This window comes from Tuber melanosporum (genome assembly GCF_000151645.1).
Source record: "Tuber melanosporum whole genome shotgun sequence assembly, scaffold_71, strain Mel28".
NCBI classification, from domain to species: Eukaryota; Fungi; Ascomycota; class Pezizomycetes; order Pezizales; family Tuberaceae; genus Tuber; species Tuber melanosporum.
Window position 1 is genome coordinate 477091 of NW_003299119.1, and position 70145 is coordinate 547235.

The 70145-nt window shown below is 45.0% G+C and overlaps 6 protein-coding genes; 3 read left to right on the plus strand and 3 right to left on the minus strand.

The window, feature by feature from the left end:
- Positions 1 to 23646: 23646 nt before the first annotated feature.
- On the plus strand, positions 23647 to 25477 carry GSTUM_00010607001 (uncharacterized protein). XM_002841398.2 has 5 exons: positions 23647 to 23863; positions 23950 to 24455; positions 24527 to 24680; positions 24747 to 24791; positions 24857 to 25477. The coding sequence occupies exons 2-5, from the start codon at positions 24083 to 24085 to the stop codon at positions 25344 to 25346; spliced, it is 1062 nt and encodes a 353-aa protein (XP_002841444.1). The 5' UTR covers positions 23647 to 23863; positions 23950 to 24082; the 3' UTR covers positions 25347 to 25477.
- Positions 25478 to 30230: 4753 nt separating this feature from the next.
- On the minus strand, positions 30231 to 31186 carry GSTUM_00010608001 (uncharacterized protein). XM_002841399.2 has 1 exon: positions 30231 to 31186. Exon 1 carries the CDS (start codon positions 30982 to 30984, stop codon positions 30286 to 30288), a length of 699 nt encoding a protein of 232 aa, XP_002841445.1. The 5' UTR covers positions 30985 to 31186; the 3' UTR covers positions 30231 to 30285.
- Positions 31187 to 32148: 962 nt separating this feature from the next.
- Positions 32149 to 34635, plus strand: GSTUM_00010609001 (uncharacterized protein). XM_002841400.2 has 13 exons: positions 32149 to 32339; positions 32391 to 32438; positions 32546 to 32567; positions 32711 to 32748; positions 32811 to 32872; positions 32932 to 33005; positions 33040 to 33046; positions 33102 to 33212; positions 33278 to 33304; positions 33357 to 33416; positions 33470 to 33608; positions 33655 to 33717; positions 33767 to 34635. The coding sequence occupies exons 1-13, from the start codon at positions 32200 to 32202 to the stop codon at positions 34416 to 34418; spliced, it is 1443 nt and encodes a 480-aa protein (XP_002841446.1). The 5' UTR covers positions 32149 to 32199; the 3' UTR covers positions 34419 to 34635.
- Positions 34636 to 36809: 2174 nt separating this feature from the next.
- On the minus strand, positions 36810 to 38477 carry GSTUM_00010610001 (uncharacterized protein). XM_002841401.2 has 3 exons: positions 37897 to 38477; positions 37422 to 37836; positions 36810 to 37367 (listed from the first exon to the last, which is right to left on the minus strand). The coding sequence occupies exons 1-3, from the start codon at positions 38415 to 38417 to the stop codon at positions 36927 to 36929; spliced, it is 1377 nt and encodes a 458-aa protein (XP_002841447.1). The 5' UTR covers positions 38418 to 38477; the 3' UTR covers positions 36810 to 36926.
- A 3919-nt stretch (positions 38478 to 42396) lies between these two features.
- GSTUM_00010611001 (uncharacterized protein) lies at positions 42397 to 47081 on the minus strand. XM_002841402.2 has 14 exons: positions 46777 to 47081; positions 46379 to 46710; positions 45779 to 46316; positions 45516 to 45719; positions 45268 to 45463; positions 45028 to 45162; positions 44849 to 44965; positions 44472 to 44565; positions 44038 to 44399; positions 43800 to 43982; positions 43335 to 43523; positions 43211 to 43265; positions 42799 to 43154; positions 42397 to 42736 (listed from the first exon to the last, which is right to left on the minus strand). Exons 1-14 carry the CDS (start codon positions 46852 to 46854, stop codon positions 42693 to 42695), a joined length of 2883 nt encoding a protein of 960 aa, XP_002841448.1. The 5' UTR covers positions 46855 to 47081; the 3' UTR covers positions 42397 to 42692.
- Positions 47082 to 52948: 5867 nt separating this feature from the next.
- On the plus strand, positions 52949 to 55765 carry GSTUM_00010612001 (uncharacterized protein). XM_002841403.2 has 9 exons: positions 52949 to 53404; positions 53516 to 53532; positions 53612 to 53714; positions 53779 to 53915; positions 53983 to 54160; positions 54265 to 54351; positions 54407 to 54653; positions 54712 to 54963; positions 55030 to 55765. The coding sequence occupies exons 1-9, from the start codon at positions 53022 to 53024 to the stop codon at positions 55531 to 55533; spliced, it is 1908 nt and encodes a 635-aa protein (XP_002841449.1). The 5' UTR covers positions 52949 to 53021; the 3' UTR covers positions 55534 to 55765.
- Positions 55766 to 70145: the final 14380 nt, after the last annotated feature.

Genomic DNA, 70145 nt, shown 5'->3' on the forward strand with positions numbered 1-70145 from the left:
CAACAAATTTCCAACCTGCCTGAAATGTTTGATAACTCACCAGAACCTGACTACCGGTATGAGTGCCGGGAGCCTCAACACGTTACACAGAAGCGGTACCATACAAATATGCTGGCAATGACTCCCGTGGCTGGTAGTGGGCGCCACATACACCCACTCCGGGGCTAGGCCAACAAGCCGATACAATGCATCAGTATGCCTCTGCTAACATAATTGGCAGGCACTGGTAAAAGCTATTTCATCAAGGAGGTCTCCGGTAACTCGGAGGTCATATTGAGCGATGATTTTTATTCATGTAAGTGTTCCCCTGCTGGAGGGGCTGAGCTCGAGTTCTGACAAGAAGGCACCCAAAAGGTCCAATCTTGCTCTTTTGAGTATGAAGGGGTGAGGGTCACACTAGTCGACACTTCCAGATTCGAGAATGCGATTAGAAGTGATACCGATAACCTTCGAGAAATTGCCGATTGGACCTCAGCAACCTATGGGGAGAAGCGACTCCTCTCCAGCATCATTTATCTCGACCCCATCACCCATTCCTGCATGGAAGGTTCTGCCCCGAAGAACCTTAGGATTTTCCAGAGCTTTTACGGTCAGAAATCCCTGAAGAAAGTATTTCTCACAACAACGCAGTGGTCCAGCGTCGATCTGGCAAAAGGCGAGGTTCGCGAAAATAGTCTCCGGAATGGTGATTTTCGGGGTGGGCTTATTGATAAGGGGCCACTCTCAAGAGGTTCTATGGCGCTAGAGAATCCGGATTGGAGCTTATCCGCTGATTGATGCCAAACAAACGGGAACTCCTCGATATCCAGATTCAGATTGTAAACCAGCATGTGGCTCTACTTGAGACCGATGCAGGAAAATGTGTTATCGGGGCGCCCAAGGGAGGAAACGCAGAGGCGAGATAGAGAGCGTAAAGGGATTAAAGGGATGTTTTGAGTGAGTTGTGCAGGAAAAGACCCCGTTGGTGGGGAAGGAAATAACCCAGATGAACTCAGAAAGGCTGAAAAGAAGTTGCTATGGACCATGCTGCATTCCACAGCACCATGTGGGACGTAACGGGGGATGCCTGGGCATTTGACCCTTTAGAGCAATGATGGGCCAGGGTTTATATTCTTAGTAAACTTGTGTCGATTTTTTATTTTTTTTATCGTGAGGTATTCTTATTTTTGAGGCCCTGCTTTGCGGGCCACCATAAAAAAGTGCTTCACGGTGTTATTATCTTATGTTGATAATGGTATTTTTTCTTCTCATTTTTTTCATTGTTGCTCCTACATAGAATGCATAAGAGGAGAATTTTAGATCCAAATTGATAGTAAACACAATGAGAACATAATAATATTATCATAGTAATGTAAAAGGTCCAACAAAACCGAACCTCCCAGGGAGGGGGAGGGTCTCAGCCGGGTCAAAAGGTACCTTTCTGCCAAGCAGAAGCTCTTCCACCTGATGTAGGCTAATAGAGTATAGCTGTAGCTGGTACGGGTACTTGGTTAACAGTTTTGTTTTATGTTTTGTTTTACATGTCATTTGATGCGTGGTTTTGTTTTATGTTTTTTTTTAAGTATTGTTTTGATACTTAAGTTGTTTCACCAAAGAGTATTGCTTGATACCTTTGATTAGTTTCATTCATGCTAGACATGAACAGATTTGTGTATTTATAGACCACCTGATTCCACAATAGAAAAGGCAGACTACGACAGACAGGATTTCAATACACTTGGTTGAATGGTTACCTCTTTAAGTTTTCCCAGTACACCTTTGAAGCCTTCTTTAGTTTGCAGCTCTTGCCTCCTCACTGGAAGAGCAGGCCACCTGTCAACTTTTGTACCCTGCATGAAATGTGATAAGCACTCTGCGAACATATTACCATAGTGCATTTCAGACCAAGGAAGTAGTAATGATATGGGTGCTATTCCAAATTGAGGCAGTGTTTAGAGAATAGTGAAAGGGTTTTACAGTTCACATGGGGGGTTAACTAGAGTGGAAACTGAGTATTTCCATTTTTCATAGCAAGCTATACCAAAGATTGTGGCTTCAATCTGGGCTGTGTTCACACATCCTACATTGTAGAGTGACATAGAAGCACTATATCCACCCAGTGAAGTTATTGCTCATCAGGCAGAAGGACTTCCTTTAACTTTTTATTTTTTATTCGAGGGCGAGTGGTATTCTGTGATCGCTGACGATGCAGAGAGAAGCACTTCAGTTCTCCTTTTATTGCTGAAAATACTTCTGTCTCCGATACGGTTTTACAATTGCATTAAATGACGTGGCCGCACCTCGACCTCTTACACAATTGAATATACCTCCATGGATTCCTTTCACTCATTTCTACCATTGTTCGCTCTCACCCTATATCTCGCTCCAATCAGTCGATAGTTCGGGTATCTTGACCTTCACTAAGAGTTTCTCAATTTCCGAACACATAGTCCAAGCTCCCTGTGTCAACTATTTAAACAACATTTAATGATACCGAGTGATATTCCATGAACGGCCACCATTCCCGTCAGCCAGCCTAGCTGGCTAACATGCATCACACGAATCCGCCCCCCCAGAGCCTACGGTACCGGGAGTAGAGACTATTGGACCAGTATATTAACCAAGTACCATATCTCACTTACCCAATCTGAGCGGTAGCGAGAATAGATAACAGATCACTGGCTGAGTATCCTAAATTCATGAAGTGCTTACCAAGTTTGGGCGCTAACAGATAGCGAGTGAACGACTGCTGGGTGAGTACTCAAGTATATAAAACACTATTCTTATCGGACAAATGCCAAGCCCATGTTCAGTAGTCATCTCACCATACAAAATAGTGGAGATATTTGCTTAGCAGGTTCTCCATAATTCGCATGAAGGTGGTAGGCGCATTCATGTCACCTTGTAACATGACTCGGCTAATAAAGCTTCTGAAAGGTGTTTTGAAACTGTTATATTGTTCGTTTTCTGGGTCTAACCTTGTCTGAAAATAGGCATCACTTAGGTCAATCTTGCTTCAGAATCTAGCCTGTCCTACTGCATTCAGGATTTGAGTCTGGTTTGGCATAGTGGAACAGTCCATTACTGTGTTATCATTCCTCAGTTTTAGATCAACCAGGTGGTGGATTCTTTTGCTGTCTGCTTTGAGTTGAACAAAAATTGGTGAGGTACCTGGTGCTTCCGCTTAGTAGATGATTCCTCTTCTTTTGTTCCGATTTATCCAATTGCATAGTGGGTTTTTATATGCATCGGGGATAGAGTATGTTGGTTGGTTCTTGAGATTAGAGGGGCCCAGTAGGCAGATATGATGGTTCACTTCCCTCATAGGTGGTAGGTCTTCTGGGATCTCCTCAGGAAAAACATCTGAGTATTCATCCAATAGGCACTGAGCAGTTGCTTCAGAGACTGTGGCATAGTATTATCTGCTTGTTAGTTTGTATGAGACTCTGACATTTTGATCAGGGAAATTGATAGTAGATTCTCCAGATTTGATTATAGCCTTGTGGCGGTTTAGGAATAGCATCACAATCAAGGCATCATATTTGGCTAGGTTTCCTACCAGTATCTCTTGAGAGGGTAGGGTAGCAGAACCAAGTCAGATAGTAGTACTACAAGTCTTATAGCTTGTGGATCATGATCTCTTTACTACCATATTGGCTGGTATGTGGTGGCTAAGGTCTTGGGTTGGGAGTCCATGGACAGAGACAAAAGCATTGCAGATCATGTCTCTTCTAATTGCACCAGTATCGAACAAAACACAGGCTTTTTGTCCATTAATTAGGATAGTACCTTCAAGGGTGGTATGAGTTTTGAAGGTAGCAGGTGGTTGGACACTATTGTATTCCACGTCGATATACCCAATGTGGATTTCCTCATACTCACTGGATTGGACGTTGTCATTATCACTTTTGATGTTGTTGGTCAATGTCTCTTATTTGATAGCTTTTTCTTTTCTCTTTTTAGAAGGGCAATTCTTTGCCATGGGTCCCATCTTTCCATATTTGAAGCATTCACTCTTCTGGCATCTCGATTCCTTGGTAGACTTTGCTTTCTTCTTCCTGACTTGAGGTATTTCTTTATCAGAGTTGTTAGAAGGCTTGTGTCAGGGTTGACTATTATTAATAGAGGACTACTAAGTTTTGTATGCCTTAGCTTCATGGAGTATAGCATTCTTTCATTCAGCATTTTTGATTATAGTTCCCATGTCATCGTCTTCTTCTTCTAGTGGTTTCACTTCTCTTCAGAGGGTAGGATACATAGTGTCATAGAATCGTCACTTCAGAATTTAACCGGAGATACTTCTTTTCTTCATCCAGTCTCTATACATTAAGAGATCTGTGGCTACTTCTGTGATTCTTTTGACATACATTCCATTGACTTGCTGAAGTTTGTTGAATTTCCTGCATAACAGGTAGTTTGTGATGGAGGATTGGAAATAGTCTTTGAGGTATTCAAGTACTGTTGTTACTCTTAGCTTCAGGTTTCCACCGTATTCCTTATAGTACTAGTGGTAGGCGTCCAGTGCCTTTCCTTTGTAGAATGGTGCTAAGTAAAATCCAGATGCAGGTTTTTCTACATCTACATTCTTCAAGAGGAGATAGGGAGAAAGCATTGTTACCCATCGATCAAATGCTTTGGGTTTAAGATTTTTCCATTCTTCTGTAAATTGGGGCAGTGGATGGAACTTGAGTCTGGGTATGTCGGGTAATTCACAATCTTCTTCTTCTTCAAGTCTTGCTTTGAATTTTCTATCTCCTGATGGTCCTACTCCTGTACTAGTCATATTTGATTCACTACTAGACTCGGAGCTATTAGGGGGAGCAAAGGTATGTTTCTTTGCTAGTATATGGGAGAACTCTCCTGGGGATTGCAGGGCTTCCATATTTGCTGGCTTTTCAGGCTCTGTAGTAGAGCATCGAGGATCTTTCTTTCATGTAAGATCTTTTCATGGAATTTGTTTCCGACTTCTGGTCATCAATGACTCTATGTTGGTGTTGAGATGAAGCCGAATATACTGTGATTCTACCCTTTCTCTCTACTAGCGTTCTGAGGTGGATGTTGATAGGTTGATCAGGCCTAAATCTGGTGATAGGTTCTTAACTACTACATGAGATTAAAAAGATATAACGTGTTCACAAAGTGCTAGTCACATTATTGGTGATCAGAACAATAGTTAGCAGTCAGATTGAGGTGAGAGCTGAGAACTAACTCAGGCTTCAAGAGTGTACTGAGAAAACTATAAAGTAACCATTCAACCAAGTATATTGAAATACTGTCTGTTAAAGTCTGCTGTTTCCATCGTAGAATCAGGCTGCCTTTAAATACACAAATCTGTTCATGTCTAGCATGAACAAAACTATTTAAAGGTATTACATAATACACTTTGGTAAAACAACTTAAGTATCAAAACGATACTTAAAATAAAACATAAAATAAAACTAAGTATTAAATAATACTTAAAACAAAATATAAAACAAAACTAAGTATCAAACAATACTTAAAACAAACCAAGTATTAAAGAGATACTTAAAATAAAACATAAAACGAAACCAACTAACTGAGTACCTGTACCAGTTACATTTTGGATGCAGTGGCTAAAATACTTCTGTCAGATAGATGTTAATAAACTACAAAGTAGTCTAGTTTACCACTGAGGATCTTTGGTCTAACACATAAAGGTTAGTCAGACAACTCAATGGAGTTGGATACTCGCTAATGCAGAGTAGTGATGGAGAGCAATTGGCAGTATTTGAAATCTACTGAAGTATATGCAAGTTCTCTTCTACTCTGGCAATTAATTAGCTCTCAGGATCAGAACTTAATTGAGGAAAGCTGTGGCTTAACAATATTAAGTTTTACCATTTTGTTTCTTCAAACTCTACTGATGAGACTTTGAAATTTTATTATATTTGTTCCCAGAAGAATTCATCTTGGTACAATTACAACTTTGGAATTCATCTTTCCAGAATAAGCACCTATTATGCCAGCATCCCTGGCAGCTCCCGGCTGTAACCAGTACTGGTACTCGGTTATTTGTTTTGTATTATGTTTTGTTTCAAGTATCACTTTGATACTTGGTTTTGTTTTATATTTTGTTTTAAGTGTTACTTTAATACTTAAGTAGTTTTACCAAAGTGTATTGCTTGATAACTTTGATTAGTTTTGTTCATGCTAGACATGAACAGATTTGTGTATTTAAAGACTGCTCAATTCTATAATGGAAAAGGCAGACTTCGACAGACAGTATTTCAATATACTTGGTAGAATGGTTACGCTTTAGTTTTCTCTGTATACCTTCGAAGCTTCATTTAGTTCTCAGCTCTTGCCTCCTTTCTGGTAGTGCTGACCACCTGCCAACTATTATACCTTTTACCGATAACTTGATTAGCACCTTGCAAACACATTACACCAGTCCGCATATTACCAATATTTAAAGATTGTCACTAAAATAGCGATGTTCAGGCAGATGCCAGGCAGGTAGAGGGTGATTGCTTTTTCATCAGTGAATGTTTTTGTATTCTTAGATTTTTTCGGTTGAGAGATTTTTCTTCTTTTGTTCATTTCCTTTGTTTGGTACCTTCAGGAGTTTCGCGCAGTTGCTATTCAGAGAATCTGTATTTTTGCTAGTGAATAGTTATATTACCCTTAAGCTTCCTTGCTTAGGCATATGATATTCTGTGTTGTTACTGCTCAAATCTCTCATGCCAATAGCCGCCACCGCTTGGTACTTGAATCTATTCTAGTAATTTATATCTCCTGACACCCCCTTACCTTAATGTCTGAAATTCATTTCCTAATTTCAGCACCTCTCACATTTATATCCTTTAAGTAGCCTTACAGCCACCAACTAAACCTGTCAATTAACCAGATTGCATTGCATTGTCCTCTGTTCCACTTTGTCAATAGAATATTCAGAGCTGATGTTTTGAGTTCTAACCTATTTTAAGTCTAGCATGGTGTCTTGCTAGAATTTGTGTCACTAACCGATACTTATTACAGCTAGATTTTACTCTTTGTATCTTATACTAGAAACATCCCTATTTTGTAGACAAGCGAAGTCCCCATTTGATTAACTATATTCTTAGGGGAGTCTTCAAAACTATGACCTCTACGAATGCCAGAACTATTAACATTATACCAAACTTGTAGAAAACCACTTTTTGCACACAAAACTATTCTTTCAATACCAATTGATTTTCTTTTATTATACCAGCCTCTCTCTAGGTTCTAGTATATATGACCTAACATATCCTATTAAAGGTCAAAAAATTCTCATATACAAACTCCTCACCTGTGTGACATACAAGATATACCTTATTATACTACGTTTTAGTTCCTATCTTTCCTATTATTTACTAGCATTTAGCGATAACCTCATATATAGACAACTATTTGCTAATTTACTAAGTCAGCTGATACCTCATGTGGGCAACCTGTTATGACACAGATGCGACACTGGAATCAATGCCGTGGAATCTGTGAGATTGAGGCCAAGAACATAGCAAAACAGATCCAGCAACCCTACAAGTACACTGTCAAACCAATCATTACTATGTCATAACCCTTCACCATCAGAATCAATACAGCTATTCAGAAAACTCCTGAAGCACCTCCACAGAAGTACAATACAGACCACTGCATATAGTAATCCTGGAATTGAACAAGATATACAAGTGGACTTGAAAACTATTTACCTAAGTGACAGTGACAGCAATGAGTACTAAAATTCACATAGATCTGATGAAACTGAATTGCACACAGAGCCCAGTGCAGAGGACAATGCTACCTGTCACGAACGTAGCTTAGAATGAAAAGGGTTTTCACGTGACACATGGTTATGAGTCACAGGTATGTTATTGTTTTGTGCATATGACCTATATGGGTTATATGATTAGTTATGTGTGGGATTTGTGATGCTTTCGCACATGGCTCAAAGATGAGTCATGGGACGTGTGCCTGACAAGTATGCCTTGCAAGGGTGCCTTGTGGGTAAGCCTTACGCATATGATTTATGTTTCGCACATGACCTCATTGTGAGGTCATAGGTTTCGCGCATATGACTCAGTCGAGTCATATGACTTGTTTATTGTGTTATAATTGGTTTATGAGTTTTGCACATGACCTCGCTATGAGGTCATGGGTTTTGAGTGTAGCCGGTACGGGTACTTGGTTATTGGTTTTGTTTTATGTTTTGTTTTAAGTATCGCTTTGATACTTGGTTTGTTTTAAGTATCGTTTGATACTTGGTTTTGTTTTATGTTTTGTTTTAAGTATCGCTTTGATACTTGATTTGTTTTAAGTATCGTTTGATACTTGGTTTTGTTTTATGTTTTGTATTAAGTATCGCTTTGATACTTGGTTTGTTTTCAGTATCGTTTGATACTTGGTTTTGTTTTATGTTTTGTTTTAAGTATCGTTTGTTACTTGGTTTTGTTTTATGTTTTGTTTTAAGTATCGCTTTGATACTTAAGGAGTTTTACCAAAATGGTATCGATTGATACCTTTGATTAGTTTCGTTCATGCTAGACATGAACAGATTTGTGTATTTAAAGACCGCCTGTTTCTACAATAGAAAAGGCAGACTTCGACAGACAGTATTTCAATATACTTGGTTGAACGGTTATTTCTTTGTTCCTCAGTACACCCTCGAAGCCTCCTTTAGTTCTCAGCTCTCGCCTCCTCTCTGGAAGAGCAGGCTACCTGCCAACTATCGTACCTTTACCGATAACGTGATTAGCACCTTGCGAATACGTTACATTGAGCATGTGATCACTTTGGTCACACGATTAGTTTGTTATGATTTGGTTTTGCACATGTGACCACTTTAGGTCACATGACTAAAGGCGGGAAGAACACTATATAAGGAGGTCGATGCGGTCGAGGAAGATAGGTTCTTCATGCTTTGTTCTAAGTACTTTTCCTACTTATTACTTTAACGAATATAAAATCACGTTTACGATCTTTATCTTTATTGCAATGTCATCATTACACCGAGGAAGTCCTTCAAGAAGACAAGTTAGAGAAAGCTTATGATAGGCGTTCCCGCTAGAAGACAAAGGTCTTGTACTATCGGTAACGTATGCAGAGGCCTATTGCTATTGTAAGACAAAGAAAGAAGAAGACAGAAAAGACAAGTATCGTTCCCTGTCGCCAAGAACTAACTATCTAGAAAGGGATCATTACATTACAAAACGTCACCTAAGTGCGATGCCAAACGATACAAGACGGCATCCTTCAATCCAGACAGGGAAGGAGATATCAACATTGACGATCAAAACCTTAACCTAGGAGGATTCAGCAACGCATTAGATCACGTCTCAGCAGAACCCTCGAGAGCAGCAAGCCCAGTAACCCCAGAGAAAGGATCACCAGTCGATAGCTCTCCTGCAGGAACTCCACGACCCGAGAGAATGTCAGGATCCGCAGTACCTGGGCCACCGGCCCTAGCCACTCCGGCACCAGGAACCAGCATACTTGGAATGACTGAAAATCAGTTTCAGGCATTTCTCGCAGCCACGCGAAATATAGGGCAAGGAAATATCCAACGATCAAAAGCAAAGGAGCCCGACGCATACGAAGGAGCTGAAGATAAGCTACGAATATTCTTAGCACAATGTGCAGGATATTTTGCTGTTAAGGGATATGGAGATCAACATGATGAGATCAAGATTCCATATGTGGAATTTCTGCTCAGAGGACTCGCGGGGCAATGGATCATGCCTTTCCAAGATGGAAGGAAGAAGAGGGAATGGGTCACATATGAAGAGTTCAAGGTGACACTCTTTGAACAATTTAGAGATCCCAATGCCAAAGAAACAGCAAGACGAAAGCTAGAAAAACTCCAGCAAGGAAAACAAACATTCTCAGCATACTGGAACGAATGCCGACTATTGGAATACAAGGCCGAGTTTGATGATGCTACTCTCTACATTATCCTCCTGAGAAACTGCAGTGAGAGACTCAGAGAGGCATGGGGAATGACTGACCTGCGCTATATGACAGCTGAACCATTTGCAAGATGGAGAATCGATAAAGAAAGCAAATTGAACATGGTTCGAAGCAACTCGGAAAACACTATAGCGAACAGAGTGGTCCAATCATCCAGGAATGTGGACGGGACCTTCAAACCGCAAGCACCTCGAGGAGAAAGCCGAGCATTACCACCAGGTGAGCTGATGGAGTTGGACAAATCAAGAGCAGGACTTGCTCTGAACCTGTCTAAGGAAGAATACGCCAGAAGAGTGAATGGAAAACTCTGCCTAAGGTGCGGAAAAGCAGGACATCGGATACGGGAATGCAGAAGCCGACGGGACAACGGATACCAAGGAAATAGAGCTGGTGGAAATAATGGTTTCCAAAATCAAAAAAGAAGCAACATTCACGAAATGATAGCAGAAGATTCACCGGGGGAAAACAACAAGGGTCCCCAGTAAATGGTGGTCTGGGAGACCCAAGATGTGGACTTGGAAAATCCATCAAATTAGAAATATGCAACAAATACGGCCTCCACACCAAACAAGCGAAGAAAGCAAGACAAGTCTACTTAGCAGATTGAAAACCAAGCACTACGGGTCCTATAACCCATACGGCGACAGTACCTATAGACATTGACAGCCATAGGAAAACGGCAACCTTTCAAGTAGCAGATCTAAAAAACCCTGAGATAGTCCTAAGTATGCCATGGTTACGAAGGCATAATCCGACGATTGATTGGAATGAGAACAAGATGACCTTTACAAGCGAACTATGTGCAACATGATGTCTCAACAGTTCACCTGTGGTCTACTCAACATTGATACGAGAAGCGGAAGAAGAAACTTTGCATGCAAAGTTCGCCGAGATGCGGCAACATAAGAGAGTCCAGATACAAAGGCTGGACCAAGAGGCAAAAGTGCCTACCAAGGGTTCCAAAGGGGCAGCAGGACACGACCTATATGCCAACAAAGGAATCAAGATACGTGCCAACAGGCAGGCACTGATAGCAACGGGAATAGCCATTAGACTCCCAGAAGGCACCTATGGACGAATAGCACCCCGCAGTGGTCTAGCAGTCAAACACTGGCTTATGACAATGGCAGGGGTAATGGACGTCGACAATACAGGTGAAATCAAAGTGATCCTGGCCAACCTAGCTCAAGAGGACTACCAAGTCCAGAAAGGTGATCGAATCACACAGTTGATAATCAAAAAGATCAACAAAGAGGATCTGTATGAAGTAGATCAACTGGAAGAAACCACCAGAGGAAACAAGGGATTTGGAAGTACAGACCAAAACCAGCTCGATACAACAAAAAGAATTGAGATCAAAGAGATCACAGCACAAGCCTTTGGACGGTAATATCGAAGAAGAGATACAACAGGAATTCTCAAATGGACATACGAAGACGAAAAAGCAGTTCTAGCAAAAATCAACATCAGCACAGAGCTAGCAATCCAGGACAAGAATTATCAAAGCAAAAAGAGATGGAAGGAATTGGTTCCAAAAGAAGATCACGAATTCACAAATCTATTCCAAGAAGAGGAAGCGACGGAGCTACCACCTCGAAGACCAGGAATCAATCACGAAATTCAGCTGGACGAAGATGATAAAACGGGAAAGACAAAAGAGATTCCCTACAAGAAGTTATACCCCCTAGGAGAAGCAGAGCTCGAAGAACTTAGGAAGTACATCGAGCAAAACCTAAAGCGAGGATGGATCAGAGACTCTTTCGCGTCAGGAGGATCCCTAATACTATTCGTCAAAAAGAAAGACTGAAAAATGAGACTCTGCATGGACTACAGAGCTCTCAATTCGGTTACCAAGAAAGACCGATATCCACTACCCTTGATTGGAGAAGCACTGGACAGACTACGGTCAGCAAAATACTTCACTAAACTCGACATCAAAGATGCATACCACAATATACGCATCAAGGCAGGAGACGAATGGAAAACTACATTCGCCTCAAGATACAGAATGTTCGAATACTTGGTTATGCCCTTCGGGCTAACCAATGCACCGGCTTCATTCCAGAGATGGATCAACAAAGTGCTTAATAAGTACCTCGACATATGTTGCATCGTATACTTGGACGATGTACTCATATACTCGGAAAACATACAACAACACCAAAAAAATATCAGCAATATCATGGCGGCAAAACAAGGATCAGGAATGAAGATCAAACCAACAAAATGCAAATTCTATAAGGAAGAAACAGAATACCTTGGATTTATCATCAATCGAAGTGGGGTCAAGGTCGACCATGTTAAAACAGCAGCCATATGGGATTGGGCCAAACCAAACAACAAGACAGACGTTCAATGCTTTATGGGATTCTGCAACTTTTATCGAAGGTTCATAGAGGGATTTAGCAGGCTTGCAAAACCACTCTATAACCGAACAAAGAATGACAAGAAATGGGAATAGGGAGAAACCGAACAGAAAGCATATGATGCAATACGAACGCATCTAACATCGGCACCCATACTAGTTCATTTCAGCCCAAACCGAAGGACAATGATCGAAATGGATGCCTCAAAATATGTATGCTCAGGCATACTATAGCAACAATGCGATGATGGAAAATGGAGGCCAGTGTCTGACCGATCCAAGACAATGACCCCTGCTGAGTGCAACTACGATGTTGCAAACAAAGAACTATTAGCGATAGTACAAGCATTAAAAGAATGGAGGAGATACGTTTTGAAAAACGACCATCCAGTCCGAGTTCTAACTGACCACAAGAACCTGGTCCCGTTTATGACTACGAAAGAACTGAACGACCGCCAGATAAGATGGATGGAACACCTCAGTAAATACAACTTCAAAATCAAATACCGACCAGGTAAAGAGAGTGGAAAGCCAGACGCTCTCACAAGGATTGTAAGCGACAAACCACAAACGAAAGAAGACGAAAGAATCAAACAAAAGACACAAACCCTATTACCAAAAACCTACTTTGAGGCAATGGAGGTTATCCAATTCACATCAATGGAAGAAAGAGGAATTGAGAACGCAAACGAGAAAGATAAAACAATTCAGGCAATAAGAGAAGCCTTGGAAGAAGGAAAAAAGGAGATGAAAGGAATTGCACTGGGTTTATGCCAATGGAAGGACGGAAATATGTGGTACGATGGAAGACAATAGATCCCGGAAAAAGAGAAGATAAGGACAGACATCACATGACAACACCATGATATCCGAATGGTAGAACACGGGGGAACGGCTAAAACCACGGAATTCATCACGAGGTCATTCTATTGCCCAGGACTGCGCGAAGATGTCAAACGATATGTCAAAAACTGCGATATATGTAAAAGGACAAAAACGGCTAAACACCCACCATATGGATTACTAAAATCAAACAAAGTTGCCGAACAACTATGGGAAACAATTACTATGGATTTCATCATAGACCTACCGATATCGGAAATTTGCGATAGCATCCTGGTCGTGGTGGATCGTCTGACCAAAATGAGTCATTTCATTCCGGTTAGAAAAGACATCAACATGAGGGATTTTATACAAACATTCTTCCGAGAGGTTTTTTGACTTCACGGCCTCCCAAAGAATATCATTACCAATCGAGGAACACTATTCACGTCAGGACTATGGAAGAAAGTAACGGGAGAAATGGGAATACAAAACAGAATGAGTAGAGCATTCCACCCACAAACGGATGGACAAACGGAATGGGTAAATGCGATACTCGAACAATACTTAAGGGCCTACGTCAATTATCAACAAAATGATTGGTACAAACTGTTATCAATGGCCGAATTCGTATACAACAATGGAAAACAAGAAACAAGCGGCACAATACCCTTATTCGCAAATTACGGACAACATCCACAAAGTCAGACCACATATCACACGATTAATGATGTGATACCAAACAAAACCGATATGGGGAAATTACACGAAACATTACAGTACGAAATGAGTCAAGCACAACAACGACAGAAGGAACAATACGATACGCACCAAAGACCAGATCCGAACATACAACCAGGAGATATGGTATGGCTAATACCACGCAATATCCAAACAACGCGACCATCAAAAAAAATTGAACTACAAGAAAATAGGACCATTCCAGATACTGGAAAAAGTGGGCAGTCGAGCTTATAAACTCAACCTTCCCCCCTCAATGCGAATACACAACACATTCCACATCTCACTCCTTGAATTCCACAACGACAATAAGTTTCCTTTACAAACACTTATTCCTCCCCCTCCGATCGAACTCGACGGAGAACCAGAATACGAGCTCGACAAAATAGTCGATTCCCGCTTCTTCCACAGTTACCTCCCATACCGAGCCAAGTGGACAGCATATTCTCCAGAATATGATAAAGCTTGGTACTTCGCACACAACTTCGAAAACGCACAAGATGCTATCTCAACCTTCCACCAGCGATACACAGGCAAGCCCGGCCCAGGTGACAATCACGTTCAACCAAGACAAAGGCGAGGGAAAGGCTCCCATGTCGTTGCAACAACATGAAGGATGGGGCGATAGCTCCTGCCAAACCACACCCACTAGCCCTAAATACTCATTCATGGGGCCAACCAACAAAGAGCTCAAGGAGAGGGAACAACAAGCACAGCATAACACCATGTAATGGACGGTATGCTACATGATGGTTGCCAAACACACTTTGGCGACAAAGAAGGCTCGGGATAGTTCCCAAGGGAATGTCTAAAGCGTGGCCCATGCCCGGACCACGTTCTGAAGCATTGGCAACAATGCTTCAGAAATGGGTGCAGAATGCACATGGCACAGAAAATATTTGCGGGATTCTACACACAGAAGGATGGAAGCAGGAAAGAGTTGGAAGGAGAGGATGCCAGAAAGGCATGGGCCGCGAGAACGTGGTCCAGGGAGGGAGTGGCCCAAAACTCCTCAGCAGACACGGAACTGGACGTGAGGAGCCTACACAGGCAGATCAGGGGACTCCGAGAACAACTTGGCCAAGCTGAGGCCACAATTTCGGCAAACGACAAAACGATCGCGGAGCTAAAACAGCTGAACAATAATCAGCGGCACACGATCGAAATAGCGAATATGACCTTAGAATCAGCAAGGGTCAGGTGGAGGACGGCAGACGAAAAGTTCCACAAGCTGAGAAGGACGATGCGCTCGGCAGGACGGGAACTATTGAAACTGGGAGAACAAGCCTGATGGGACTCAGACTTAGGAGGAGGGGAGCTAATGTCACGAACGTGGTTTAGCATGAAAAAGGTTTTCACATGACATATGATTATAAATCACAGGTATGTTATTGTTTTGTGCATATGACCTATGTGGGTTATATGATTTATTATGTGTGGGATTTGTGATGCTTTCGCATATGGCTCAAGTATGAGTCATGGGACGTGCACCTGATAAGTATGCCTTGCAAGGGTGCCTTGCGGGTAAGCCTTGCGCATATGATTTATGTTTCGCACATAACCTCATTATGAGGTCATGGGTTTCATGCATATGACTCAGTTGAGTCATATGACTTGTTTATTGTGTTATGATTGGTTTATGAGTTTTGCACATGACCTCGCTATGAGGTCATGGGTTTTGAGCATGTGATCACTTTGGTCACACGATTAGTTTATTATGGTTTGGTTTTGCACATGTGACCACTTTAGGTCACATGACTAAAGGCGGGAAGAACACTATATAAGGAGGTCGATGCGGCCGAGGAAGATAGGTTCTTCACGCTTTGTTCTAAGTACTTTTCCTACTTATTACTTTAACGAATATAAAAACACCTTTATGATCTTTATCTTTATTGCAACATTATCATTACACCGAGGAAGTCCTTCAAGAAGACAAGTTAGAGAAAGCTTACGATAGGTGTTCCCGATAGAAGACAAAGGTCTTGTACTATCGGTAATGTAGGCAGAGGCCTATAGCTATTGTAAGACAAAGAAAGAAGAAGACAGAAAAGACAAGTATCGTTCCCCGTCGCCAAGAACTAACTATCTAGAAAGGGATCGTTACATCATGTTCCAATTGTAAACTTTTATTATATGATTCAACAATATTTAAAGTATTGTGACCATATAGTTTGCCTAGAAAAAATGCTGTTACACAAAGTCATGTCTTAATTATTTCCAAGAAATAGGCAACTTCTAGCTTTTACTGCTCTAAGGCTAGTAGTCTCGTCATATAAACAGCCTCAGATCGAGCATTGGCAATTCCCCAAAAGTTTTACTTGGTCAACATTGTCCCAAACCTGCTTTTGAAATTTTGAGAGAAATGAAAACAGCAATGTGTCTGAACAATGTCTTCTCCTAAAATTGTCTTCCCATTGATTAATCTCTTATCACAATCACTCATAATTGTAGCATTTATGATCTGTGGTATCACATGCTTCAGATTATACAGAAACTATGTCCAAGAGTCACTATTTTCTCCTTCAACAATAGCCCATACAAGAAGAAGAATATAACCATTTACATCAATGGTGACTGCAAGGAGTAGAGTCTGAATATAATGGACTTTGCAGAAAGTCCAATCAAGAGCAACAAAGTTCTGACATTGCTGAAAAGATAGATGAACTTCCGCTGAACATATGAACTCAAGACAAAATTGAGAGTGTTGCTTGCCACTTAGATCAATTTCAACCATAGGAGTAGAATCTAATCGTAAATATGTCTAAGAGTTGGCAGCTTGGTCACGGGCTAAATAGGCTAGTATTTGCCAATAACTATCATGTTCATATTCAATCATATTATTGCTGAGTTTTGAACATGCCTTATATGCTGCCTGATAGTTGACCTCTTCATTATAATGCAGTTGAATAGTATTAATAAGATCTCGTAGAGTTGTCTTTCATATAGTACTAATGACTAGGTGTTTGAGAATTTGTCACGTAACCCAGGACTGATTGTTGCATATTGAACGCATAGGAAATGAGGCCCCTAGGCAAATGTGATATGACATGAGATGACTAATCTTGATATCCCCTGTCTTGGTTTGACTAGCAAACACTCTTCACTGAGAGATCACAGCATTTTCAGCAGCAAGGGCAGGACGTATTGTTGAATATTTGCATCCGTAATCAGCCCTATCTTTATTCTTAAGATACATTCAGAATGCAAACCTTTCCGCTATTGACCAGTCCTCTATCCTGCTTTTGAGATCTTCAAAGCTTTGAAAAAGTTAACCTAAGAGGAGCTGTATTGTAGGCATTTTTGATACAAGAAAAGAAGATATCCAATAGTTAAAAGTAGTAAAGGAAATTAAAGTAGGAAGAAATAGATGTATAGATGGTAGCTGAATAGATAAAAGATTGATAATTGTAGAGTTGAATAAATAAAAGTCTGAGTAGGTATAAACCAATGCAAGAGAGAATTAATAGCATTTAAATACTTGAACAATATAAATAATAGTAGCTGTGAGTGTGGAGAGTAAGGTGTATTTCCAAGTACGCGTTATTTTGAAATTTCCCCTTGCTATTTCACTGTTTAAACTGACATCAATGCTTATTGACCAGACAATGACCTGGAGCTCTTGTTTCTCCTTAGTAGCTAATTTCCTTCTCTGCAACTAGCATATCTCCATATAGAGGTTAACTAACTTATTTCAAGTTAGTTTATATTCAAGCTAACAGCCAGCTATGAGTATTATATGAGGTTTAAGTTTAGGTAGACCATAATCATATATTTTTTTAATTTTAAATATAGAATTGAGAACACGAGTAACTAGCCATGACTGAAAATTAAGCAACTATATTTTTATAACTTAAAGCTACCATAGAATGCTGTTAAGAACTAACTACTTTTATGCTTTATCATACAGGAACTTCTTCTTAACAGCTTCATGAACTGTAGCCACTAAACAGTACCAGTGTCCTTTTTATCTCAAAGTAAAATGCTCTTACTGCTCACTTTTCAGAAAGCTAATAGAGCCTACCTTATAAACAAACCTGTACTTTAGCTCAGTAATACAAAAATCTCCATCTTCAAACTCGCTTAAGGAATACATTGATGCCCAACCATTTTTCACATCTCCACCATCCACATGTGGTTCATTAAACACATTCACTAAACATGCCCGAAGTGTAAAACATTCCCACTCATCGGTCTTAAAAGATGTCCTATAATCCAACCACTTTCCTAGTATCTTCTCATACTCTTGCAAATACTCCAAGTCAACCACAGCCAATAGAACCCTCTGAGCCCTTGTTATCGCCCCCATGGTCTTAAATAAAGGCAAGAGTGCCTTTTTCATATGACCTTTCACATTAGTATTCTTGGTAGTAATACTTTCAAGCTTGACATGTGCCCACTCTATCCAAATTCTGCAGTGATAGACTCTAGCCTATGCTGAAGGTGGCCAATAGAGGTGAGGATTCAAAAGGAGCCATTTTTCATAAACTTTATACTGTGTGTCCTTCGGAATTGCAGGTGGATTCACTGATATATAATCTTCGATATTCCAACTCATTGCCTTCTCCACATAGTCTCCATCTTGTCTCCATAAATCAACTTTAGCCCGGCACTAAACATAACACAGATCTTTTTGTAGTTTTTATCCAAAGCTACATAGAATCCCTTAATACTAACCTTGATTTGCACAAAACTGAAGCCTAAAGCTTGGGTGTCCTCAAGAGTAGCCTTGCTGGATATTGGAGGAGTACGTTCTGCATGGGAATCAATCTCAAAAAATACTTCTATCGTATTGCCTATCAATTTATGCCATGTAATTGGTAAATTAATATTATATTCAAGTTATTTAAGAAAAACTCACAATTGCTTCCAAATATGTGTCTAAATCTAAACTGGCCATTCTCCTGTACTGCTTCTGCTTCTCGTTTCATCTTCGCCAATAGCTTTAACTGTGAGGATAATTGCTGTTGAAGCTTGTTGTCGGATAATGCCTTTAGGCCTTGTTCATCTTGTCAAGAGAAAGAGAAGGGGTAAAATTAAGTGGTAGGATATTGGCTGAGGAGAGATCAGGTAGCTTGAAAGTTTTTTCTTTTCTTCTTTTGAAATATAGGAGGGAGCTTTGAGATGTCCGGCTAGAGTGCACATTGAAGCTTTATGATAATCTATTTTCGTGTATATGGTAGGAGAGAAAGAATGAGTTACAACTCTGTTCTTTACAGTTTAAAGCAAGAACTACAGTTCAATGCTTTCCTCATGGTACCAAAGGTTGAAGAAATAAAGTAGTGGCGAATGAAGAATTAATCCAGTCGGGAGAGAAATGAAGAATTAAATAGGGGCTATGATGCTATTCAAGATTTGTGGGCAGCGAAAGAAAAAAAACACTAGTCACAGTTAGCTCCTCAGCTGTTTTTTTTTTTTTCGCCGACCACAAATCCGGGCATGCTTGGCTGTAGGGCTAACTAGAATAGATTTTTTTTTTTTTTGCCGAAGGCCGTGCGCTCTTCGATCATGGTATACCGCAACGTTTCACCCATTTTCATGGTATGCTGAACGTTTACCCCTTGGTTTGTTTAATATTCACATACTACCCATTCATTCCATACCAATATTCATCAGTTCATCAGCTTCCTAGCGAAGTCCTATTTCTTCCCCAATCTTTTTCAGAAAGAAAAGCCAGTATCTCCGGCGGCAGAAGCTGATGACCCAGGCCCCACTATCCAGTGCTCCCAGTCGTCCAGTCGGACTGGACGGGACGACGAGGACGAGGGCCAGCGCCGTCTGACGGCCGTCGACTAAAATTGGTTAAAATTTTAATGGGGTATCATAATATGGTATCCATAAGAGGAAAGCCAGGACTAGTGCCATCCGACTGCCGTCGCCCCGTCCAGTCCGTCCAAAGACGAGACATCGTCGTCCTCCGTCGTCCTGACCCCGTCTAGGACGGACTGGACGACTGGAAGCGCTGCCCGGGACCACCACACAACCAGATTCCGGAATCACTCCCAAGTGACTCCAATCTCGGGCCTTTGGTATTTCCCCTTCTATTTCATCGGGGCAGTGTTAACTTTGAACTAACCTGCGGTGGAAGGTCGGCTGCTGGGCGAGTATTAATCGTTGTGGCGCTTACCCAATCTTGGCGCCAACCCAGAATGGGTGAAATACGACTGGGCGCGTATATCTATCCAAGGCAACTTCGGAGGTATCATATACCATTACACTAAGGGGACTCTTGTGTTTTTCGCGAAATGCATACCGTAGGGGCGTGCTGATGTAACCGGTTTCTTTGCCATTCATGAAATGCGAAACAGAATTCGCTAGAATATGAGGATGGTTTTTAGTTTATTATGATAATAAATAAATTTATCCTAGCTAAACTTATCCAGAATCCACTAGTAAAAACAATCTTTCCATCACATCATCTTCACCAGAATCTAAACCACAAAATGCTTCAAAGCATTTTACACTACAACTTGTCCCACCACTCATTCTAATGCAGACCAGTAACTGTCTCCTCCTGTGTACTCCTCCAAACAAAACCAGCACTTCCGCACTCCCACAGCCCTGACCACCAGAACCATCTCGTAACCCTCACCAAAAAAAAAAGAAGAAATGTCTCTTTGGCGGGGAATTGAACCCCGGTCCTCCGCGTTCAGAGTGAACTGACAGGCGGAAATACTAACCACTATACTACCAAAGACTGATCACTGTGATGTTCCAAGCTTTTAAGGATTTCTAGCTGGTAAGTCATCTTGTTGAGTTCGAACTAAAATGCCGGCCCCGCGATAATAATACCACCAATGGCGATTTTCCATGTTATTGTCCTCGCCAAGCTCGCGTTTTTACTCGTCCACGACACCACGCTAGAGGAACGAACTGCCTACTTATTCTAAGCGTGGGGCGCCTTCGGTTGCCATTACTCGTAAATATAGGACGATTCCTGGGAACCTGATTCATCACTCTATGCTGTGTTCAACATTCCGATTGCATTCATTCCATCTCGGAATTAAATGCATATGCATATGCATCTGGCATCTGGAATTTCTGGATACTCGTATAGTAAACTTTAGGCGGAGAGGGCTGGCTCTACTGCTGGTTTGGTGGAGATTTACCACATCAACCTTCTACGATTAGAGATACGGTAATGAGTCTACCGTACCGTAGTCTGGAATTCGCTACTCTTTGAAAGTATTCCAATCTAATTCGCTAAAATATACCGGTAGATCCTAACCTCCCATACCTAACCTCCTATGAAACAGTGGTTCAATCTCCGAGAAAAAGGAAAAACTACCAGGTCCACGCGACACAAACCCATGGACGCCTCCTAGCTTTAAGTTACACAACTAACTCTCTTTTGCCCTTTCGCCAACATCATCGCAACGTGATCATTCATCATCTGCACAGCGACATCCAGCGCAGTCCTGTTCAGAAAATCGCTAATCCCCGTCTTCGCCCCTCTCTTCAACAAGTAGCCCACAAGCCTCGCATTGCCAGACTTCGCCGTCAAATGCAACGGGGTCTGTCCCGCGCGATCCTGTCCCCCGACGTCCCCACCTGCATCCAGCAACGACTCCATGGCAGACAGATGGGAGTACTGCGCCGCAAGGTGCAGTGCGGTCTGGCGATTCGAATCCACGTCATGAATGTTCGCGCCGGCCCTTATGAACCGCACAATGGTTGTGCCGGAGGATGTGGCCGCGAGGTGCAGTGGTGTGCGCTGGTCATTGTCGCGTACATGTACGTCCGCTCCGTGGTCTAGTAATAAACGGACGGACTCGTCGTTTCCGTACTTCGCCGCGAGGTGCAGTGCCGTTCGCCCGTTGCAGTCGCGGAAGTGCACTACGGATGGGTTCTTCTCTAGGAGGATTTTCATCGCCGGGAGACTGCCTGTTTGTGTTGCTTCATGCAGCGCTGTTCTTCCGTTGAAGTCTTGGGTGCTTGCATCGGCACCGCCTTCCAGCAGCAGTGACAGGATTCGTGCCGCCTCGTCCTGACGCCCGTTATGCGTTGCAAGGTGCAACGCTGTCCTCCCCAGTTGCTCGCGGTCCGATATCCGTGCGCCGTGGTCCAGCAGAATTTTCACCATTGGTGCATTTCCAAGAAACGCGGAGCGGTGCAGGACTGTCCAGCCGAGCGTTTCCCTGACGGAATAATTCGCCCCTTTTTCCATTAGGAATTTCACCATTGGGGCATTCCCACGAGCGGCGGCCCAGGATAGCGCGAGAACGCCGTATTTCCCCCTGGTAGCGAGGGACAGAAGCACCGGGCTCAGTAAATTCGCGGCGCGAACATTCGTTTGGAGAAGCGAATTTAGGTCCCTCGCGTTGAGATTCTCCGCTATCATGAGGTGGAGTTCGTTGGGTAAATCAACGAGCTGCATTTTTTGTGATATCTATCGAGCGAGTGACCGACCGAGCGAAGATGAGCAGATGTTCTGGTGATCCGGTTTGACTGACTTGGTTGACTAAACAAATTGCCAGACGAACGACTAAGTTGTGAGAAGGACAAGACCCTTTAATCAGGATTCCCCAATTCCGCTGAGCCGTTGATCAGTACTACTTCCGCGGTGGTTGGGGGGGCAGCGGCCTTATACAGAATCTGCTGGCGGGTAGGGCCAAGTTTTCGAACCCGAGTCATGCACCCCGCCCCTGAACGACATCTTAGAAGGGAAAAAAAGGGGGGGGAACGGATTATGTCCGATGCATAGCGAGTACCGCCAGCACTCCGTACGTTTGCATTGTCAACCGACTGCCTGATATGGTGGGGGATAGAGGTTGAAATGTGGACATAATATCCAAAAATATAATTTTTAAATAAATAATTGTCTGAGTGACCCGTTTTCGCTGATCAAAAAAAAAGCCTCGGTTTGGGATTGGTTGAATGGTGTTTGTTGTTCTTTTCTTTATTCGGCGCACCCTGCAAGGGATCTTCTGCGCTAAGCGAGGAGGAACGTTTTTCGCGCCGAAAAGAATGTTCAACGCCCCTCCCGGGCATTGGTGTGATAGGAGTCACTGGATGTCACTCGCGCAATCTAAATCCCTGCTTTCTTACTTTACGTTTATGCTGTATCCACCTCACGCATGTTCGGAACCTGGTGGAAGGTTCAGCAAAAAGCAAACAAAAAAAAAAAGAAAAAATGGAGAGGAGCAATATCTTCCTCGCATTGATGTCTCCGGCACTTGATGATTTCTGTTCAGGTTCTCCATCTACCGGCACAGTGCTCCCTTGTGATACAAGGCTACCAATTAACGATCATGAGTAATCTTCCTCACGTTTTATCACTCGCTGACAAGCATCAGCAGCTGCATCTGCACAGTTCGCATCTACAACACCGTAAGCACTCAAATAGGACAAAAGTTCGCTAGGACTGAAATTCCCCTTCTCGGGGAAAACCCCGCAAACTCTGCACAGCGCCTTACCAGGAGAGGCAACTACAACGTCCTTGCAGATTTCCCTTCTATTTGGGTACTCGCGGTACCGGCACTAGGAGGAGGGAAGTCGGAGCCGATTATCCGCCAGAACCCTGTCGCCGTGGGGGAAGAGAACAGCCAGCATAAGCAACCGGGCGAGGCTGGCAAGAGAGAATTAGCAAAAGGGCAGACTCGGGCTCGGTGAACGAGTAGTTATTCTGGGCCTCTTAGCTGCAATAGTCCTCTTCTATAGCTCGACAATAGATTCAGGCTGTAGGCCCTCGTATCCGTTCTGTGAATAGGCTCGAGGAAGTCCTATTCAGACACCAGTGCGAAGGCTTTTACAACTTCTTGAGTTATCCCGCATCCTCCGGGACTATCACTGTTGGCCGTTCCCCTCGGTCGACGGCTCCCCCGCAATGATACCTGTTTTTCTCGGGTTTTACTTTTAATCTCCGAGCGCCTGTAACAGTGGCTATCCATACTAGGCCATGCACCTTTATTGGTCCGAGATAGGCTCTTCCAGAAGTTCCATCCAGAGCCTAGAACTGAATTGCAAATTGATGCACGGGCTCTTGTAAATCTGCGGTTGATATTTCGGCGGGTATCCACTCCCAGTATTCGCGTACATGAGATCTTACCCCAATCCAAGTCGACGACCCCACACTAAGATGACTCGAGGTCCGTCAGATCCCCACAATATCGACTGTATTTCAACCTCTATAAGTGTTCCTCACTTGCAGTGATTTCACCATTTTCTGTTTCTTCAACTAGCACACCCACCCACCACGTACTCATACCTTCCGAAAGCAAGATCCAAAAAATGACAGAACTCAGCAGCCAAAAGATCGAATACCGCCGTGTTGGGAACTCCGGCTTGAAGGTCTCCGTTCCGATCCTTGGAGCCATGGGGTTCGGGAATAAACTCTGGCAGCCATGGTGTGTGGACGAAGGGGCGTCATTGCAGGTGCTGAAGGCTGCCTACGATCTCGGAATCAATACCTGGGACACGGCAAACACCTATTCCAACGGAGAGTCCGAAAGAATTATCGGGAAGGCTATTAGGAAGTTTAAAATTCCAAGGGACAAGCTAGTCATTATGACAAAGTGTTATTGCGCCGCTGGGGATGAGCCGGGAATGCAGAGCTATATGATGCCCGAGTTGAAGTTTCGGAAAGATTATGTTAATCGGCTTGGTGAGCTTTGGCGGTTTGCTTTCTTTCGGGGGTCAGGGTGGGAATAAAGGGTTGACTAGATGAGGTTGCAGGGCTTTCACGGAAGGCTATATTCTCAGAGGTCAATTCTTCCCTGGAGAGGCTGGGGTTGGAATATATCGATTTGCTCCAGATTCATCGGTGTGATCCTGAGACGCCGCCGGAGGAGACTATGGAAGCGTTACATGACCTTGTCAAGAGTGGGAAGTACGTCATCCCCACCCACCCCCCACTTCTTTGGGCAAGTCCAAGGTCACTCATTCTGGGAAATAGAGTCCGATACATCGGTGCCTCATCTATGTGGACGTGGCAATTTTGGTATATGCTAACCATTCCCCACTCTCCATGCTCCAATTCCACCGACTAACATCAAACCCCACTAGCCTCTACCAGCAAACCGCAGAACGCAACAACTGGACAAAATTCATCTCAATGCAGAACCAATATTCCCTCGTATACCGAGAGGAAGAGCGTGATATGATACCTTACTGCCGCGCAACCGGCGTCGGAATAATCCCCTGGGCGCCTCTAGCGCGCGGGCACCTAACCCGCCTCCCGGCTGCGGAAACAGACTCCGAACGAAACCACATGGAGAAAGAATGCGAGGGCGCGGCCTTCTTCGCTGTGGGATCGTCAGAAGCAGATAAGAAGACCATTTCTCGCATCAAGGAGGTTTCGGATAACAGGGGGTGGACTATGGCTGAGGTTGCGCTAGCCTGGATTTTGGGGAAGGATACTACGCCGATTGTGGGAATGGCGAAGGTGGAGAGGGTAGCGGATATGGGGGGGCTGAAGGGAAAGAGTTTGGATGAGAGTGAGATGGAGTATCTGGAGGAGCTGTATGTTCCCAGGAAGGTTTCCGGACATGTTTAGCTTGGCGGGGGCCCTGTGATGCGCAGATTTACCCTTTGGGGACCGTAATATTATACCATGTCCCCACATGGCTTACTTTGTGTATATCCCTGTAATCCATGGGGACATATACAACAAAGCAATCGGATAGATGGGTCTTAGCTCCCTAGATGCCTTGCACTTTTATTATATATATTTAAACGGAAAGAGGTCAAGAAATATATCCGCCCCTCCCTCTCTAGCATCGCCCAATCCGGGACCGACACATCACCACTGAGGGGTCGTGTTCCCGGTCTAAAACTACTTCAGGATCCCCACGAGCTTAGAAGCCAGAGGAAAATGCACATTGACTCCCATTCCTTTCCATTCTTTTCGTTCTCCCCCATCTTTTCTCAAATAGACCACACTAACTTCCGCTATCGATCCACTTGAAGTTTTTCTCTTCCTTTTTTCTGTTAAATCCTCGGTTTTATTTTAGACACAGTACAGGGCGGGTGCTCCCTAGGGTACAGTGCAATCATTGCATGCAGGAAGACACAACAGATAAAATCTCAAAAACAAATAAACCCGGAAACACCAACTATTAACGCGCAATATGGACCACCACCAAAGTGAGCCCTCATTTCAATCAAAAATTCCATGTATATTCCATCCCAAATGATACCGGGGCTTTAGTCTCATCTCCCGCCGCACTACTCGAGCGCTCTGCAATGGCGTTCGCCTGCGTGTTCGGCGGGTCTTGTGCCCCCAATGACAGACTTCAGAGCGGAGTGACGATGCTGCTTGTACGAGCATAATACCAGTGATAGCGCTTCATCCCGTAAGTGGGGCCCTCTCGGCGCTCTTCTGAAGCTCCGGGTGAGGTGTGCCGGGTCTTTGTGGTGGAGAAGAGATATCCTAGGATTGTGGGATTTTTCTGGGGTTATGGTATTGAACCGCATTCCGACCTTCCTAAATAGAAATGCAAAAGGCGGAATCAGGAAAATTGGGGAGAGGAGCTTGGCTTTCATCTTTTCCCCCTTGTTCTATAGTACATACAACCGCACTGGTAGCAATATAATGCGTAATCCATAGCCTGAGCCGAGTATTTGAGCCTTCCGAGACACCCCGAGGCGGTTCTTGTGTTCCCAACTGTTAGGGCGATCTGGGGCTCCCATGCGGGCCGGGCCCACTGGACACCACTCACCATCCCCACTCCCAGAGTATCTCAGATCTTGGCGTACGGACCTACGGAAATATAGCATGTATATCATATCATGTAAAAAAAAATGGTGTGCTCGTACATTGGCTTATGGCCCGGATCTTGCCCTCCCCACACGTTCTTATTGGAAAGGGTACTTGAATGGTATCATAACTTACTGTGTTCTAGGAGCCTCTAATAAAGCCATATACCTCAAATGATATATAGCCGGCGGTTCAAAACTTTTTGCGAATGGGTATCGAGTCTGCTATTGGTCGGTCGGTTTCGAGCGCTTGGTGAATAATGTCGGTAGTTGTTTGCGTGCGCGATTGGAACAGGGGGTCTTTTTTTTTCCCGTCTAAATTTCTGCTATTCGATGCCGGACTGCTGCTGCTGGGGATTTCACGAAATAAATATTTTCTGCACGTTGAGCCCGTCTAAAATGTTCATGCTCTGCTGAGCTCGCGCCTGTGGGATCTCAGCCGGTGGATGGGAAGAGTAGGTCCCTTTCGGGGCAACGTTAGGGGTGGTGGTTGAGTGACGTGCGGTTGCTCCATAAGTTAATTTCTATTCATCAGCTATCCTATATATAACGCAATCTTAAATATCCGCCACATATGGGGTGCCTGTGCCGTTGTTTTTGGACCCGTCTTGGGGTTCCCGATACGGGGTAGTCGGTTTGGAAGGGTTCAATACATCAACCTGGCCTATATCTATCCGATCCCAGCCTTTTCTCCCCCGACTACGTCTTCGTATCCGCGGGCGCAGCAGCAAACTGCTTTTGGGCCTATTCGTGAGTGATAGCGCTGGTTCAGGCATGAGTACGAACCGTTCATCCATCCTATCGTCAAGCGGTTAATAGGTGGGTGGGTTCTAGCCGCTCACTATAGATACCCTACCGGCGCGGTTGAGTTGAAGTTGGACACTTTGTATGAAAGGGGGTTGTTGCCACCTGAGGGGTATGGTACAGTACAGCTTCACCCAGGCGGTACGAGTATAAACCGGAAAAACTCCGAATGGTTGGTAACGTGTGGTAGAGCTGGGCTACTGATGGGGCTCCTACAGCCTTATCCTGAGTTCAACTATCAACACTGTTCTAGCTTTCCCTGTGCTCTCATGACCGCTCGAATCATTCTCTTCCTTTCCTTGAAAGTGACCTGATCCCTAATCTACTCGGAGCTAGTCTTCATCCTCAGTCACAGCATTGCAACTTGAAATCCCACATTATTGTTTTACTGCAAGTATATATATATTCTAGGGATATTGTCTCTTGTGAGAACCATGCCGCGTAGGCATAATCCTCTCATGAGGTGGCCGTAGCACAAGCCAGACATGCTGCAGGGCTAGCCGAAGTGACAGAAGAGCACAGGAAGCAACATGCGAATCTGACGGAAAAGGGAAAGAGGTTCAAGGTAAACTACAAGGAGATGATCGTTAGGATGAAGCCGGAAATCTTAATCCTAATAGTAATTAGGAAATGGGGAGGGAGGGGGAAAAGAAGGAGTTGTCATGGCCAGGGAAGGTGTAGGGGAGAAAGAAGATCTGGGGGGGGGGGGTACAGACGAGTCGATAGTGGGGGTGAATTCTTAGATGAAAAGGTTGTGTCTAGAGATAGGAGGGGGTAGGGAGAAGCTTGCTGGACTCATACATGACCATTGAGAATAATGTACCGGGAATACGGCCCCATCCAACGATGTAGGGAAGGAACGCAGCCGAAGGGATCACAGAATATCACTTTGTATTGCAAAAATTATTCTCTGGACTATGGCCGTGCCCTCGTGACTAGTATGCCTTCTCAGTGCATTCCGAGTCTTCCTAGTACTATATGCGGCGCTGGGTCCTGAATTCGAATCTCTTTTGGGGGGCTCGGATTTAGTAACCTGCAACCATATGATACCTTCTACTCGTGCGATTTGACTCTCGCCCCACCTAATTATCTGAGTTGATCTCCCTTCAATCACAGCATGTTCTATCTTCCCCGATATTCTGTCTATGTTCGTTTCGAATTTCTTTCTGGGCAAGTGTTGTGCCTAAACATGTTTTTCTTCTTTCTGATACCGGGGCTACCGGTTTTGAAAACCAGGGCATTGTCTATCAAGTCTGTCTCCGGCTTAGTCACAATCACCACACGGGTGACATCTCGTGACGGACAGATTCATTCACTGTTTCACTACGTTTTTCTGGATAGTGGATGTCTTTATCAAGTTTAAACGCACTATCTCCCATACATGGTCCTTCCTTCAGTAGCGGTAAGATGTCTGAGACATACAATTCTATCGCTAAAGTAGCCTGCCATACCAATTTTGAAAAAGGGACATCGCGCACCTAAATTCTTGTGGTATTTAATCCACTCCTCTCCTACCCATCCAAGGAAGGAAACCACCTACTATCCAGATTCAACTTTGCAAGATACACCAAATACCCTACTACGAATTAACATCCACTTCCAAATTTGATCTATAGCCAAGAATGGAAGATCTAGTCTTCACTACCGGCAACCTCAAAATCACCATAAATGCCAGCGAATCGGACCGCAAATCAGCACACAGGCACAGACACCGCCGGGGAGAAGACACCAGTGCCCACCACACGCAACCGCATCACGGCGCTTACTCCCAGAACCCTGCCGGATTAGGGGGGGGATACGTCCAAGGGCAAGGTTATCCAAAACTTACGGCGAAAAACCTGGCGACTCACGAGAGACTAGAGAGCGGTAACCACGCCCCGCAAGCCTATAGTAGACAAGAAGACGACACCGCGGCCCAGTGCGGTCAACGGTACCCGGAAGAGCACAGACATCGCAGTCAACGCTCTGGAAATACTACTGCACACGCAGGAGGTGACCGATCTACCCACCATGCAGCGTATCATGGACATAGGCAGGAGCAGGGCCGTTACCAGGGTGGGCTCGGTTACGCTACGGAGGGTGAGAGGACTGGGGGTGGGTATGTTAACCAGACACACGCGCAACCACATTACTATGGCGCAACTTATGGGGCAGAGTATCAAGGCCCACACACCCACCACGCGGCATACTACCACCCAGATAGACAGGAATTGGGACAGAAAAGGGCTGGATCTAGTCGTCCTTATAGAGAGGAGGGTTCCCGGAGGAGACGTACAGGCGGTGGTTCCCACTCCCGGGATGCCCCGGAGTGGGTGTTGTGCCAGGAAGGTTTGGCAAATGTGGAGGAGTTGGAGGAATGCTCTATTCAGTGTGAGATTGAAGAGGTCGAGTAGGTGAGTGAGATGGGGAGTAGGTGAGTGAGAGATGGGGAGCAGGTGAGCGAGAGGTGAGGTTCAAATTGATAGTTTCATGTGATATGGAAGATTGAAGAGTCGCCGATTGGGGAATTTTGTTTTTCAAGATCTGCTGGCACAGAATAATAGACGCTTAGATTTCTTTTTTATGATTTGAATAATAAAAAAGAGACTACTAAGTTTAAAGGAAAAAATTTTGATACTATTTTGTGAGTGAAATGAAATCGATTCGAAGGTGCTTTGAGAGTGCATGTGGCAATTTTGTATCGGTTCGTGGTTAGAGGGATGATAGATCTATGATAGGATTATCAAGTGGCTTATGGGGTCGATCCGAGCACCGTACCGTCCTCACTTGCCATGCATGGCATCATATTTGGAATTGGGGCCGCGAAGGTGCGGCTAGCATAAGTAGCCCCTCCAAATTGGTTATTCGCCTGGAATGCCAGCAATGCCCCTCGCGCACTGTTTAACCTCTAGCCTAATTAATCGCACAACTTTATATTATGATTCCAGCCCACACTACCAAATGCTCTTCTCTGTCACCTTCCAAGTGTAGCCATTGATCTTAAAGGTATCTCCAACATTTAATCCCTTCTCAAGCGTAACCCTGCCACCATCCTCACCGAATACCTGAACCTCACCACTTCCCTCTAGCAAACCACAATCCAAGCATGCAAGATCACACGGCATCTCCACATCCCCATATCGATAAACCCTCCCCCATTTCCCATTGCCCCTATCTCTAACGTGCCTCTCGCAACTCGTCCTCTCACCAACCTTAATCATTCCCTGACAATACCCCCCAACCCTAACGACCCGCCCTTTAGCGCCTTCATCATCACACTCAAGCACTAATGCGACCCCCTCGTCAATATCCACATTTCGCCAGACCTCCTCATAGTCCTTGACCTGGTCATCCTCGTCGTCCACCATTCTTCCCTTCTCCAGTATGTCCCCGTTCGGCAGCGGGGTATTCACCCCGGAGTCTTCCCCGGGGGTATCCGTTCGAGAATCAATCTCGTGTACCCACCGCATCGGAGTTCCGACAACCGTTCTCCCGGCGATGGCCCATTGTGGGGGTGTTGAGTTGTGGAGTGAGGCGGGGGGACGGAGGTCAACGAATTGCAGGTTTGGGGCGGTGGTTACCAGTGTACTTGTTGGTTCCGAAGCTGGAGCGGGAAGCCAGCGTATAGAAACACGAGCGGAGATGTTTGCCATTTTGTTGGAGGGTGTGAGGTTTGTTCGTTTGGTGGGGGAGGCAGTGGTAGAATCAGGGGTGTGGTTGGCTGTCCGGTATCGTATGTGGTGAACTGTAAACCTAACCCTTGTGCCAAAGTCTTCACGTGACGAGTGCCCGGTTTGGGCATTATAGTCAAAAGTTTGAGTGGGATAACAGCCTACAGGTTGGTGGTTACTGGTTAAAAACTACAGTACTCGTACCCACCAAAGAGAGTAGGGACTTCACTAATCTGTCGTGGTTGGTAGAGTCAGATACTAATAGTTCTACTGTATCATACAAGCGGGAGTTTCTGCAGTCTCTGAAACTTATAACATGAATGGTCCCTCTTTTCAATACCCGTAATATTATGAGCATGGGCTGAGCCAACTACAGCCACTCGACGGGTGCCCACAAGGCCAGCGAGTGTGGATAGGAAAAAATTGACGTATCATATGATAGATCAGATAATATGAGAGGAATGGTGTTAGGATATCCGTCACTAGGATTTTTGTGGAGTTTAGGTCCCGTTTTGCACGCCACCATGGCTACTATAATAATATTATTATCATAATAATATTTAAAAAAATCATTTTTCAAAAATAAAGCCCTGTTTGACATATTAGACTTTTATCGGATTTTTTGTTGCAAATAAAATATTTCAACATTTCACTCCTCTGGCTATATCATAGCTCGGCCTACAGGCCACCTACCAGGCTTTTGTTATCATCGTCATGGTCACAATGGCAGCTACTATCTAGATATTGCTTTTTTTTATACTATTTGGTCATAAGAATTCAAGATCTAGAAAAGATTAAGAAAAATAGTGCTTTTTTACATATCTCTCTGTTAGGCGCACACTGTTCGATATCACTAGGTTAATCAACTGCCTTGAAATAGGTTGGGAAAGGCTCTGAAAGAGAAGGCGCTCAGCAGGCGTCTTATGAGATGTCTTTATTGGTAAGGGAACATGACTAATGTGAGACATGTTTCACAAACAATTCTGTCAAGTGGTGACGTCGACAGGAATCTCTGCTCAAATCAGAAACGGTACCGTATTATCCGATAGCCGCCAGGGGGACCCTGCGCATGTGAACAATTTTTGCGGCAGGGCTGCAGTTCGATCACTCGGGTCCACAAATCTCGCCCTCATCAACTGTCTCTCCATTTCTTTGTCGTGCCTGACATCCTCTCCTCTCGCAAAACACCTACCCATAATGTCCGCCTCTAGATGTTCCCTAGACTCAAGCTCTCCCTTGCTAAAATCAACTAACCCCGAAACCGGGAGAGATGGTGACACGGCTCAGCTCCTCGCACTAGGACATAAGCCAGAGCTAAAGCGGAACCACACAAAGCTGTACAACCCTTCTCCTACCCTGCTTCCTCGCATCTAACACGCACGCTGCAGGTCTATGCTAGGTCTCGCATTCGCCATATTAAACTCATGGACGGCTTTGTCCGCTAGTTTATCGATTTCTCTCCCATCTGGGGGCCCATCAGCAATGCTGTGGGGATTGGTCATTTCGGGCTTGTGTAATATCTGCTTATCGGCAAGCCTGGCAGAGTTTTTGAGTGCTTGGCCGACGTGGGATTCCCCCACCCTTCTCCTGCCCTCCTTGATTGTGGCGCGCTGACTTTAAGGCTAGGGCTGGTGTAAGGTCTTTTTTCATTAGTTCAGTCTGTATCATACCCACGTGATGTTCGGGTGTTGATGGGGTGTGATGACAGGGGCAATACCATTGGGTAGCAGAGATTTCGCCAAAGGAGTGGGTGCCACTTTTAAGTTGGATTTGCGGGTGGATCAATTGCTCAGGTTGGGTGTTGCTAGCTGCTACCGGTGGAAGCTTGGCAGGGCAAGTTATTGCTGGGGTTGTGGGGTTGATGCGCCCGGTATGTGTTCGAGATTTCTTTTGAACGGAGGCTAGGACTCCTGCTGACGGGTAGGATAGGATTACAAATTGTCGAATTTGGAGATCTTTTGGATATATTCTGTTTTTACGATTGTTTCGTTCCTAATCAACGCGTTCGGAAATAGACTTTTGCCGCTATTTACTAAGAGTGCTTGTTGGTGCCTGTTCTGCCCCTCGAGTAAGATTGGGGAAGAGCTGACCGAAGGTAGTTCTTTGGTCCATTTCTGGACTCGCTATTATCTCGGCAACTCTATTGGTGACAGCACCAGAGTACCAACCTGCCGACTTTGTTTTCAGAGAGTTTGTCAACGAGACTGGCTGTAGGTCCAATTAATGGTGTTCCCTGGGGTTATGACTTATGATACTAACCGAGTATACCTACCAGGGCCTGATGGAGTTGCCTGGCTACTGGGTGGGTTTTTAGAGATATGATATTGCAAACTCGTGTAGTTAATAGGGCGTAGGTTTCCTACAAGGAGCGCTGGCACTCACTGGATATGATGCTGTTGCTCACATGATCGAGGGTAATGACATCTCCGCAGGGTGTGGACATGGATACAAGCTGACCTTTCTGTAGAGATTCCGAATCCGACCAAGGAAGGGCCGATATTGATGGTGCGTGCTGTGATGATTGGCATGGGTACTGGGTTCGCTTTTCTTACCGTGCTATTATTTTGCATGGGAGACATTCAGGGCGTAATTAGTGCTCCCGAGGGGTAAGCTTACGGTTTCTTTGTGGAACATATTCTGACAGAAATATAGACCGTTATTGTCGATCTTTTTTCACGCCACAAGAAACAAAGCTCTTTCAGCATGCCTTCTAATGTAAGAAATAAGATATCTCTCGCTGTTTACCCGCGCTAAATGTAAACAGCTTCCCGTTAGGTTGTCTCCTCTTTGCGTCTACAACCCTTATGACAACCTCCTCCCGAATCCTCTACGCCTTTGCCCGAGACAATGGTCTTCCATTTTCAACTGTATTTGCGACCATTCATCCAACATTACAAGTGCCACTGAATTCCCTCCTCCTGACCACAATTCCAGTCCTGCTTCTTGGAACTTTATACCTCATTTCCACTACTGCGTTAAACGCAATATTCTCCGCCGCAGTCATTTCGCTGGCTCTATCATATGGGTTCCCAGTCCTAATCAATGTCCTAACTGGCCGCAAGAAGCTCCCCGATGACCGAGACTTTAAGTTACCGGGTATCATGGGTTGGATCTGTAATCTTATAGGGTTAGGTTTTGTAGTCGGGTGCACAGTGCTCTTTATCCTTCCACCACAACTCCCGGTGACTAGGGAAAACATGAATTATTCCTTTTTGGTATTTTCAATAATTGTCGGGATATCCACGTTGGCCTATCATTTTGAAGGGAAGGGTGTATTTACTGGGCCCGTGACCGGGGATAATCACCTCCACCACCCTGTCCCGCAAAGAGGGTTCAAGGCGGATGCGGAAGGCGGCTGGAGGCCAGGAATGCCTATCCCAGCGTACGATTCTGGGGAGGAGGAAGAGGAGGATTAAAGTGTCGTCACCCTTTGCCACCGAGATGTTGGAAAGTAGAGATGGTTTTCCGGTTTTTCATAGGGGCACGGCCCTGTGGTTTTAGCAGTGTGGGTGGCGGTGGTTGGCATTTTGGGAGCTATGTTGGTGCCTTTACGATACCCTATTATGATAGAACTGCTCGAGATTGCCATTTGCAATTTGCAATTTATCTCAAAATACGATCTCATCTACCGTAGTGCGATCTCCGAACTTGCATGGCTGTCTAATTAGATCTGTGATGGTGCATGCAGTGCTGGGTATTTTTAATTCTGTGCGCCCATTGAGGCCAGGGCCGAGGCTCGGCAATACCAAGACGTCGAGCTCGGTGCAAGAATCCTTCACTCCCCCCTCAGACATGAGGCCGTCTGTTACGCTCTTTTCTCCCTTGGATCAATTCTAATTCTTTATGTTGGCACAATTAACCGAACATGGCGACGCAGCTGAGTGTACTGTACAAGGGTCAGGCAATAAAAAGTGGTAGAGGGTCGGCAGGGGACAAAGAAGTAGTGATAGGCTGTGACTTGCAGAATAACATAAAACACCTAGAAGTCGGACGTCACACAGAAGCCGGACAGGCACACTCATCGCCCGACAGAAAACATCATGTTTCTCCATGAAAAATAAGGCAGTCCACGGTGAGCCGAAACACACGGCCACATGAAAGAGCCGGATGCTAAACCGTAGATCTCGTGTTGTCTGTAACTACCTGGTCTAATACTAACTGAAAATCACGAGCTTGTATTTACATCAACCTCCACAGTTATGATATACCATGTCCGCTATGCCCCTCGACCGCCTTCTCACCTTCCACAATTCTCAAACCATCCAATCCTTCCGATGCATTTCTCTCCTTGGCTTCCGGTTTCCCATGCTCTGTTTTCTTCGCCTCCGACAATGCCTGTACTCTCCCTTTATTTCTTCCGAACCTTTCAAATCTTCCTCCACCTGTGCAACGTATTTATGTCTCCTTCTCCCTTGCCCTTTGTTTTCCCTTTCTAGTTGCGATATTCTGGCAATAGTGCTGGCCCACTCGCTTTGGATGAGGCACAATTAAGAATTGATCCCTTTCGTTGCTTCTACCATACTCGGGTTCAATTCGCTTTGGCATGTATGATATGATGCCGATGTTTTTTGCAGAATCCTGGTTGGGGAAATAGTAATCCAACCCAGAGCTCAGGTCGAGGAGAGGGTCACTGTAGGTTAGCCTATCATGGAATCTCAATCGGCACTTTGCTAACATAATATTGGTTGTCTTTTTTTTTTGGAACTGCGGTCTAGGAATGGAGAGTTTAACATATCCAATTGCTCAATCTTGCGGAAGCATGGTAGGTATTTTTTACTTCATGCTTTCTATCAGTATTTCTCCGGTTTCCGCTTTGTGTATGCATTCTATCAGAGCCTAGGTATTTCTTGAAGTTAGTTATCATACATGCCGAGTTGATTTTAATATGATAGCAGAAAAAAATAATATTCCTCAAGGAAAAAAAAAAACCCCCGATCTATAAGCCTCCAAACACGATGCCAGTATCATCAGACAGCTACCTGTTTTCATGCATAGCCGATCAGCTTCATGCGCCACCGTAGGAGGGGGGAAGAATGTATGAATAAGAGGTTGATGCAAAACGCCCTCGTAGGAGAATTGAGATCTGTGAATTCTTCTTAACACTCTTTCTTGTGAGATAGCATACTCGATCGAGTATCGCTAAAAGGAAACAATGGGTAGCCTGCTTCACTAGCGAATTTTGTATCTCGCGGTATGCTCGAAGTGAAACGGTACGTTCTCGTAGTCTACCTCCCACGACCAGAAATGAAAAACAGATTTAGCTCCAGGAATCTCTCTCTTCTTGACCACATTGATGAAATAAAATTGAAAAATTGAAAAATTGGACAAAATCCTTCACAATCATACGGACCTTATCCCAGCAAAAAAAAAAAAAAAAAAAAATTTATCATCGGTGGATTTGGAGAGCGAAATATCAGGACCGTCAGGGGTGGGCCAATCTTTCGTGGTCCTCCATCTCATGGGTTGGTGCACACACGAGGGCGCCGGGAACCACCCAACCTCTACTGAAAAAAGAAAAAGAAGGAAAAAAATTAAACAATTGTGAAAACCTACACTGGTGTTATACTTTGATTAAAATTCTAAGCGTTTTTAGGTGAGTCGTAGGTCATGAACTTGTTTTAAACAAATTGTAGTTAATGAATCGTTCGAGAGAGATCGCGTTGCTTTATTGTTGGGTATGAGCGGGTGGTGTCGAATATATCATAGATTCTCCTTATGGATTTTGGAGCAGCGATGGGGTTTGTCGGGGTGGGGGCTTTCTTTAGTGTACTGCAAATTAACTCACGGATACGGACTATTCATGGGAGTCAATGGTACTTAGATGTATTCTATTATCTAGATAACACCATGTATCTCTACACCCCTAGAGGAAAGCCATTCACATCCACCACATTAATACGGTACCGTCGTACACCCCATTACCACTACCTCCCCATCCGAAGACTGAATCCAGCCCCAACAGCTTCCTCCTCCCTCCCTCCAAACAACCCCCCCAAATCCCCCAAATCCCCCAAGCTCGGCGCCTCCCCGCCCCTAACCGGCGCGCTCGGACTATCCCACCGCCGCCGCTTCTCCTGACCAGCCTTACTAGGAAACGTCGGGAACATTTCTGTGCTCTTCGGTCTGGGATCCTCCTTGAAGTAGGGGTGCTTCAACACCTCTTCCGCCGAGATGCGTTGGGCAGGGTCGAGGGTTAGCAGGCGGGACATTAGGTCGATGCCCAGGGAGGTTAGTAAGGGGAATTTTGTGCGGATTTTAGACTGCGGTGGGAGGTTTGATTTAGGAATTTTAAGGGACTTGGCATTGGGAAGTTTGCGGAAGGTTGGCCAGCTAGCGTCTGTTGGGGTGCCGCAGAGGTCAAAGATCTGGATTTTGTTTCGTTAGCTCTAGCCTATCGAGTAGGGGTAGGGGGAGCGAACCTTGGCTAACTGGTCTACCTCGTTCTTCCCCCTTAACAACGGCTCCTTTAATAACAGCTCTCCGAAGATACACCCGATACTCCACATGTCCACTGTAGTCCCGTATTCTTTTGCTCCCAGGAGTAATTCTGGTGATCGGTACCATAGTGTAACAACCAATTGTGTCAGCGGCGGCATCGGATCGCCGGTGTACCGCGCAAGACCAAAGTCTGCGACTTTAATCTGACCGCGATTATTCATGAGTAGATTAGAAGTCTTCAAATCGCGATGCACAATCCACCGACTATGCATCAGCGCTGTAGCAGATACAAGCTGCAGCATCAACGTCTTGACCTCAGATTGCAAGAACGGCTCCTGCATGTCCTCCGAGAGGGTCTTCAAATCGTGTTCTATAAAGTCCATTACTATAAACACGCTAGTATCATCATCAGCCAAATCCCACAAAGTAAAACAAGGGGTGGGAGATAAAAGATACTCTTTGAGAGTCCCCCCAACAACCACCTCCCGAAGATTAACCACATTCTCATGCCGCGCCGCCATAAGTGTCTGTATCTCTCGAAGGCTAGTAATGGGGAACCCATCCGTCTCCCTCTCCAACTTCAGCCTCTTCAACGCGACGATCTCGCCCGTCCGCGAGTCCCGCGCCCGCGACACAACACCATAAGAACCCTCCTCGATATGGTTCAGCTTCTCGTACCAGTCCACGTGCGCACAGGGCGTTATCGCCGGGGCGCTGAAGCGGAGGAGTTTTAACTTTGCTTCGTCCTCGTCTCCGGCATTAGACTCATCACTGCGGTCGAGTTTTCGTCGCTTGGGTGCCGGTGGGGAGGGAGGTGCCGCGCTGCTGCCCCCGTCGGCGGCGGCGGATTGTAATTGTTTCTTCTTTTGCTGGGATTTCAGAGCTTTGCGGGCGGCCTTTTCGGCTTTCAGACGCGCGAGTTCTGCGGCGGTGGCTTCGGTGTCGTCGTCCCAACGGGATTTGGGTTTCGTGGACATTTGACGGCGGCGGTCGGTGGTGGGGTGATGTGGTGTTTGTATTGAGCTTGCAAGTTGTGTCGGGGCGCCAAGAGAGAAGGTTGATTTAAGGTTGCTTGATAGCTCCAAACACATCATTGCCCGGACGCTGCAAGCTCCGGACGTTTCATAAGCAATTACATAAGCTGCCTGGCATACTGGTTTTAATTCCCAGGTAAGGGGTACTTTTCAGTTGCTTCTATCATAATAATAATTATTATTATAATCATGCACAATCTCCTTTGATCAATCTCCCTTTAGCTCATGCTGCGAGTGTTCCCCAGCACGAGTCCTGGCAGATGTACTGTACTGATAGCACAGTACACATTTCAGTAGCATATCTAACGATTGATCCTGCGCTCCACACCAAAAATCACGTTTCCCGTAGGTTTACAGCGCAGCCTGAAGTTATTATTTGTTCACAACTATTTCTCACTCGGTGAAATACTCAGCTATCGCAACAAGCATTTCAAAATTCGAGTAAATAGATTGCGGTTTGGCAGCCTGTGTGAACTTTGGAAATCAGGAACTTTGTAAACAAGTACCATTTCAAGTGCTGCCATATAAATAAATTCCAGGCGCTTAAATTGGATTTCCAAGCCCCTCCACACAAGTGATCCCATATCGGGATATACCCAGGCTCATCGATGTTGTTGGAAGTGAGGTTCTCGTCTACCTGAATGGGCAATTTGGTGGTAACCGGTGCAGGGGGTTGGGGGGAGGCTAACGCAGCAGACCCGAATTACCCATTCTTGCTCTATTTGCAGAAGAGAGTTGTGATCTGACTACGTTGCGGCAGGGCGCGATATCCGACAAACAATGAGTCATGTCCAAGCACAGTAAGTCATTCGATGAATTATAGATGCAAGTACTGTACTGTGAAGACTTTATAGTATGATACCTCGCCCAGAGGGTCAGCACGTATCCTAGGAAATTTTATCCCTCAACCTTACTCAAGGCGTTTACCCACACATCTCGAGTTACGTAGCGCGGGGCCCCAATTTCGAGCATGGGCAGAATACTCGCGCGATACCGGAAATACGCGCGAGGAGACGAGGGTGATTGGCAATACGACATTTGAGTGGGCTGGGGTGTTTGGCTTCATGGTGTTTTTCCAAACGGTGATTTCTGCTGTTCCGAAAACTCCCGTTTTGTGGAGGGGTTGAGGGGAGTTGAGGGGGGGGTGAAAGGGAAGCAACAAATAGGTGAAGGGGAGAGGTGAAAGTAAAAGAGGGGAGAATTAGAAGTAATATTCACAAAAGTGTATGGATTATAGAATATGATAATATGATAAATATAAAAGAAGACACTAAAGAGGAGCAAAACTGACTACAAAAAAGTTTGGAATTCTGGAGTGCATGGAATTGGAAGAGATTTTGAGAGTGTTTTGAAATATATCAAACTAGGCTATTCTGAAAGTATTATAATTGACAATATTTTGAGGATCATGAGAACTATGGACTATATCGGAAGAAGAATGGGATGTGATATATCAGGCTGTATTTACTAGGATAGCTTATAAGATCTCTCTTATCTTAAAATCATATAACAGGTAATGACTTTTATATTTATACTGTAAGACCTTTCCTTATGTCTTCTTTAATCTAATATTCTAGATATCTGTTTGTAATTATCATGTTTGATAGTCTTAGGCGATCTCTTTACAATAGTATCATGTTCAACTAGAGAGTAATAGAGATAGAATTAAGTTTGTTATATTCCAGTATTATTAGCCGAGTTAGTATATCATGCTAGATTATTATATATAGTAAGCACTTAAATAAGATTACCTGCTAAAACATTTCTTATAATTACTATAATATATTACCTTTATCTCTTTATCTTTTCCCTTCTTTCTTCTCTCATAATATAATCTTTTACTTTTTATCTTTTATTATTTTTCATTCCTTCTTGTTCCTTACTTCATTCCTCCCCCTTTTTTTGTTTTTTCAAATTTACTTTATACTTTTATACGATACATGACGTTTTCTTGTTTTTTATTGACCCGAAAGTATTCCTAGTATGATGTGATAATCCAGCCAGGACGAGTCTTATCCGCCGGGCGAGCGATCCGGCCCGAGTGCTGAACACTCTTTGGGTATGCAAGAGCACTAAAAAGTAGGTATCGGCTGGTGGCGGTATTGGGGAGTTATGATATTCCTATTCATTCCCCACCTATATTCGCCCGGTCACTTTCCCGCGTCATGCATTCTCACCAACACGTTTATAGAACACTATAATTATGGCGTCGGAATAGTACTGTACTGTGCAGTAGAATATCGCACCCGGCCGATTTCAAGAACTTACCAGCGAGTCCTACACAAACAGGCTGAAGGCATCCTGCCAGAAGATGTGTACTAGTACTGTCCTGTACCATGGAAGGTAGAATGATAGCGGAGAAAAGAAAAAAAACAGCTCTATTTTACCTCACGGAATCCCATTTGCAACTCGAACTGCATACTACGAGAACGTAATGTCCGTCTCTATGAAATCCCAGAACCACCGTCGAATATCGACCGATGATAGTCTAGACTCCCCCCGACTCGGCTCCAAAAACAAATAGATCGAGTCCATCTCAGCCCAACTCGAACAGAAAAGAAAAGAAAAAGTAAGAAGGAAGGAAGAATCACTCTTTTAACCTCGGTTTGAAGGATGCCAAAGTCAATAATGTTCTCTACCCTACTGTACTATCATTACCGGCCATGGAGATATTTCACTCATAACGGGGGATAAAGGTTGAAAACGAAAAGGGGGACAAAGAGTCGCTCACACACGAGCGGCCAGTCAGGGGCAGATACCCTCGACCAAAACCTGTACCATAACCATGAGAAAGACAGCGTAGTAGCGCCAGCTAACTCAACCTAATAGCCCCCCTGCACGAGCTATCGCGGAGGAAGTTTGCGAAACGGCTTCGATTCCGAATTTGGAAAAGAGAGGAGCAATCTCCACTTGCGAGTACGGTACTACTAGTACAAGTATATCATACTTCAGTCGCAGATTCACACTTGACTCTTTTTTTTTTTCCTTCCCCTTTCTCCACAGATCGGACCCTATACCCAATACCGCTTAATAAATCCTTGCTCATGATATGATAAGCAGCTATCGACCCTGCACATACCCACATATCCCCAGTTCGGCGTACACCACAGTACCCTACTGAGCACAAAAACCCTGGATCATCCAACCGAGCCCTCACAACCCGACTACCATACCCTAATAGACCAGCTGAGTCAGGACGGGCAGCGGGTAAGGACAGCGCGAACCGATAAGGCTGTTTTTTTCTTCCATAGTTCGGCACAGGGCGAGAACCTTACAAGGAGCTACGACACGATATCCATATAGTACTCGTACTCTATGGCAGATTTCCTCCTACTAATCAATCATTTACCGATAACCGAGGGAAACTGTTTTGTTTCTGGTGCACCCGCAACAGAACAAGGCTCACAGCAACAGCGACACAAGAACGCCTCGCCTCACCGTTGACCACCGTAGAATAGCGGATTCTCCGCGGGGAAACTAGACTAAAAACTACGAGTACTCGTGCCGTACAAGCAAGGGCTTGGTAGGTTAAGTTAAATTTAATACCAGTTTAACACTCTGTATGGATAACGATATTCCTTTTTCTCGGGATTGTGGGTCGGGGGGATTAGAGGCCGACGGGGGCACTTACCTATCAGGATGGGAGCCTCAGATGACGAGCCCCCCCCCCCTCCAGGGATATTGGTAAACCACTTATCGCAATTCTGCTCAGACCAACTTACCGAGCAATAAATAAGCAAGAAATGGGATTGGCGGGGCGTTATCAAGGGCTGGAGGCGCAGTACGGTACTCGTACCTGGAAGGGCATGGGAACTTTTTTTTACAAATGTACCCTATGATACTCTACTCGAGTACTGTACGAGTACATGTTTCTTGGGTCGTTAGCTCGCTGGGATAATAGAAATCATTGAAATCAAAGGCATGGAGGAAACAAAATTAAATTATCTCCTTGTAAAGCGACGTACAGTATCGCACCAGAACGCTAAAACTCCACTATAGAATACCTGAACCTATAGACTCTTGGCCCTCCCCACCAAGCAGGGGAAAAAAAGACGGAAATAGAACAAAACAAGACCATAGAGAAAACCCGCTCCCACCAAGATATTGACGCACTTAAAGAATGACAGAGGTTGTATCTTGGTTGCCAGTGGTAAAGTAGAAGGAAGGGGAGAAGGAAGGATGGAAGAAGAGGATTAAATTTCAATATAATTATTATTTCTAGAGCAGACTTGGCTGTAGCACCTCCGCGAGCGCCTCCATATCTGTTGTGCCCCCGATGTCAGCCGAAGAACAGGCCTTCCGCCCTGGATGAACAAAAACCGACCTCGAACCGTCGCAAACTCAATCGTCAAAGTCTGGCCCGCTTTCACCGACACGCCCCCTCGACTCCCAGTACCTCCACTCACCGCCTCCATAGTGGCGATATCCACCAACTCCCCCTTCGCGATCTCCACGTTCTTTTCTATCACCATCTTTTCAAAATCGTGGTCGAAATCCATACGTAGAACGGCCGTTAGGTATAGTTCTGCGGAAGAGGAGGGCGAGGATCTGCGGATGACCAAGCGTTGCGTGTCTCCTCTCTTCCACAGTGAGAGATCCGCCGGGCCGAAGCCGGAGGAGGTGGCTACCCGGAAGAAGGACCTTTGGTTCGTCGGTTTGTAGGATACACGGGCGATTTGGCTAATCGTAATCAGCACGCTAAGGGACAAAGAATGAATTGGGGGAGGGGTGGGTACCGGGCGAACTTTAGTTCCCATCTATCGGCTATATGACGGAGGAGACCTTGCGCATCTGCGAACCGTTAGCTAGTCCATTCAGGTCGCAGAAAAGAGGCGTGATGCGGGTGCAGCGATGGCATACCCTCGATAGTTCCGAAACATAGGTTGACGGAATCAATCTTCTTTTCGCAACGCGAAAACTTCGGCTGCTTCCCCGGCTCCAAATCGAGATATTTCCCCACATGGTCCGAAACGTAATTTGTGTAGTACGCTTTTAAAAGTCGAAGCCTGTGGCCCTTGTCCTTGAGTTCAAAATCTAGGTCTCGGGGCACTTTGGACGATTTAGTAGGCGAAAAGAAAAGAAAGAAATAGAGTGACGGCGCCCCCGCGCATAAATTAAAGTTAGAAGTCAGAAACCCCAAGGCATAGCAGCCATGTCCAGCGCCAGAGGAAGGCGATGAATATACAATCACAAGGACCTACTGCCTGTGAAGTAGTATCCCGCTCCCACCATATTCGCCAACGCTTCCGACTCCCAATTTCGAGATTTCCGTTTTGAGCGGGGCACCGCGACTCTAATACTTGCAATAGAATAAGGGGGACATACGGTAAAATACTTCAGAGTACCTCCACTCAAAGCCACGGTGTCTGATAAGTAATCCCTTGAATCTTTCTGCGTTGTCAGTTGGGTTTCGGATGGAATAGATATAGCGGCTCTCCTGTGTGGAGTCCCATCGATATTTCTCTCTTAAAGTCAATTTTGAAACCACCTCCTCAAAGCTATTGGCATCTGTTCACATCTTTAGCCCCGAGTCAACATAGACCCCACAAAGGTGAATACTTACCATCGATGGACCCAAACCCCAAACCCAAACATCTATTTGGCTTCTCCTCATTATAGACATAAGAAATGAGTTCATTAAACGACCCGTCTGCAGCCGAAACCCTCTGTCCACAGTCGGACCACCTAACTGTTAATTTCTGTGCTCCATCGCTCCTCACCTGCACCCCGCTCAACGGCAAGAAATAGCTTGTACACCAGAACTGCGCTGCGCGGGCGGAGCTGCTAATGACTAGGCGACGAGTAGTCATCCAACCCTCTTCTCCGGTGGTCTCGTAGACACGCAGATCAACCGAATGGAAAACTTGGTCGGGGCTTATGGGCTTTTTCGTGTTTGGGTGGAGCAGTTCGAGGCGTTGAAGGGCACTAATGATGAGGAGCGTTGAGAGTTGGTCTTGGCAGAGCGAGTGGGCAGGGGAGGGGGAGAGGGGAGGATACCGTCGGTATATTTCAGTTTCGTTGCCGGAGATAGGATTACGCTCTTGAACTGCGTCAAAGTAGCGTGCTGGTATCTCGATGAATTTGCGGAAGTCTAAAACCGGTACCTGGGTGAGCATGATACATTCCCGCAATGGAGCGATGGCGCCCGTGTGCATAAATGAATGTTAGAAGTCGGAAATCCAGAATCTTAGCAGCTATGCTCAGGGCAATGCCATGGGCAATTCAAGAGCGCACGACAAACTCTTCTTGCCTGTGAAATATCACAGTTTCCTGCCCCCCCAAACACCCACCAAGAATTCCGACTCCTAACGTTCCGTTTTGGGTGAGGGGCGCCGCCGCTCTGATCTCGGGCTCAGAAACTATGCAGAGCTTACCACAAATGTGCAAGAAGTGGATCGTGGTCTCCATCTCTGGGAACTCAATGTCCACTGCAGGCGGCACATTCGATGCCTCATCCGCCATCAGGAAAGGTCTAATGTCCTCCGGTGTGACTTGTTTCTCTGTCAAAATCGCCTTGAATTTCACGGGATATCCGAGTAGGGAAACGACATACTATCTCTTGAGATCTTCAATGTCCCACTCTGATTACACAGCGTAATCTTTAGTTCGCTCTGCCCTTCCTGCGTCCAAAGAACCAACATGTAACGCGCGTCTCTGGTTTTCACCCTGACGCGTTTGTTACCGAGCTCTGCGTTGACGAAGCTACATAAATAAGCCTAGTCAGCTACCGCACTGTAAATATCAAATAAAATAGAGTCTGCATGTACGTGCATCCGCAGATGACTCTCCTCACCAGCACCGCCAGCATGATTGTCCTCAATTGTTAACCATCTTCCTGGATCAAGTAGTGGATTATTCTCCCGCCCATCGGGGGCGACTTCTCTTGGCTGTTTGAGCTCCCAAATTTTATCATTCAACATCATATTATCTTCGATGCCGTCGGCAGAAAGATCTGCTTGGCGGAAGTTTTCAAAGTCTTGGTCAATCGCCTTGAAGTTTTGCATCAGTGAAAGTTGTATGGAGGGGGGGGGGGTTAATTACATCTTGCAAGGTGGAGAAGGATCTGATATCCTCGTCGGACATGTTGATGGTATTATCCGGATCTGAGAGGAGGTAGTTGTACAGGATCCAGGAGGCTTTCATAAGGTCCAGATACGCCTGGCGTAGGCCCGAATTGGGGCCACTGGAAGACGTAGAGCTCGCATCAGGAACCAAGCCGCCCAGGAGGCGGACGGCGTTTCTTGACTGTAGCAATTACAGTTTAGGACAGTACAAAGGCCTTCCCTAAGCTACATGTCACGTACCTTTAAAACCCACCAAGTGCCTGTCCTCAGCAGGTCTTCAGTCGGAATCCGCCGATCTTCAGTTCCCTTCCTGGCCCTCGTCAAGAACCTGCGATTCATCGAATCGGATACCAGGTTCTCCAGACTCGGTGGGTCCCAGTCTAGCATCACCGGTGGCGGCAGAATGGATCCCCGGTCAGGGCAGTTCGAAAGTAGATCGCTTGCGCGAGCGAGTACATCCAGTACACTCGCAGCGGAACTGTCCTGGTCCACATCTGTGCTAAAATCTATGAGGTCTGTGGTGGTCGAGTTCACTGATCCCAGTGGGCTGGTGGGGCGCACGCTGGGCGGGCGAGGGCTGTCCGGAGTTGTTGGGCTGGTGTTTGGAGAGTCATAGCCGTCTCGCTGGGAGAGACTGTACTGGTCCGTGTAACGGGATATTTGGCTTGCTCTTCGCGAATCCCGCAGGAAGCCTGATACAAGGGCACCATCCGGGTTGTGTAGGCGCTCCTGTTGAAGAGCCAGCTGGAAGTCCCTTTCTATCGTGTTAATTGTCGATCTGCCGGATGTTAGGATTAGCCCATCCCACAACCACCACTATTAATAATGGCAAACACTTACTCTCCAACTGAGCTGACGCAAAGATTCAATGTACAAGTATATACCATGATCCGTACTCTAAACCCCTCTATGTCCTGCTGTTCGCGAACCCATCCTATCCTCCTCCAAAAATGTAACCCATCGCTAGACCACAGTTTTCTATACTTGAGTACTAGGGCTTCGAGTCTTCGGAGTGTCCGTGTTGTACCATCCATTGTTCGCCTGATAGCGAGTTGCCGAGACTCGTCTATCCGGCGAGTGTTGATCTCATCTTCGATGCATTTAAGGACTCCGCGAAGGGAGCCAATTTCCCGCATTAACTCGAGAAACTCATTCGGCGCATCCTTGGCCACCTATATTTACTCATTTTCATTAATCTCCAAGGTGGTTTAACAGATGAAGGGGCCGAGAAAGCCCACCAGGAAGCATTTGTGATAGAGATCCCAAGCGAGCTTCGCTCCAGTAATGAAGTCGCCCACAGAAAGACCGAAGGACATCCTTTTGGACGACGATAGTAAGGGCTTAGCACCAAGCGGGGGGTAGAAGAAGAGTTGGTGGGAAAGAAAAGGTGGAGAAAAGTGTTTTCAATGCGATCAGAGTTCCCTAGAGACCTATTCAACCATGCTAGTGAGGAGGTGAAATAAGGCGAGTTGATGCGCAGAGGGGAAGAATGCATGCAGGCAGAGTTTAACAATGGAACGAAAAATCATGGAAATGTAACGACACTAGGATTGCTTTTTAGATGTGGGGAAAGTCGACCTGTCTCATATGATCCTCACTTTGGCCTTGCTCACACCCACGGGGAGCGATTTCGCACTACGAATACCGAATGGCGCCAGGACGTTCGCAGAGCTTCCCCCTCTGCGAAAGGATTATCTTTCAGCCCTCAGCCGAGACTAATAAAAAGAAAAAATACAACAGACCCTACGATACAGTACCGGTACATGTACTATTAGGAGAAGGCAATCCAACGACCTAGCAAGATTCTCAATTACCCGTATTTCAATTTTAGGGGTACTGAACTGAACCTACCCGTTCTCCGGTCGGTAGGATACCGGTACCACCGGCACTCGAGCACAGTGCTCAATGCGTGGAGTGAACTGTGACATTTGATGCGAGGCTGTGCGCCAGCCAGGAGACACGAGTTACAGGACCCGAGGAGAGATGCACTCGAGTACTCGAGTAGAGAGCTGATGGAATAAAGAGATGCCTGGCTGCTGGATAACCGATCCGTCGATTTGCACAATCTTGGCGACAAAATTCGTCGGCAAGCCCCCCCCACTTTACTTGTACCCGAGTACACCAAAAAAGGGTATTTACTCGTACATATTTCAAAACCCATAGCTTGTCCGCTCTGCGAAAAAACTCGAAATAGGGCCTTCGGAGCCATCTAGGTGTTATCATTCATAAATGATAGGTTCTGTCAGTTAATGTCCATAGTGAAATAGCGGAGGTAGTGATAGTGGGCAAAATATACTTCTAACTTTATCGGTATGGTTTCCCATACAAAAGGCATCCAATCCGCCCCCTCAGCCCCCAGCACTCATGGTGGGGTGGGAAAATTGTCGTAATTCCTACCCAGAAAGTCTGGATAGGATAATTGTATACACTATGGAATTGATTTTTGTTAATTCTCCATTGCTTTTAGACAAGATGAGCGTGTTTAAAATCTGCCATTTTTGGTGTAAAATGGGATGCCGACGAATTTTGCCGCCAAGACCGCGCTGCAATTGCACCTTAACTTGCCCCCCCCTGTTGAGAAAAAAGAGAAAAAGATGTCAATTAAGTTAATTTTCCAATTAACATCTTTGAAGCCGTGTTAGTACGACAACGCTCTGTTGTTACATCAAAGCCCTGTTAAAAAAAAAAAGCAGGGCTTCGACTACGATATACTCGAGTGCTAGTACAGCAATGAGTACCGGTATGATACTGCGACGCCTAGTTCTGCCTTGCGCCAAAAATGAGCAAGAGGAGGCCCAACCAACCTTGGGTCCCCTCCTGCCGCCGTCAAGCGATCGAGAGAAGGTCTTGACCACCGGGCCAATAAGTCAATCCAGGCAAAACTTAGTAAGCCGCCGACAACGGAAGGGGAAAAATATCATTGACCCCTGGCGCGCGCTCCCACGAAACTTAGGGAATCCTACTACAGTAGCCAACACCGATGACCTTGCCTCAAACATTGCTCCCGAAGGGAAAGGCCTTCCCTGCCTGAGCACCCATCTACCGTACTCTATGTCCATCGATACCACGGTGAAAATGGTCTTTCAGCCAAACCTACCGTACGATGCCCTTCCGCATAATCTTGCCCGCAAAGTGCAGACAGTTCTCCACGGCAAGTTCCTGCTGGTCGCAGCGGTCCCATGAATAAGAAATCCCCAACAACCGGCATACTCTAGCATCATGTTCTTAGGCGATTCGAGGCTAGCAACCCAAACAAAAACTAAACGTACCCGCCCAAGCTTTCCCCTCCTCACGAAGTGTCGGTTCCCAGTTGCCCCCCCCCCGAATGGAACGCGACGCGCTCGGCCACCCGGATATATGGACTTGACGATGTGAAGGCGTTCACACCGCAAAGGTGTTTTGATAACACATAAATTTCTCAACCACTGGTATCACCGGTATCAACTTGCCTGCACTCCTGCCCAGTGACAAAGGGAGGTGAATGCCCAATTTCGCTGGTGTGCAGGACCCCCCCACTTCGCACAGGTCAGCCCCGCGCCCTTGGCGCAGGTTCCAACATCCACTTTCACCCACAAAGCCCGATACGGTAGTGGAACAACCTTTACCGTTAACTGCCGTAGCAGTGTGTGAACCTTTGTGTTAAACCCCCCACCGTAAAAATTGCAATAATTGGGCGTGGCGCCGAGACGTCCAGAATATCCCCCTTTGGATGGGGGGGAAGAAACACAGCGAAGAAATTGCCTCACAGCCCCCGATCGTGACAAATAAAAAGAAAAAACGACCGACCCTGACAGGGGATCAACTCGAATGTCCTAGCGCGAGGTCCAATTACTCCAGTTTATTACTGTACTGTACCGGTATTGTACTAATACCAAGTGTAACATTCGGATTTTTTCCGGCACTATTCGAGCACAAGAGACAGGTGCCCACGGTGTAGAGATGAACAAGTATTTCGCCCATAGCCCTTGGGGCGAGCGCCGCTTCCCTCACCAAGTTCATAATATTATCATACCCGCCCCGGCGCCTCATGGTGCCAAGCCACCTCTTTCGCGGGGGAAATAAAGTACGTAGGTAAGCGGTCCAACTCCACTGGTGCTTGTGATCCGGGACCCTGGGGTGTTTTCGAGATGTCACAGGTGCCACCACGCGGGAGTTGACAAAGGTTGGGCGCGGTTCCCGAGAGGAGGGGTGGTGATTTCCCTAGCGATGGGTTGGGCGTGGACTTGTATTATCGCGCCTGAAATACCATGAAACACCCTGGGACGATAATGCTCGAGTACAATACAAGCACTATCCAACAAATTCACCAACGATAATGCGGACCAAGTTACGATCTGCAATAATAAAAGTGCAAGTACTAGTACTTGTACTGTACCGCAGGAGTGCGACAAGTAATCATGCTGTGGTGAGGGTGATTGCCTTGTGGGTTGGGGGTTCGGTGTTTGTGAGTGCTTCTCCCATATCTCATCCCTCCTCCCGTGTCATGACGTCCGGGGATGATACGGGATTTAGGCTACCGGCACCCGTACTGGTATTTACTCTAGCGATTCGCTATCTCCGGGACGGGTCTGATATCCGGAATCAGAACGTAACTTGTCAATCTAAACTTGTCTTGGGCTGAGGAGATAGCGAATCGCAAGCGGGAATACGGTAGGGTGCTCGAGCGCCGTTGTGCACTGCCAATCGAAAGGTGTACGAGTACTGTACCGGTAGTCTACCGTATGGTGAGGGGACGGTTGGCGGAATTTTCGTCGAGCCCTTTCGCTTCGGTATGCAGGATGCGCGTGTGCGGGGTGCGCACCGGACCGCACTTTACCACGGCTGGAACGGTTGACTGTCGGGCTTGCCCGTTGGATGTTTCAACAGGCAACCGGGCTGCCGCAAGACCACTTGTACCCGTAGTTCGCCACCGGCCTCTCAGGGGGCCCCGGCCCGTGTGGGTGTGATCCCCGGATTCAGACACGTAAGCTCCGGAGAAGGGTACTCGAGTATAAGGTTAGCCCACGGTATGTGCTGCATCTCATTAATCGACAACTTATCCGCAATTCCCTTAACTTATCGAACCAAAAGCTGTAGCGGCTTGGTGAATTTGAAGGGGCCTTCGCGGTGGTGTACGGTACTGTACTCGTACTGGTATGATACTCGAGCCGCAACCAAGGGCGATTGTGGTGTGGTTGCAACTGCATTGTGCCTGTAGCATCCAGCGTCATCGCAACCCGACCCATCTCCCTCCCCGGTAATGCCGCAACAATCCTGGTTTTCTACTCGAGTACGAGTACCACGGAAAGCGAGGAAGAGGAGGAGATGACGGGGGTTGGTAGGGAGATATGACTGGATTGGGATAATATCTGTGGGGTGATATGATAAACGGTATGCCTTGTAGGATTAGGAGTTTGATAGAGGAAGAGGGTGCAGGAACAAAGTAGACTATTGGGTATAAATTGGTGTTTTAATGACATCGCTAGAGAGATTTATAAACCCATAGGGAATATCCAGCCACTACCTTGTCGTTACTGTGCAGCTGGCAGCACCGCCACTTCCGTAAAATTCTCATACCATTACTCGTTTATCGAGAACGATACCTACTAGCAGCAACAGAACAGGAAGAGCCCCTTGGATAACTGCTTTGGAGTCAGCGGAGCCCTTCCAAGAGTTGGTAGTACTGGCGATTTCCGTTGGGATATCCGATGGTGGACTTGACGAGTCTTCATGGTACCGCTCGGAACACGATAACACGGTAATCTAGCGGATCACTCTTAGCACTCTGCTCGAGTACCGGTATGATGCCGATGCCGGCTGCCCGCCTTTCTCAAGCCCGATACGAATACCGGTACGCTAACCTCCCAGATCACCTCCTCATACAACCCCACCACGGATGTTGTGATAATATTCTCATCAAGCCCATAGCCACCACAAAATACGTACAATACGGTAGAACCCCACCCCACACAAGTTACCCTCTTCCCAAATTTCACTCCTCTATCGTCATACATAATAGCCTGCCTATACCGGTATCATAATATGATATCGTATCATAACTTGGCTTTTATGAGACATGGTCTGCGACAGGAACCTCGCGCGCTTACTGTACGAGTACAATGGATTTCCAGGCTCTTCTTGGTAAGCGGTTCCCATGCTCGAGTAGCAGGAGATTCCAGGGTTCATCAACGGTATGAGTGGTAACTTAAGGTATCAACCCCTCGATGTCCACCTGGTGCATGATTTGGTGGAAATTCATGAGGACGCTAACGCGGTGAGCCCGAGTCGCCCACACTCTCTTACTGGTGCCGTATTTGCCTACCGCCCAAGTGTGGTTGCGCCCAGGAACTGCCCCCCTGGCCCCCTGGTATCGAAAGTACTTGCAACTGAGCCGCCAGTGGTAAAGTCATGGCGGAATGGTGTTGGGGAGTATGTCGCTGCTGCAGAGGGCATGTTTGGAACACATACTCGTACTGTACCCGCGACAGTCCTCTGCTCAAATGTGCAGCTCCTTACCTAACTTTGTTTGGCTAAATCTTCTAATATTATCACTACCGGTACCCGAGTACTCGTTACCGTACACCAACCTTGCTAATCCTCCGCGTATATATTTTGCCGGCGGAAGGGCTCATCTCACTCTTCGACCTTCCTACCGGCGGGACGAGCTCCGCTCTTTTTGTGCTGGTGTAACTCTTGTGTTACTTGCACCAACAAACCAACCTTCAGTACGAGTACAGTACTGTACCCCCCCACCTCAGTGCCCTGTCGTACAAGTGACCAAAAATGAAGATATCCAGTGAAAAGGATTGCCCGTATTAACACTCCACGCTGCACTACTCGAGTTGGGTGTGCGTAAAAGCCTGTCGAACTCTACCCTTATAGGCCGAGTCTACTATGGGAGTGCACGTTACCTGGATACACAATTGGTGAATTTCCTCGCAATTTGGTGATGGAAATGGTCTGTCGAACTCTCGGCACAGTGGCCTGGAGCTAATAGGGGAAGTTTGGCAGACTTGCTCACAACCCCCCGGGTACAGTACGAGTAACTGTGAGTTCCCTCACTCGCATGTGACCTGTCACCTGCGGCCAGAAAAAGTGGTCGGGTGCCCCTCCGCCGTCTGCAGGACTGGAGAAGGGGGAAGAAAAAGGATGAAATGTGAGACTGTACCGTACAAATGCTCCAGTATTGTGGGCTTTCTTTTGTCGCAGCCTAGTTTGGTTGTGGGGTTTGCGGTGGAAGGTACCGGTGCCTTGATAGACAGGAAGTGAGTGGGTGGGTGGGCCTGAAGTGATTGGTTTGACTCCCGATAACTTACGTACAGTATTGTACTCCAGTATACCCATCCAGTAAAATTATTTATTTAATTCAAGCTGTAGGTAAGCAGCCTTGCTCATGCTTGTATCCCCTGATGCTTTCATAACACCCCCTCTCCCTTCGAATACTCTTTTCAATATTCTCTCTTTCCTCCATATTTCCTCTGCTGTCCTCACTATCCTGACCCCAATGGCAGACATCCAGAAAGCCAGCAATGTCGCCGACGGGGAAAAAGTCGCCCCGGCCAGTATATCAGACTCAATACCCGACCGCATCCTAGCGAACCCCCTCGCACACTTCCGCCCCGCCGAACTCGAGGCCCTCGGCCGCAACTTTGTCGTGGAGAAGGGGCTGGACGCGAAATACAGGGAATTGTTCCAGCGCGCGGCCTTGCTCGCGCAGAACCCGTTGTCGTTTCGGGATGAAGATTCGGAGTTTCGGACTAATCCTAGGCTCGGCGCGGAGCGGGAAGCGCTGGAGAGGGAGTTGACGCATAGGTGGGATCAGCCGAAGAGTTTGTATGCACTTGTGGTTATGTGTTCGTTGGGAGCCGCTGTCCAGGGCTGGGATGAGTGAGTATCCCCATTCCTTTTACTGTGTTTGCTTTTGGGTGAGAAGGTTGCTTTTGTGCGTGCCTAACATGATGGTTATGCTAATCTGTGATCGGTTTTCATTTTGTTCAGAACTGCAGTCAATGGAGGTTTGTTTATCATGTCTCCTTGTGATTTCAATTCCCTTCTGGTAGAAGAGCCCCCCGCCTAACTCAAATTTGTCAATAGCGAACACCTTTTACCAGAAGGCCTTCGGTATAACCGACAATAGATGGCTTTACGGCTTTGTGAACTCGGCGCCCTATCTATGCTGCGCTCTAATTGGGTGTTGGTTTGTGCTTCACTTTGTGAATGATTTAAATTCGGCTCACTGCAGAACACTTACAAAAACGTAGGCTCACAGAACCCCTAAACCATTTCTGCGGCCGCCGTGGTACAATCTTCATCTCGTGCGTGATTAGTTCGGTCACATGTCTCGGTCAAGGTCTCACCCAGACATGGCAGCAGATGCTTGCGACAAGATTCTTACTTGGTTCGCTCACTCACTCCTCTACCCACTTCCTTCCACTCTCCAAAGGCCATACTGATGAGTGGATAAGGTCTCGGCATCGGACCGAAGAGTGCAACAATCCCGGTCTACGCATCGGAATGTACTCCCCCGACTATCCGTGGTGGATTGGTAATGATGTGGCAGATGTGGACAGCATTTGGGATCATGCTGGGACTGGTGATGGGCGTGGCATTATTCCATATTGGCGACAGCACGGATCAGGCGTTGTGCTCGGAGGAGCTGGGGAATTTGCTTATATACAAATGTGTATGTATCCTCATTCGCACCACCCAAGCGGGAAAGACGGAGCTAATTAGGGGGGAGGGAAGAGTATAAACTGGCGCCTCATGATCGCTAGTCCTATGTTTTTTCCATTAATCGTTTGTGCGCTTGTGTACTTCAGTCCTGAATCGCCACGGTAAATATCTCCCTTTCACTACTTGCATGATCAGACGGCTAAAGAGAGGGAACAGCTGGTACATTAAAAAAGGAAACTATGAATCAGCCTTTAGATCATTAATTCGTCTCCGCCACTCGAAAATCCAAGCTGCACGGGACCTGATATACATCGACGTCCTCCTGGAAGCTGAGAAGCGGATCTCGAACCGCCGCAACCGCCTGGTAGAAGTCTTCACAGTCCCGCGAAACCGCCATGCACTACAGGCATCGCTCACGGTCATGATTATGCAACAATTCTGCGGAGTCAATGTGCTCGCATACGTATGTGAACTCCTTTTTCTTGTCTGAACCCGCACAAGATGATAACGCTGGCGAAAAGTATTCTTCCGAGGTCCTCAAGGGCTCCAAAACCGACTACAACAGCATCCGCTACGCACTCTTAGGCAGCATGGGCTTCGGCATCATCAACTTCCTATTTGCAATTCCGGCCGTGCGCACAATAGACACCTTTGGCCGGCGAAACTTACTCTTATTTACATTTCCGCTGATGGCGATATGCATGCTGATAACATTCTTCCTGGAAGACATACACAACAAGAAAGATGGGGCACCACTAAGTCTCATCGGAATGGTTCCATCCCCCTATGCTTCCGCCTCCACAACCGTCTAGAATATTTTGCTAACGAACAACCCGCAGTACCTCTTCGCCGCGGTGTATTCTCCGGGCGAAGGCCCTGTCCCATTCGTCTACTCAGCAGAGTGCTACCCGCTGTACATCCGCGACATAGGCATGGCAATCGCCACCGCCGTGACCTGGTTTTTCAACTGGCTGCTGACGATCACGTGGCCGCCTCTCCACGATGCGATACACTCAGCCGCCTTCGGGGTTTATGCTGCACTGAATGTTATTGGATTCGTGGTCATTCTGTTGCTCGTCCCTGAAACTAGGAATCGTACGCTGGAGGAGTTGAATAGCGTTTTCGAAGTGCCGACCAGGGATCAGGCAATGTATGGCATTCGTCAACTCTGGTGGTTCTTTGGAAGTTGGATCTGGGGCAAGGGGGAGCAGGTTGAGAAGCCGGTTCTGGTTGTCGGGAATAGGAGTCGGGAAGATGTAGCGTTTCCGCCTAGAGAGGGCGAATTTGGGATCAGAGCCTTCCCACCGGGTCGCGATTCTTCGTCGGTTCACGGAGCGACATGAATTTGCATTTTCTTTTTATCAAACTAAGGAGTCTAATTACTTCCGGGCGTCATGAAATTTTGGGCTCGGGGGGAATCAGTTGGAGTTTTGGATTATAATCGTTTTTCTCTTTTCACAAAACATCATTATGTTGCAACTTATCAAAGATCGGGATATCATACTGTATTGTTGTGAGGCGTTGCCGTAGCAATCATCTCAACAAATTAATAACAACGGCGAACTCTTAAGCAACAGTAGAACTTTTCAAGCTTGTAGGACCTTCAGTTGGCAATTGGCAGATTTCAAATTTTAATCAATTGCGAGATGTCAGGCATATAGAATGATCCCAAACCGGGAATTTTAAGGAGGTGGTTTTCGACGAGCCACTATCACCAATCGAAAAGTGAGCCCTTCGTCCCTTTCCTACGTGAACCCGCGCAACCACCAAGACATTTACCCACCGCTATACTATACAGTACCTCAAGAGACCAAACGACAACCGAACCACCCTCAGCATGTCTCCGGAAACCCAGAGCTTCACGCCGTCCTTCAGGGTTCCTGTCACCGGTTTCCCTCGTCCAGCAGAGGCCGGAGATCCCAAGCGATAACTCCACGAACCCCAGAATCACGCGACAAAAACCGAGCACGATGGGGGGGGAGAATCAGCCAGATAGCCTACCTACGCCCAATCGTGATAGCACTGAAAACCACTAGCATGGACGCCTCGACACCTTGAACAAGGCGGAAACAATTCGCGAATGCATATGCAACTCTTATTCCTCAGCTCTCGTTTTGCCCCTCCTTTCCGCCCACAATGGGCTCCTGGCGCATGGGCTGTATGGGGCGTGAGGCGGTTTGATTCTGGTCCGCTTCTACCGATGCCCCTTGCGTGGGGGGGGGCGTTTAGAGCGCTGTTGCATTGCGAAATGCCGCTGTTTGTCTGGGTCATTCTGCTTGTTACGGTAATTTTCTGGCTTGCGAGAAAAACACCTCCACGATGACAGGAAGCTGTCTCCCCATATGGGTAGTCATTTACCCCCCACGAATAGAGAGACATCAAACTTTTCTCGCAATGCATGGGGTCCGGTAACAATATTCTAAGAGGGGCGGGGGGTGATTTGGCGACACGATGTTCAAGTGAGCGGAGCGGTAAGCCCACTCAGACTGACCGCTGTGCTTTGCCAAACGAACACGTGGAAAAATTAATCAGTGGAAAGAGGTCAAAAAAAGCCTCCAATAAAGCAAACTTGATGGGAATATATACTCGTCGAGACCGATTCCGTCGTAACATTGGTGAATAAGAGGCCTGGCTTCAACGGTCGTACCGAGCGTGGACAGAGGAGTTCATAGTTGAGGCGGCAGATATGAAAGAAGCGGGAATATATGTGGTTTGGGAGCGTTGCAGGTATTATATATAGGGAGGTTGAGTATCTTGAGCAATAATACTGGCGTTATCATAAGATGGAATTTATGAGCAGAATATTACCCTCCTAACCGCGGCGGCAGCTTCTCGAAACAACCGTTTGGGAGCAGCGTGCACCGACCTGCTCAAACACCGTATCGCCAAACAACCACCCGCTTCATCCTAAAAGCACTCCCTTTTGTGTGGATGTCTCCGGGGTGGGGGGGTAATTTCTTGTGATAATGAGGCTGAAATATGTATATATTTGCTCGTCTGCATCTTTCTTTTCTCTCGTTGAATTATGGCCTGAGGAATCGAGCTCAACCTTTATGGCGTGTTTGGCTAGTTGGTATTTGAGATATAGTCATGGTTTTGAAAGCATGATTTGGTATAAACCGTGGTTTAAGATATCATAGCAGAGTGTTTGAGCGTTTGCCTTGGTAATATTTCCAAAGTTTCTGAATTGAAGATTTAGACACTTTGACTATTTTGCCTCGTACCCTTTGGGGATTTATCAAATCACGGGGTCTATTACCATGCCATGAAAAGCCAGATATCATATAATAGAATGTATAGCTTAGGAAAATCACAGTTGATCTTGCCCTAGAATTACTCCAAATCATGATTTGAAAAAGATTTAGGTAGTGTTTAACACAGCGCAATCCGCGAATCATGTTCAAATTGCTCCAATCTCGAATCGCAGTGAGCAAAACAGGTCATTGTTATAATACTTTCAACGGATGACGGATTCTTAATTGTCCTACTATTTTAGGACAAGATAAAAGGAATCTAGCTAGACCAACTCTCCCGGTATGTATTATATCATAGCTTTAATCACCTACTCCGCAATTCGCCAACAGACATAGCGGTCTCACACACACACACATTCGTCGTCTCGTCTGGGCTAGTCCTGTCAGAACTTTTTTCCTTCAATTGCTTTCTTGGATCCTAATCACTGCTGGTCACTCTGCTCATTATATTAATGCGAGCTCTGACAACTAGCTCTTCCGATCGAGAGAGAGAGAGAGCAGATGACACGCCATTAGTTCGAGCGTGGTACGCCGCTCACAGAGATAGAAACCATGGGGGTAAGGCGGGAGGGAAGAGATTGGATAATTCTAGACACTACTGTATACAAAAAGTCCTGCTCCCTATTTGTGACACATATTCATATTCCAAGACCGCGCGACGGACGCATCATCTCTGATTTGCCATACTCGCTAGGTAGGCCCTCCGCTATCTCGGGGTGGTGGGCGAGAACCGCTAGTGTACCAAGCGCACGGGGTAACTTAGTCCAGCCAAGATGACTGCGAAAGGAGGCCTGGAGGCCTGGAGGTCCTGGGCGAGTTGTGAATTGTGCTTTGATTTGTTCAGGAAGGGTTTTTTTTTCTTTCTTCCCCAGTCTTCGGGCGGGAGATACCGGGCATCCGCAAACAGTATGTCATACCATACTCTCATGATGCTGCCGCTGCAATTCCTGCTCCGGGAAGATGGAATCCTCCTTCCATAATTGCAGAAGTAGCCGAGCAGCCTTCGGTGGGACCCAGATCTGATAGTTCGCTGTATTCCTCTTAGGGTAGATTTGTCTCCAGCGGATAACATCGACGGGTGGTGCCTAGCGGCTGTCTCTCCTCCAGGCCCCCCCTCCCTCTGGGGGCCATAGCACAAATACCTAAGCAGCAGTGAAATCCCTATGCCGGGTTTTGAGAAGCGGCCAGAAGGAGGGGATCTCTATCTCCTCTTTTGTAAAAGAATAATACTCATTCTCTGCAACGTTAGCTGAGCATGAGTAAGTTGTTTCCATGCTCCGAGAAGAAGAACCCCCCCTCCCCAGATTGGGCAATCTCATATCTACAAGCGGCCGATCTGAAGCCGTGCGGGTGGGTTGTCATGCCGGATTACAATCCACAGAACGATTACCCCCAAATCAGTACTGGTTGACTGGGCGGTGGAGAAGTCATGGCAGAGAGCGTTGCGAAATCCGGCTTGTCTACTACCGCGTCCGTCTGTTCAGAAAAGTACTGTACCGTACATTTGTGAAGCTCTCTCTCTAGTAGTCACAAATAGATCTCTCCTCAGGCAATACAGGAATATCAAAGTAACCTTCAGCCTCGCGAATACCAATAAATAAATTACCAAAGTGGCAATGATCACTTAAGATAACACCAAAAACTCCACGCACTCCATCACCACCCTTTCTTTCTTTCATTCTTTCTTTCTCCGAAATCGGATAGGGCAACTAGAGATTCCGAAAACGGCGAAAGCTTATTCATTCCTTCAGCGGGACAAGCGAGATGCCCAAGGCCCCCCAGGAAAAAGCACTATGATAGTATTATAACCCACCTAAATTTACCACTACAGATAGAGGAAATATTGAAAAGGGGGAGAAGTAAAGGTATTTCCTCTCCAAAACATATCGAGAGCTGACGAAATAGCCAAGGTGTACGTACTGTGCCTTTTTTGCTATCGCAGATAGATAATACCATCCAGATATCTCCCGATGTCTGCTGTTATGAGCCAAGACCTAACGTCCCCTCTTCTACATTCCCTTACTATACTGATCCACGCCAAACGCTGTGTCGACCGGCATCCGAAGAGGCAGGACCGTATGGGAAGCTCTGCGCGAGGTTACTGGGAAGTGCATGAGATGTCCCTTCCACTAACCGGAGCTTTGAGTTTTCATCTCTTCCGTGGAGTAGATATAAACCAGACATTTCATTCTCTTAGATGGGCGAAACACATCTACAGTATAATATGGGAGTTGTTAAGGGAAAAAGAGTACAATCGCTTTTTAGGTGTTTTGAGTTATTGTCACTTTTAGTTTGCATGGCAACCAAAGCCTTCTTGAGAAAAAGGGGAAAACATATTTTGACAAATAAATTGATACAATTCAACAACCAATAAATTAAGCAGTATAAAAATGAAGAATAAAAATTATTTATTATTGTTTTTATAATTCTACGTAAAATATTTTAAATTATCCTTGGATTAATAGATTTTAATTGAGAATTGATGATTAATATATATTAAAGGAAAGTTATAACTGCTGAGTAAGCAGAATTAACATTATTGTTAACTTTGATTTATCACTTTACACTTGTTTTTCGATTCAGGAGAACAGCTACGCCTCCACTTTACTGGAGGTGTAATTTCCACTTCCTGTACCTTGCTATTTTCTCCTTGATTGCAATCATTACTTACTCCTTGTTTTGCCTTCTTTGCATTTCTCGCTCTCTTATTTTTCTTCTCATAAACACTTAAAATTAGTAATTCAGCAGGTTTAGAGTAGTACTAAGTATTTTGATATTGTAGGGGAACATAAGAGGAATACTTGCTCCAGAGATCATGCCTCTTCTCAGGATTCAAGCCAGTATCCATAAGACTACAAGGTTCAATACCTAAAAAGTTGGCTAAAATAAAATCCCTTTTCCTGAGATCAATCTTTATCCACTCATCTTGTGGCAGTCTTTTGACTTCTACAATACTGTCACGAACGTGGCTTAGTAAGGAAAGGGCTTTTCACGTGACACATGGTTATGAGTCACAGGTATGTTATTGTTTCACACATATGACCTATTTGGGTTATATGATTAGTTATATGTGGGATTTGTGATGCTTTCGCACATGGCTCAAGTATGAGTCATAGGACATGCGCCTGACGAGTATGCTTTACGAGTGTGCCTTATAGGCAAGCCTTGCGCATATGATTTATGTTTCGTACATGACCTCATTATGACGTCATGGGTTTCGTGCATATGACTCAGTCGAGTCATATGACTTGTTTATTGCGTTATGATTGGTTTATGAGTTTAGCACATAACCTCGCTAGGAGGTTATGGGTTTTGAGCATGTGATCACTTTGGTCACATGACTAGTTTGTTGTGATTTAGTTTTGCACATGTGACCACTTTAGGTCACATGACTAAAGGCAGGAAGAACACTATATAAGGAGGCCGATGCGGCCAAGGAAGATAGGTTTTTCACGCTTTGTTCTAAGTACTTTTCTTACATATTACTTTAACGAATATAAAACACCTTTACGATCTTTATCCTTATTGCAACGTTATCATTACGCCAAGAAGTACTCGTTACGAAGACGAGTTAGAGAAAGCTTACAATAGGTGTTTCCGATAGAAGACAAAGGTCTTGTACTATCGGTAACATAGGCAGAGGCCTAAGGCTATCGTAAGACAAAGAAAGAAAGGGAAAGAAAAGATAAGTATCGTTCCCTGTCGCCAAAAACTAACTATCTGAAGAGGGATCGTTACAAATACCTGGAGTTACAGCAGTAAAGTGGAAAAAGTGATAACCTTGAATACCTTTCAATGTTTTAAGTATGAACTCAAAGTGGTCTCCCAATCTCAAAGCATTGTACCAGCAGGATTATTAAAGAATCGTACTGCTTTGATCTTACCTACTTTATCAGTTGTATTAACAAGTTCAGCATACCACTTAGGAGTTTATACCTCATTTTGATTAGCTTTTTGCTTGGCAGTTCCAAATCCTCTGGCTACACTATTTCGTGTATGGCCTTTTATTTGAAAGCTGAAGTTAATTTCCTATATATCCTGTGTTGCTACAAACCAAGACAGATACTATAATATTATTTTGTTCTTATTTTGACCTCCACAGTTATCTGCCTAGAGGTTGATCTTTGGTGTAAGTTTAGGAATAGAGGTTAAAAAACAATACAAAATAGACACAACTTGGTTAGCTCCTTTGTCCTGCTGTGCCTCAGTAAACATTGTATGAAAATATTGTTCACAAATATTATTGACAATACTGAAAGCATACAACTTAAAAGGTGACCAATAGTACCACTCTGATGGCTGCTGTAGTACTTTTAGTATTTCAACAACTTGCTGAAAATCAAAGGAAAATATACTTATTTCACATTCAAAAACCTTAGCCTCCTCAATGTCAAACTCATATCCAGTAGGACATGCTCTATACTCTAGTTTATATATTTCCAACAGTGTCTGTTTCTCACTTACACCAGAGATTATAGTTGAAGAACTGTTAGTTTGAGATTCATGAGAGACTAATAGTAGTAATTCTTTCTGTCCCTTTGGGAGATTTTGTAAAATTGTGAATTTATCACATATATTTTTAGATACTTTATGAATTTTCATAAAGTATAAACTAGCATGAGACTTCCATACCTGATAAAACTTAGAAAAAGACAGAGGAGTTTCATTTTCAGAATATCCTCTTTCCTGAAGATATATTTTATATAAACAGCTATAGGATAAATGAGAAGGAAGATATACAATATCTTCTAACTCCATATAGGTAGTAATTCTCCCATTGGTCAGCTTTCGCTTATGGGTTTACGTAGTAATTGCTTTATCCTCTTTATCTCTTAATCTTAAGAGATAGTTTTCTACATTAGTAACTACTTCTTTAGATATTTGGTTAGAAGGTACATGATTGTAATTACTATACTGTTTAGGAATTGGCATTTGTACTGCATGTAAATAGTGAATTAAACCATACAGGCTTTTTAAGGATATGGTCCAAAAAGCTGTAAAAACGTCTCTGTAAACTGTTTCAACAAAAGGCAGAACTTACTTGATTTTCTTGTGATTATCCTTACACTTATGATAATCATTATATTGTATTTTCCACTCATCCAATACAGTTGAGTTGCTTGATAATTGAGGAGATATAAGATATATTATCATGATTCCCTTCTTCTTCCTAGATAGCTTATCATAATAGAGTAGCTATTGTTCCCACAATTCTGGATCAGCCTTACCTATACATTCTTGAGAGCAGGAACAAGAGTGTAAGAATAACTCCAAGCACTGCTCAGATATCTCTACTATATTATTATCTTTATTTTCTAATTCACAAAACTGATTTTAGAATCAAAGTTGTTTAAATACAAAGCATTATCAATTTACACTTGTACCAAACAAACTTTGAGTATTTGTAATACTATCTTCAGATTCTAATACTGAGCTATCAGAATCAAAGTCTGAAGAATCAACACAAGAGTTTCTGTCCATGCTCAGTGTATAGCAATTTAGAGAAAAGGATAGTTTAAAGTGAATAAAGAATAAAAGGAGGATTTTGCAATAAGAAAAAGCAAGGATGATTTTGGAGAAATCTTAGGGACATATCAATGGAGATGTTTTCAGGTGAAATTAATTGTATACCAATATCTCATCTCTAGCATCATGTAACGATCCCTCCTGGGATAGTTAGTTCTTGGTAATGGGAAACGATACTTCGCTTCTTTATCTTTTTCTTTCTTCGTCTTACGATAGCACTAGGCTCATGCCTACGTTACCGATAGTACATGACCTCTGTCTTCTATCAAGAACACCTATCATAAGCTTTCTCTAACTCCTCTTCGTGATGAACTTTCCTTGGCGTAACGATACCGTTGCAATAAAGATAAAGATTGTAAGGGTGTTAGGCGGAGACAACTTGATAGACTTCAAGATTATCTAAGCCAATCGAGATTCGTTTTTGTAGACGGAGATTGTATAGGAAGGCTCGGACTTGGCTTGTTTCGTTTATAACTACTAGGAGCGAAGTAAAGTAGGTAAGGAAGGGTAGAATCGTAAAAACAATATTATATTGTTAAGGTCTCTTCTCTATTGCTTAATGATGTCTAAAGCTTGGGAGGCACTTCAATATTTATATTCCGCATCTGAGTGTTCGCGGACTACATCTATTTATCATACAACTATGTACTTCTTCAATCGTAGTTCACAACGTCGAGTTTTCTTCCAAGGTGCGAACACCTGTGGACCCTGAAAACCATCACACCCTCTTCGATAATTGCAATATTTCTTCTTAGGAAATGTACTGTCTCCAATAGTAATATCTCGATTAGCAGAGTCTTTAGACTTATAGCCTAGTTCTCAAGTCGAACTGAGTTGGCTCCAATTGTCTTCGCCATTGATAATATGATCAGTCTTATTCACGGCTATATCTGCAAAGGTGGTCATTATTTTAACCATCGTAGGTCATTTGATTCCAACCCTTTGTAACTCCATACCCAACCGATAGATTTTCTTTGGATGACTTCCTATTCACTCGCAGGAAGCCACTCCACTAAACTGGTAATTAATCCCTCGGTCGGCAACCTTTGGTTGCTCTTTGGGTAGTAGGTTTCAGTAACCATTGTCGTATTTGAGAATCACCCCATGACTACAACGTGTTCCGAAACCCAGTTGCAACACTCCGTGAAGTTTGTTGGCTTCTTTGATAGTGTTTTTTTGGAGTTCTAGACTCCTCTGGTGTATGCAATTGTATTGGTCTCTAGTAGAGATCCTTTACTATTTGATACTATCTCATTGTGTGAAACCATCCCGTTACTTACGGCCCACGCCAAAGGTGTCATGCCTTTGAAGCCTAGTAACCTTCTGAGTAGTTGACGGAATTACTCCATTCCACTTCCCAGGCCTAACTGAAGGTCCCCTCTCATATATCCTGTGAACAGGATCCAGTCGGACGGACGGCGGCGACATATAGGGTGTTATTCTAATATCTTCAATTCTGTGGTAATGTAGTCACAGGACGCAACTGAGATTGATATATATGATGACGTGCGGGCCCGGTAAGGGAGCCAGAGGGGGGTGTTGGAGACCAGAGATTCCGATTCCAAGTGGGGTTACCCTACTTAGGGTGGTGCCAAGGTATCGGGTTCTGGTATTCCTAACAAAGGGGTTTTATATTCGTTAAAGTAATAAGTAGGAAAAGTACTTAGAACAAAGCGTGAAGAACCTATCCTACTCGGCCGCATCGGCCTCCTTATATAGTATTCTTTCCGCCCATAGTCATGTGACCTAAAGTGGTCACATGTGCGAAATCAAATCATAACAAACTAGTCATGTAACCAAAGTGATTACATGCTCAAAACTCATGACCTCATAGCGAGGTCATGTACAAAAACTCATAAACCAATCATAATGCAATAAACAAGTCATATGACTTGACTGAGTCATATGCGTGAAACCCATGACCTTATAATGAGGTCATGTGCGAAACATAAATCATATACGCAAGGCTTATCCACAAGGTACACTCACAAGGCATACTCGCCAAGCACACGTCCCATGACTCATATTTGAGCCATGTGTGAAAGCATCACAAATCCTACACATAACAAATCATATGACCCGAATAAGTCATATGTGTAAAACAATAATATACCTGTGACTCATAGCCACGTGTCAAGTGAAAGTCTCTTTCATGCCAAGCCACGTTCATAACACCATGTGCGAAAGTATTACAAATTCCACACATAACAAATCATATGACTTGAATGAGTCATATATGTGAAACAATAACATACCTGTGACTCATAACCATGTGTCATGTGAAAACCTTTTCCTTGTCAAGCTAAATTCATGATACATAGTTATATGAATTAACTCCAATGCTAAATAACTGCAAATGCCCTCTTGCTTACACTCACTCGGCAGAAGTGTTCGTGATCAGAGACAATGTTTAATTGTGGTTGCACCATATGGTGGGCAGTGCCGGTAGAGTTATCAATAGGGGGTTGTTAATGGGCGTGCGTGTACGCAAGTTCAAGTTCACGATCAACAACCACTGGCAACTCTCAACATTCAACGGTCAATTGACCTGCCTAAACCAAACTAGCTAATATTTTGTATAACCTCCCCTTACTTCCAAAACTGCAGCCACCCTATCAGGCATTGATTTCCACAACTTCTCAAAGAACTCCTCTGGAATTGTCTCCTAAACCAATAGTAGTACATGTGTAAGTCTTCTCCTAACCGCCTCTTGTCCTTCTGGAGTATCTGCAATCATTGGATACTGCTGGTATAATCACTTTTTAAGCTCAACCCATATATGCTCAATAGGATGTAAATCAGGGGAATAAGGGGGGTGGTCCACAAACTCAATACTGTTTTTCTCCAACCAATCCATAACACTATATGCCTTGTGAATAGGAGCATTATCTTACTGAAAAAGAACATCTTCAAGTTATATACCAAAGGAAATCATTTGATAAATAACAGGAAAACGATATCTTCTCAAAAGTCTAACATACTTGGTCTTATTCATAGTTTGAGTAATAGGAACTAATGGACCTTTTCTTCTACCCTAAAAGCACCCCCAAACCATAAGCGAGATTCCCTTATCCTTCTTCTTTGGGTGTACACAATTAGCCAACCACTTCTCTGCAGGTTCTCTGAATACTCATTGTTACTTTACATCCTTGGATTTCTCCACACTGCACTCATCACTCCAAATCACCCTTTCAAAATCCTCAGCTGTCCAGTCCCTATGAGCTGTAGCCCATCTCAATCTCTTAACCACATGATTAGGCTTTAGCCTAGGTCTTGACTTGGTTATCTATTTTTTAATGTTTACTTCTCTGAGTACCCGGTCCACTATGCAGGCAAATTTAGTAGGCAATCATATCCAGTCACTCTGGGTAGCACAAAGAGTTACCAGTATCAAGAAAAGCACCAGGTGTATAGTGATCCCTGAAGGCTCATCTGGTCATTTTTCAGTTAGACTTAGCAGCTTGTATAATTGTGCAATGCTGTTGACTACTCAAAATGGGGGTGCAACCGGGACGAGGGAGATTTTCAAGAGATTGGCGTTTACATGCCCAGACAAGAAAGCTCTTAACTGTTGTCCATGAGCGTCTAATAATTTGAGCCACCAAGGCAATGTTCGGGAGGCAGTAGAAAAAGGCGATTATCATACTCTTCTCTGCAAGGCTTATTTCTCTCCGGGTCATTTTAGGTGGGGGTCTTTTTTTTACGGTATACTTCGTATTTCCAGAACGCTTAATCATTGGTAAAAAAGGTAGAGGAAATTAATAAATTAATTAATTAGGTAAAGGAGGCTTCAGTGGATGTAGATTTGTGAATGGTCATGGTCGTGATGGGGTGAACGGTTATGATCAACTTTACACTTGGTTGAAAGGTGGCATTTTGGTGAGGCAGCTTAGTGTTAGGCAGAGACAACTTGATAGACTTCAAGATTATCTAGGCTAATCGAGATTCGTTTTTGTAGACGGAGATTGTCTACGAGGGCTTGGACTTGGCTCGTTTCGTTTATGACTACTAGGAGCGAAGTAACGTAGGTAAAGTAGGGTAGAATCGTAAAAACAATATTATATTATTAAGGTCTCTTCTCCATTGCTTGATGATATCTAAAGCTTGGGAGGCACTTCAATATTTATATTCCGCATCTGAGTGTTCGCGGACTACATCTATTTATCATACAACTATGTACTTCTTTAATCGTAATTCACAATGTCGAGTTTTCTTCCAAGGTGCGAACACCTGTAGACCCTGAAAACCATCACACCCTCTTCGGTAATTATGATATTTCTTCTTAGGAAACGTACTGTCTCCAATAGTAATATCCCAATTAGCAGAGTCTTTGGACTTATGGCCTAGTTCTTAAGTCAAACTGAGTTGGCTCCAATTGTCTTCACCATTGATAAAATGATCAGTTTTATCCACGGCTATATCTGCAAAGGTGGTAGTCATTACAACTATTGTAGGTCATCTGACTCCGATCCTTTGTAACTCCATACCCAACTGATAGATTTTCTCTGGAGGATTTCCTATCAACTCGCAGGAAGCTATTCCACCAGATTGGTAATTAATGCCTTGGTGGGTAACGCTTGGTTACTCTCTGGGTAATAGGTTTCAGTAACCATTGTAGTATTGAAGATCACCCTATGATTATAACGTGTTCTGTAACCTAGTTGCAACACTCCGTGAAGTTTGTTGGCTTCTTTGGTAGTGTCTTTTGGAGTTCTAGACTCTTCTAGTAGATGTAAATATATTGGTCTCTAGTAGAGATCCTTTACCATTTGATACCAGCTCTTTGTACGAAATCGTCCGATTACCTACCGCCTGTACCAAAGGTATTAAGTCTTTGGAGCCATGTAACTCTCTGAGTAGTTGATGGAATCACTCTGTTCCACTTCCCAGACCTAGCCGGGGGTCCCCTCTCATAGATCCTGCGAACAGGATCTGGTTGGACGGACAGCGGCAATGTATATGGTGTTATTCTAACACCTTCAATTCTGTGGTAATATAGTCACAGGACTCAACTAAGATTGATATATATGATGACGCACAGGCCCCGTAAGGGAGCCAGAGGGGGGTGTTGGAGACCAGAGATTCTGATTCCAAGTGGGGTTACCCTACGTAGGGTGGTTCCTAGGTATCGGGTTCTGGTATTCCTAACACTTAGTCATCTGAGACTGGTTTCATGAATACTTCTGCCGAGCTACTGTAGGATAACCAGGAGATTCTGACTAAGAGATTATCTTTCATCTGGTAGAATGACTTCACGAAAACTAGTAGGAAGTTATTTGGAGGATATCTGTCTGTTGGATCAGGAGTTATGGAGGTTTGAAGTCGGCAATCTAAGAAGGTTGTATATACAACTACTCCGGCAAATATGACCGACAGATGAAACTGATCATTTCAGCAATAGAAGAGATAACTGGAGCCAATACAAGTCAACTTGAAAACTAGGCCATAAGTCTAATAACTCTGAAGATTGGTTAATTACTATTGGAAACAGTACTGTTCTCAATTAGTAAAATAGTAATAATCGAGGAGGGTATAATGGTTTTCATGGTCTCCAAATATTTACACATCGGGAGAATACCAGACGTGGTGAGTGATATTAAAACAGGTACATAATTTGTGGAGGGGTGTAACGATCCCCTTTGGACAGTTAGTTCTTGGTGACGGGGAACGATACTTCTCTTTCCTCTCTTCTTCTCTCTTCGTCTTACGATAGCTCTAGGCCTCTGCCTACCTTACTGATAGTACAAGACCTTTGTCTTCTATCAGGAACGCCTATCGTAAGCTTTCTCTAACTCGTCTTCGTGACGAACACTTCTTGATGTAACAATAATGTTGCAATAAAGATAAAGATTGTAAAAGTGTTTTATATTCGTTAAAGTAATAAGTAGGAAAAGTACTTAGAACAAAGTGTGAAGAACCTATCTTCCTCAGCCGTATCGGCCTCCTTATATAGTATTCTTTCCGCCCATAGTCATGTGACCTAAAGTGGTCACATGTGCGAAACCAAACCATAACAAACTAGTCATATGACCAAAGTGATCACATGCTCGAAACCCATGACCTCATAGTGAGGTCATGTACAAAAACTCATAAACCAATCATAATACAATAAACAAGTCAGATGACTCGACTGAGTCATATGCGTGAAACCCATAACCTCATAACGAGGCCATGAGCGAAACATAAATCATATACGCAAGGCTTACCCGCAAGGCACACTCGCAAGGCATACTCACCATGTGCACATCCCATGACTCATATTTGAGCCATGTGCGACAGCATCACAAATCCCATACATAACAAATCATATGACCCGAATGAGTCATATGTGTAAAACAATAACATACCTGTGACTCATAATCATGTGTCACGTGAAATCCTCTTTCATGCCAAGCCACGTTTGTGACATTAGCTCCCCTCCTCCTAAGCCTGAGTCCCATTAGGCTTTTTCTTCCAGTTTCAATAGTTTCCGTCCTGCTGAGTGCATAGTCCTTCTCAGCTTGTGGAACTTTTCGTCTGCCATCCTCCATCAGACCCTTACCAATTCTAGAGTCAGATTCGCCATCTCGATCATGTGTCGCTGATTATCATTTAGCTGTCTTAGCTCCGCGATCATTTTATCGTTTGCCGAAATTGTGGCTTTGGCTTGGCCACGTTGTTCTTGGAGTCCCCTGAATCTGCCTATGTAGTCTTCTGACGTCTGGTTCCATGTCTGCTGAGGAGCTTTGGGCCCCTCCTTCCCTGGATCGCGTCCTCGCGGCCCATGCCTTTCTGGCATCCTCTCCTTCCAACTCTTTCTTGCTTCCTTCCTTCTGCGGGTAAAATCCCGCACATATTTTCTGTGCCCTGTGCATCCTGCACCCATTTCTGAAGCATTGTTGCCAATGCTTCAGAACATGGTCTGGGCATGGGCCATGCTTTCCACATTCTCTTGGGAACCATCCCGAGCCTTCTTTGTCGCCAAAATGTGTTTGGCAACCGTCATCATAGCATACTGTCCATGACATGGCGTTATGCTGTGCTTGTCATTCTCTCTCCTTTAGCTCGTCGTCGGTCGGCCTATTGAATGAGTATTCGGGGCTGGTGGGTGTGGTTTGGTGGGGGCTATCGCCCCAGCCTTCGTGTTGTTGCAACAGCACAGGAGCCTTTCCCTCGTCTCTGTCTTGGTTGAACGT

What these genes read in the sequence shown, in the direction of transcription:
- GSTUM_00010607001 (XM_002841398.2), top strand. Translation starts at nt 24,083, where the DNA reads ATGACAGAACTCAGCAGCCAAAAGATCGAATACCGCCGTGTTGGGAAC. An exon ending in GACCTTGTCAAGAGTGGGAA is followed by an intron (nt 24,681 to 24,746) that starts GTACGTCATCCC and finishes TCTGGGAAATAG; the next exon opens with AGTCCGATACATCGGTGCCT. An exon ending in ATGTGGACGTGGCAATTTTG is followed by an intron (nt 24,792 to 24,856) that starts GTATATGCTAAC and finishes AAACCCCACTAG; the next exon opens with CCTCTACCAGCAAACCGCAG.
- GSTUM_00010608001 (XM_002841399.2), bottom strand. Translation starts at nt 30,984, where the DNA reads ATGGCAAACATCTCCGCTCGTGTTTCTATACGCTGGCTTCCCGCTCCA.
- GSTUM_00010609001 (XM_002841400.2), top strand. Translation starts at nt 32,200, where the DNA reads ATGTCCGCCTCTAGATGTTCCCTAGACTCAAGCTCTCCCTTGCTAAAA. An exon ending in TTAAACTCATGGACGGCTTT is followed by an intron (nt 32,439 to 32,545) that starts GTCCGCTAGTTT and finishes CAAGCCTGGCAG; the next exon opens with AGTTTTTGAGTGCTTGGCCG. An exon ending in TTTTTGAGTGCTTGGCCGAC is followed by an intron (nt 32,568 to 32,710) that starts GTGGGATTCCCC and finishes GTGTGATGACAG; the next exon opens with GGGCAATACCATTGGGTAGC.
- GSTUM_00010610001 (XM_002841401.2), bottom strand. Translation starts at nt 38,417, where the DNA reads ATGTCCACGAAACCCAAATCCCGTTGGGACGACGACACCGAAGCCACC. An exon ending in GTTGGGGGGACTCTCAAAGA is followed by an intron (nt 37,837 to 37,896) that starts GTATCTTTTATC and finishes TGATGATACTAG; the next exon opens with CGTGTTTATAGTAATGGACT. An exon ending in AGGTAGACCAGTTAGCCAAG is followed by an intron (nt 37,368 to 37,421) that starts GTTCGCTCCCCC and finishes AACAAAATCCAG; the next exon opens with ATCTTTGACCTCTGCGGCAC.
- GSTUM_00010611001 (XM_002841402.2), bottom strand. Translation starts at nt 46,854, where the DNA reads ATGTCCTTCGGTCTTTCTGTGGGCGACTTCATTACTGGAGCGAAGCTC. An exon ending in ATGTTTCGGAACTATCGAGG is followed by an intron (nt 43,266 to 43,334) that starts GTATGCCATCGC and finishes AACGGTTCGCAG; the next exon opens with ATGCGCAAGGTCTCCTCCGT. An exon ending in TGAGTTTGCGACGGTTCGAG is followed by an intron (nt 42,737 to 42,798) that starts GTCGGTTTTTGT and finishes GGGGCACAACAG; the next exon opens with ATATGGAGGCGCTCGCGGAG.
- GSTUM_00010612001 (XM_002841403.2), top strand. Translation starts at nt 53,022, where the DNA reads ATGGCAGACATCCAGAAAGCCAGCAATGTCGCCGACGGGGAAAAAGTC. An exon ending in TGCGCTCTAATTGGGTGTTG is followed by an intron (nt 53,715 to 53,778) that starts GTTTGTGCTTCA and finishes ACAAAAACGTAG; the next exon opens with GCTCACAGAACCCCTAAACC. An exon ending in CACTAAGTCTCATCGGAATG is followed by an intron (nt 54,964 to 55,029) that starts GTTCCATCCCCC and finishes AACAACCCGCAG; the next exon opens with TACCTCTTCGCCGCGGTGTA.